The 71,642-nt window shown below is 42.1% G+C and overlaps 2 protein-coding genes and 1 long non-coding RNA gene across 5 annotated transcripts; 1 reads left to right on the top strand and 2 right to left on the bottom strand.

Annotated features, from left to right (window-relative positions):
• Positions 1 to 13,616: 13,616 nt before the first annotated feature.
• On the bottom strand, positions 13,617 to 19,350 carry OTOR (otoraplin). Its single transcript, XM_004754193.3, has 4 exons — positions 17,857 to 19,350; positions 17,095 to 17,234; positions 15,884 to 15,994; positions 13,617 to 14,602 (listed from the first exon to the last, which is right to left on the bottom strand). The coding sequence occupies exons 1-4, from the start codon at positions 17,969 to 17,971 to the stop codon at positions 14,579 to 14,581; spliced, it is 390 nt and encodes a 129-aa protein (XP_004754250.1). The 5' UTR covers positions 17,972 to 19,350; the 3' UTR covers positions 13,617 to 14,578.
• Positions 19,351 to 32,750: 13,400 nt separating this feature from the next.
• SNRPB2 (small nuclear ribonucleoprotein polypeptide B2) lies at positions 32,751 to 43,819 on the bottom strand. Of its 3 annotated transcripts, none has more exons than XM_004754194.3 (7): positions 43,736 to 43,819; positions 41,525 to 41,613; positions 40,963 to 41,135; positions 36,968 to 37,108; positions 35,076 to 35,126; positions 33,589 to 33,677; positions 32,751 to 33,128 (listed from the first exon to the last, which is right to left on the bottom strand). In XM_004754194.3, exons 2-7 carry the CDS (start codon positions 41,586 to 41,588, stop codon positions 32,969 to 32,971), a joined length of 678 nt encoding a protein of 225 aa, XP_004754251.1. In that variant the 5' UTR covers positions 41,589 to 41,613; positions 43,736 to 43,819; the 3' UTR covers positions 32,751 to 32,968. The 3 variants fall into 3 exon arrangements, with proteins under 3 accessions (XP_004754251.1, XP_004754253.1, XP_004754252.1); XM_004754196.2 differs by having other exon boundaries at positions 41,525 to 41,609; positions 43,736 to 43,815; XM_004754195.2 differs by lacking the exon at positions 43,736 to 43,819 and adding an exon at positions 43,665 to 43,725.
• On the top strand, positions 43,777 to 53,074 carry LOC101676598. Its single transcript, XR_199565.3, has 3 exons — positions 43,777 to 44,297; positions 47,013 to 47,137; positions 50,708 to 53,074. It is a non-coding gene; the product is annotated as an uncharacterized LOC101676598 (long non-coding RNA).
• Positions 53,075 to 71,642: the final 18,568 nt, after the last annotated feature.

Below are 71,642 nucleotides of genomic sequence, written 5' to 3'. Positions count from 1 at the left end.
CCAGCAAGTTATTAATTTAGGTTAGAAATATTACCACTCAGCAGTTTCCAAAGTTTTCTCTCTAATAACCATTTGATCCTCTGAGTATGTAGTATGGATCTCTTCTCTCTCTCTCTTTTTTTTTCCAAAATGAAGAAATTCAAATTATCCTTCTCAGACTACCCTGACGTACTTACTTTTTCTAAGATTCTGCTCTTTATGGTTCTTTCCTCTAACCTTCTCAGTCTCCTTCGTTTAGACCACATGTCCTAGCTGTTGCTCGGATAATGGAGCGTGGGCCACACACATGACATGGTCCCGGCAATAGCAAGCTTATCCTTTAGGAATTCATTGAGTTGCAAGTAACCCAACTCTTGGCTGCTTAGATGGTGATTTATGATTATGAAATAATTGATTGATATGAAATTACGATTATAAAATAATGAAATAATAATGATTATGAAATAAGGATGCATGGCCCGGAGCCTGTTCCAGGTACTGGCCGTCTCCTGCATGTGGGGTTTTAGGACAATTGGGGAGCTTCCCAAACCTGGGTGTTCTCCCCAGCAACCTGCCAGCCTCCCTCTGGCAAAAGGACATTGCATTAGTTGCACCTGTGCAAGGTCAAGTATCTGGCCCATAACGGTTCAAGAATAGCTACTCTAGGGGCACTTGGGTGGCTCAGTCTGTTGAGTATCAGACTCTTGATTTGGGCTGTCATGATCTCAGGGTCCTGAGTTTGAGCCGCGTGTCAGCATGGAACCCGCTTAAAGTTCTTTCTACCCCTCTCCTGCTGCCCCTCTCCCCACCGCTCACATTCTCTCTCATTCTCTTTAAAAAAAAAAAAAATAGCTACTCTAGTCCCCAGTCCATCTTTCCCTTTGGGAAATGGGACCCTGGGTCTGGCAATTTGGACGGAGCACGTGGGGAGAGGGCACCCTGAAGGAGCAGAGCACTGGATTGGGTGATGCTGGAAAGTGCTCCAAGTGCTTCATCATTTCCCTCCTGTTTAAATTTGAGGCCGGTCTCACAGCACTCCTTCAATTACATATTTGTCTCAGAGAATAATTGTGTTTCTAAAACCGTGAACTTTCGAGACTTTGAAAGCAGAAACAAATCCCCACTTAGAACCAGTCTCCAAAAAAAAAAAAAAAGCCTGTTTCCAACTGTTTTTATCTTTCCCATTATATTTTGGTTTGACCTTTAAGTAAAGACCTTTCTTAACCCAGCAGCCATTTTACTCAGCTTCTAAATTGAGGAAATGTTCCCAGCCTGTTGAGAACTGAGTCGTTCAGCAAATGTTTGCCTAACCTTTGCTTCGAGCATAATCTTACCTTTTAATAAAATACCCCGAAAGCCTGCACTACAAGTTTTTCAGAGCTTTGAGTCGTGTTCCTACCAGGAGGTGGAAGAATTGAAGAACTGTTTTGTTTGAATAGTTAAGTCCTAGCAGGATGGATCCGGAAGCGAGGAGGGGTGGCTGGGAATGGCTGGGAATGGCATACCCAGCTTTGAATATGGACTAGAGGCGAATGATATAGTCCGTCCTTCCTCAGGGAGGCAAGCTTGAGGGTTGTTCTGAGCATGGGCAGCCTGGGATGTGTGCCACACGGACATGGAAACAGCCAGGGATAAACCTGAGAGAGAGCAGCAAAGGGAATTTGGTGGGTGAGGCTTTTCTCTTTTTCACCTAGGGATGGAGTGGGATAGGAACCTGAGGGAAACCTCAAACTTTAGACCACTCTGCCTCCCACCATCTCCTCCCCAATGAGGAAGGAATTACAAATCATATGGGTCAGACCCCAGGACACTCAGTGAGCCACCTTCTGCGAGTGGATGAGGACCACTGGGCTTGGGCAGACGGACCGGCTTGGTCCCCTGCTGACCTCTGCATGCCAGGCCTTCTTTCCATCTCCTGCTTTGTGTCGAGCTTCCTGGCACAGGGCCTGCCTGCTCAGGATAGAACCGGACATATGTTTTGTCTTGGTTTAGAAACAGGCGTTGCAACAAGCTTATGTGCAGAAGTAATTCCTTGGGGAGATGATTCCAGAGATCAGAGTTGGGGCATGGGAAAGGGAGGTGGGGAAGACAAGACAGCCACAGAGGGCTTCTATCAAGAACGCCATCCCTGTGGGCACCTGGAACTAGGTTCACTTGGCACGTCTGGGAGACAGAGTACTATATGTACCTAAGAGTTAACTCCTCCAAAGATGGGGGTCCTGATATATTATACACCATCCCGTGTCAATCATTGTCTATGGGGTCCTCCCAGGAGGTGTTAATCCCCTGGTACTTTCAGATTGCCTTGAAAGGGGGGAGCAGGGACACCTGGGTCACTCAGTCCATTAAGTGTCTGCCTTCAACTCAGGTCATGATCCCAGGGTCCTGGGATCAAGTCCTGCATCTGGCTCCTTGCTAGCATGGAGCCCACTTCTCTCTCTGCCTGCCATTCCTCTTGCTTGTGCTCTCTCTCTCTCTCTGACAAATAAATAAGCAAAGAAAGAAAAGAAAGAAAGAAAGAAAGAAAGAAAGAAAGAAAGAAAGAAAGAAAGAAAAGAAAAAGGAATAAAGAAAGGCAAGAGCAAACTCCAGGGACTATAAAGGCCATCAGGCACAGATGAAATTATCCTGGACCAGATGTCAAGAGCATCTGCTCTTCTTCCTCTCTGTGGTGATATCTTCACCATCTATACTGGAGAGGGATCCGCTATTTGTCTTGTGGCTAGCTACAGCCTGTGCCACAGACCCCAGGTGACTGAGACTCAGGGCAGCAGGAACCAGGAAACCTTATGCAGACCTACCATTCTGAGCCACACTCTCCATCCAGCCTGTGCCCCAGAAGCCCTAAGTCAGGAGATGGAGACATCTTCTGGTGCTTGCCGAACGTTAATTCACAACTGGTATTTCACAACTCACTTGGTTCTTTCACCTTGTAGGTGTCCTTTCCTTGTCAGGAGCCTCAGGAATGTGGGATCTGAAGCACCCAAACCCAGATTCCAACCTCTCATGTGTATTTTAGCCATTGTATACCTTCCGGTTGCTCATAGTGTCCATTTTGAAAAAATGTAATAATGTAATACGAAAAAGAAAAAAAAGCAATACTATGTCACATGAGGGCAGGAGGTTTTGAAGAGAAGGGCAGGAATGTTTTCTTTCTTTTAAACTTAAATTCATTAGCAACCCCGGAGCCCCCACCAAGAAAAAAAATATCTCACAACCTCCATTCAAGGTTGTAAGCCATAACAAGCAGGGGTTAAATTCAGGCTTCCTTTCAAAATCTACATTCTTTTAGGCTTCAGGTATGAGGTAAAGTAACACATTTCCACTTAGGCTTTAGATCTCCAATTACATATCTCTTTTAAACAAACCCACAGTTCTAATAGATGAGAGCTGCACGGTATCTTTCCCCCCTTCTCAGAACTGAAGTGTGCACTGAGAAGTACATCATACATAAAGTTATTAATGTTTAAGTAAATTCTTGCTCCAAGGAATGAGAAATGTCAACCTTAGAGGCTCAATGCATGGCGTTTAAATTTTAATGGTGTGGGGGAGGAAAACATTTCCATTCTTACCTTCTAGGTTCTTTGGCTGGCCTAGTAACTGAATTGATGTAAATCAGATTAACAGGAGAAAAACAGATTTAATTTCGTACACATAGGAACTCATTGGGGTGTGGGACTCAGAGAAGTGACTAAAGCTGGCAGCTTTTGCCTTTTAGACAAAGAAAAAATAACTTGTGAAAAATTGACAAAACCAAGGGATTTGGGTTTAGGGGTAGCTGTTTAGGGAAGCTGTAGCCAGGTTTGTTTATGCAGACTTCCCTGCCCTGAATTCTCTATCTCTGATGACCAGGATGCCTCCTCCCCTCCAGGTGCAGGGAGAGTATCCTTCCCATGGGGAATTTATTTCCTGCTTTCCGGGGGACAGAGGAGAGTCAGAGTGCCCTCCTTGCACGGGCTCTTTCTTAAGTAACTTTAATTCAAAATAATTGATATGCCAAGTGGCACATTTGGGGGTGATATATTCTGCTCCCCTTCAGTTGTATCCACAAATGTACAGATACTCCATAAATATATCTGTGTGCTTAGGAAGCTCTCCCAAGAAAGGTTAAACAGGATGACAATGGCAAAGGAGGGGAATAAAAGGGAAGAGATTCATGTTGGGTAAAGACAGCTGATGCTATTGAAATTGACAGTGCATACATTACTGAGGGGTAAGGAAGCACTATTTTTGCTTGAAAAATAATGGGACATTGTAATCATCTTCTGGAAGAAGCTGTAAAGCTAGGAGGACATGATAGCTGTTTGAAAAGCAATTAAGCAATCTCCTAGAGGAGACTGAAAGGGCTGTAGAAAGAAATGCAAAATAGCCTTCAGTTCTCATCACATGTCAGCCCTTCACTAGCCCTGAGCCTTCCTGGAGCTGAGGAAGGGCGTTTGGTGAAATGTTACACCAGGAGCGAGGCCACGCACAGCTAGAGCATGAAGCAAAAGGGCCGTGTTTCAAATTATGAAGAAAGGGAATTGCTGCTGCTCATTTGTAACAAGCTGATTGCAAAATGGAGATTCTCTCTGTGCTGTCCTTGCTCCAGAAGGTGTGGTGTCTGTGTGTCAGGATAACCCAGCTCTAACAGTCCGTTACAATTCAGAAAACAGGGCACCTGGCTGGCTCAGTCCGTAGAACCTGTCATTCCTGATCTCAACGTCATGAGTTTGAGCCCCATGTTGAGGGCAGAGATTACTTTAAAAAAAAATTATTAAAAAGAAAAAAACAAAAACAAAAACAAAAACGTAGCCAGATAATTGCTTGGGCCTTCCTAGTGTTTGTCACTCATACACAATTCCCCTGCTGATTAGTAACATCCCTTATAGTAGACTTTCTCCATCCGGACATTACTGACATTTAGATCAAGATCGTTCTTGGTTGGGGGCACTCTGGAGCATGTTTAGCTAGCTAGGCTAGCCTATTTAGCAACACCACTGGCCTCTACCCACTCTTTCCCAGTAGTGCTCTCCCTCTCCTGTCCTAACAGTCAAAAATGTCTTGGGCGCCTGGGTGGCTCAGTCCGTTAAGGGTCTGACTCTTGATTTCGGCTCAAGTCATCATGTCAGGGTTCTGAGATCAAACCCCACATTGGGCTTTGTCCTGGGTGTGGAACCTACATAAGATTATTTCTCTCACTCCCTCTCCACCCCTCCACCCACCAAGAGGTGGGGGTGGGGCGGGGGAGGGGGAGGATGTTCCTAAACATTGCCAAATGTCTCCAGTAGGGGGGAGGAGTATGAGGTTACCACTAGTAGAGAATTACTCTGTTAGATGAATTAGAAAACTTTTTTTTTTCCCCTTAACTTGTATTTCGGCATGGTGTTCTGGACAGCTTCTGAGCTTGAAGTCAGGTGGTCCAGGGGCAGTTCCCTGCTTTCATGCTTTGTAAGTGAAAGATTTAGAGTATCTTTCAGCCACTCCATGGCGCCCCTGGAGGCGGCTGGGAGTTGTGCTAATTGTTTCCTAGAGGAGCGTTTGCTGTCCCAGCTCAAGGCACTGTTGCTACTTTTCTATTAATGAATTAAATCAACTAAAACAGTCTATAAGCTCTGCAGAGAGACATACGAAATATGTCTTTTTTCACGAAATTGAAATGCCAGCTTCCCCTAATGTGTGAATTTTCAGAACAGTTGAATTTATTGTAAGGTCAGCTGTAAAGATGTATTACTACCTGTATCTATGCCATGTGACAAGCAGATTATAAGACTCTGCGTGTTGGAAGGAAGAAGTGGGGTTGGAGAGTTGTCGTCTCCGCCCTCCGCCCCCACCTGGCAAGGAGGTGGCCCTGACACTGAGGATTCTGAATGCTACATAGTATGCTCACACCAGGGGTTGCTGACTCAAGTCTGGAAATGTCTCTTTGTGTGCCATATCCCATGATCACCACTGGGTGTCACCCTGGTCCCACCAAAGTTCCCACTACAGCTGACTTGCACATCAGAACTTCAGGGGCGGTGAAAGATGATCAAGGAGGAAATCTGAGGTTGGATTAGCCCCACCACAAGCCTTAATGGACGATGGGCCAGAAGAAAGCTCACCTTTCTTGACAGATCCAGATAGCCTCGGAGGTGGACACTACTGGCCTCCAAGGCTGTGGTGGGATCAGGCAGGATCTGGACACTGCAGGGACTTGCTGGAGGTTGCATCCTTTTTGAGCTCATTCCCTATCCTGCCTCCCTCTCCCTTGCCTGTTTCCCTGGAAGCCACGTTTCCATGAATCACTGTACACAAATCACGTCAGACTGTGCTTCTGGGGAGCTTCATGCAAGACACTGGTGTACAAGGCGTTCTTATCTGCCTGCTTCAGGCAACAGTGGGAGTGGGGGACACATCTCACCTAGAGTCACCTTCTCCTGCAGGACAGACCAGCATCGCAAGACTATCCAGCCCACCCACCCTCCCTTATCTGCCTCCTGTCCCTCGTGGCCTGATTGAGGCTGGCGCCCAAACCTGTGTGTCTACTTATGGCCCCTGGGCGTCAAGGCTCAAGTTTTGTGTGCGAATCCATGTGTGGCATTAGTAGTAACAGGAGGCTCAAGGAAAGATCTAGGAGGAGGTCGGAAAAAAGAGCCTTAAAGCATTTTGCCACAAGGGTATGGGGAGAGAAGTGAACTAACTCCTGAGTGACTGGGGTCCTACCAGGTGGGTAGGTGGACAGCCAGGGACAACACCTTAGGCTTTCTGCCTTTGGTTTGTAGAAATCTCAAAGCCCACATGGGGTCCCCTCACCCCAGCCCCCATAGTTTGACAGAATTCCTCAAAGGGATTAACACTGCGAACTCCACTGAAGCTTTTGGCCAGGATACATTCCCCTGCTGAAGAAAAGAGGGAAGGGGGGGGGCAAGAAAAGAGGAGAGGCAGGGACTGTGGGTGACGTATTAGTGACAGGGCCTCAGCTCTGCCTCCCAAACACACTCACTTGAGCGCAGTGTCTGCTTGGCGAAGAAATGATTAAAACAATTGCTCACATGTGACAGAAAAGTCATTTCCATTTAGAAAAATATTTAAATCACAGCTTGGGAGCATTCTCTGTCTTTGTTAATGATGGGTTAGAGGGCGGCTTCTCGAAAGCGTGTGGATCGATATGTCGTTTTTCCCGATTAAATTACTGATCTATGGTGGTATTTGCAGGTGACGCGGTCAGACACTGTAACACGGGAAGGCCTTTACAGTCTGCAAAATTGGATTTCAAGGATAGGACATGGAATAGTATTAGCTTGTGTAATTTCTCTCTGACTTTTTTTCCCCCTTACCATTTCAGACAGATGAGTCTGATGGTTGAAGAAATGAGATTTTCTTCCTGGTGCTCGCTTTTATTTCTTCTCTCCACTCGGAGCTGAAATACCCACTTCCTCCAGAGATTTGTTTAAATACTACACAAAGGCGTTTAATATTTCCCTGTATTAAATCAAATCCGGGAGGGCACAGGCAATAAACACGAGAGGCAATAAAAGCCCCCATTTATCTAGGGTCGGGAGTGGGGGAGGCTAAAGTTAGCTCCATTTTGACTTCTCTTTCTTTGAGGCTTATGAAATCCGCTAGGGTTTTCTAAAATTTGACTGCACACACACCAAAAAAAAACCACTGCTGAATTTAGTCACGCACAAACAATGAACTAAGTCACCTGTGACTCAAAAATTTTTCACACCAACTGTCTTCACAAAAGCAGTTGGGGCACGGGCCCAGCAACTTGGATGTTTCTGGTCAAGTTGACTTAAATCCTTACATCCCAACCATCACCCCACTTACTCTGTGTCCCCATAGCAAGTCTGAAAAACCTTGCTAGGCTTGGTTAGGAGAGGGTCTTAGAAGTTCAGGGTTGGGGGTGGAAAGAATGGGTTTCCAATCTTAGTATCTGCTGGGGATTCTGATGGTCTCTCTTACAGGTTTGCAGAAGTAGCATTCCCAACGACTTGCCTCTTGAATAAGAGGTATGGCTTTTAACAAAAAGAATTGATATTCGCAGGAATATGCTACCTGACTTGCAGGGAAGAGTTCTCAGCACTTTTCCTGAGATCATCAGAGGCCTGCCTTCAATTGTCCTTTCTTGCCATTTGCTGGTGTTTGCTCCTGGGAAGTGGCCAAGGGAAGGAATTCAAAAGCTTGTACTCTGAAAATGAGGTGTCCTTCAGATCTATAGCCTCAATAATTAGAGCAATGTTCCTTGCTTCTGCAGGACTGAAAGGATTTTACTCAACAGGACCCCTAGCCACTTATGTATTCGTCATTCCAAGCAGATGTCACCATCACACTCAGAAGTCTTATCTGCGGTCAAGTCAAGTCGCTCTTGGCTGGGCACCAGATAACACAGAGAATCCCAGGGCTCGCTGCCATTTGCAGATTCTCTGAGAATAGAGGAGGCTGTGGGAAGGAAGGGCTGGAAGTTGGAGAGGGCAGGGGCTCTGTCCTTCCAGATGTTTCTTCAAAGTCTCTTTGACGAGCACCAGAGACATTCCCCTAACAATGACGGCAGGGGACCTGTGCCGTCTCAGACATCACATACAGCACTGGTCAAGTTTTACATGTGTGTACGTGTGCATGTTTGTTCATATCTTCATGATAAGTATTTGTACTATGCCCTGCGTACAACTTCCAGGAAGCCATGGAGAAAACACAAAATATTCCAGAAAGAAAAGGTGCTAAAGATACACTTTTCATTCACTTAAAAAAGAAAGAAAGAACAGTTTGTTCTTCAAAAGTGTCAAAAATGCTTGAAAAACCTCTCATCTAGAAGTTCATTTTACTGCCATTTATCACATACCCATTGTATACTGTGTACTGGTACAGTGCTGGGTGATTTTATGTTCTGTATCTCATTTAATTTAATCCTCATAGTTACCCTCCAAAGTTAGTTATTATTATCCTCAAAGGTATTCTTATTCTCATGCTTCATGAAAGAGCTTCATGAATATGGCTACACAAACAAGAGAAGATTGAGCCATCAGGCCACGTGACCAGTGAGAGGCCCAGGGGGTCTTGGGGCTACAACACACATTACAGTTACTCCACTGGCTTTCCCGTGACATGGGGAACCTGCTAAATGTAGCCCATTCAAATTACGTGGAACTATAAAAATCACTAGTATTTATTACAGGATTATTTAACATCACAAAGGTGTAGCCAGTAAGAAACCATATACTCTGGGGTATCTGTGTGTTTCAGTCGGTTGGGTGACCAACTCCCGATTTCGGCTCAGGTGGTGATCTCAGGGAGGTGAGATCGAGCCCTGCCTAGGGCTCTGCACTCAGCACATAGAGCCCGCTCAGGAGTCTGCCTCTCTCTCTCTCTCTCCGCTCCTCCTCCATGGCAGAAAAAATAATGAATAAATACATTAAAGAAACCACTATTGTAGGCATCCATTCAGGCTCACCAGCATGCATTCCACACCCATGTGTACTTTTTTAGAGAAGGAACAGAGTTTCGGGTGGGTGCCTGGTGTGGTCCATGGAGCTCTTCTCTCTTCCTCACGCCAAGCCATGTGCTTCGGGTCTTGTACAAGGCTCTCTTCCGAGGGAGGGTTAAAAGGCCTGGCCAGAGATGTGAACTTCCAGCATCAGGAGAGCCAGGAACCATTCTTACCCTCGCAGCTGGAGCGAGTGCCATCAAGCTGTGGAAATCCGAGGTGGGACGCACCCCTTATGAGGCTGCTTTCCCGAGAGGTGCTGTTATTTACACCCTTGCTGGGAGGGTTAGATGCAAATGAGACGACCCAACTTGGCCAAGCCTGAATACAATTAATTTCTGGGCTAACATCCATCGGACTGTATGTCTCAGAGATAAACAAATATACAGAGGACCTAATATAATGATTCTTAAAAGGTTGGGGCGCCTGGGTGGCTCAGTGGGTTAAAGCCTCTGCCTTTGGCTTGGGTCATGATCCCAGGGTCCTGGGATCGAGCCCCGCATCGGGCTCTCTGCTCAATGGGGAGCCTGTTTCCTACTCTCTCTCTCTGCCTGCCTCTCTGCCTACTTGTGATCGCTCTGTCAAATAAATAAATAAAATCTTAAAAAAAAGAAAGAAAGAAAGAAAGAAAAGGTGTGGTGGCCCTCAGTGGGATGTAAATGACCCTCCCATTAAGAATGAAGGGCTGTTAATGAAGGGATGTGGCCAGAACTGGGACTTCAAAATTACACTCACACACGTCACACCTGGTCACCAGATTGCCAGTGGAACGACTTGGGACTCTTTCAGGCAATTTCAGGTGTTTTGGGGGTTTTTTTGTTTGTTTTTTTGTTTTTGTTTTGATAAATGAAACCACAAAAAAAAAAAAATGCATGCAATCTGGAACTATCTTTGGCTTAGAAATCCCAGATGGTCTGAATGGGAAATTACAATTTCTTATCCACAAAGCCTCTGGCAGATAACTACACAGCTCCTTGAGGGAAGGTCACTCTCCCTTCGACCCTCTCGGGTCAGATGATACTGGCTACCACTTAGGGGTCCCACTCTCAGGGCCCCCGTCTTCTATTTCACACCCCCTTTGAGATTTAAGCCTTGCAACAACCCAGCAAGGAAGATGATGTGAACGCCATCAATAGCCAAGAAAAAGGAGGTACAGCAAGGTCAGAACCTTATTCAAACAGGCACACATAGGGAACAACAGCTCTGAAAGAAATGAACAGCCTGCCTTGTTCCCTGTTGCCCTGGGCTCTGGGCTCGCCCGACTTCTCTGAGCCACCAATTACACAGTTCTCTTAAACAAGATTTCATTTCATTTTATTGCCTGCCAGGTCTTCCCTGCCCTGACTGAGTTTCAGTGCTTTTCTCGTCTAGCCCTGGTAACCCCTTTGAATAGCTCTGCTCGAGGCCAAGTCTCACCATTTGCCCTAAATTGGCTCCTGAATCCACTGTCCTATATTGTTTCCTGTGTTCTGTGAGGTCAGGGGTGAGGAAATTCTTTTATTTATTATTATTATTACTAGTTTCAGGAGCACAGTATAGTGATTCAACAATTCCAGACAAACTCAATGCCCATCACGGTAAATGTAGTTTTGATCCCCTTCACCTATTCCCGCCCAGCCCTCCACCTGCCTCCCCACCGGCAACCGTCGGTTTGTCCCCTAGAGTTAAGAGTCTGTTTTTTGAAGAAAGAGTTAAAAAAAAAAAAAAAAAGTCTTTCTCTTTTCCTCTTTCTTTCTTTGTTTTTTGTCTCGTAAATTCCAAATGCATGAAATCACAAGGTGTTTGTCTTTCTCTGACTGCCTTATTTCCCATCTGTGTGGTTGCAAATGTCAAGATTTCATTCTCCTATATGGCTGAGGAATATTCCATTATAGATACATAAGGGATGATGAAAGCCTTGGTTTTCTCCCCAGAGGAAACAGTACAACTATATGGAAAAATGAAATGCTACACAGATACACACACCTAGCCTCAGCTTGGGAGTGTAGAGGAAACCTACAAGCTGAAGTTCCCTCAGGGATCCCTAGACCTAGTTGTTTGGGGTTTTTTGTTTTCTTTCATGTCTGTTGGGGGAGGTCACAGAGAGGACGTGACTACCAGTTGACCCTCGAGCTGGACACGAAGAGTCGGTAGAGGTCCCCCACTCATCTTGCAGCCACCCACGATAAGCCTCATGTGTAAGTCCCTTCCTTCGGGAAATGGCCCCCTACCCATCTGGAGTGGTCTACCTCTTTCCCAGTCTCCCCATGCCCTCCCAGGGCCTGGTTCCAGATTTCTCAGGAGCTCCTGAGGTTGCAAAGCAACAACGTCCATAACTGAGAATCTCTTAGAGGCAGAAGATACCCTTGGTCATAGTGGGAAGGAAGGAAGATTCCCCAGGAGGCCTCACTGTCCTCCAGACTCTCACTTCTCCACCCCTCGGCCCTCTTTTCTCGAAGGTAGAGGTCTGTAGACACTCAGCCAGTGCCTACAACGTGGGGTGGACGTGGGGCTCCCAGTTTAGGAATGTGGAAATCCTGCCCGTTCAATCTTGGAAGAGCTGCTTCAACTCCCAGGTGCTCTCATTTTTTTTATTTATTTCTTTATGTGTCGGAGGAGAGGAGAGAACTAAAATGAGTGTTGCTTATAACCTTTAATGTCCAAGGGATTCAGAACATGCTACCCTAGAAGATGCCCTCTGGTGTATTGATTATTTTGAGCTGAAGGTGAGAAAGAAAGTGCAGACACAGGAGGGGCTCTGATCTACCCCCTTTCCACCTAAAAACAGGCCATAAAATTTCCCACAAGGAAGGTGCCCCCGGTGTGCAGGGAAGGGGACGTTCTTCTCCCCAGGCCGGTGAGTCAGCACTGGAAGGCACCCATGCAAACGATCCCTCTGCCATCACCCTTATCTTCTGCTTCTCTCCTGTATGTTTCCTAGTCAGTGTCCCACGATTTACTGCCCTGTGCCCAAGCCACTTTGTCTTGTCACGTCCCACAATTTGTTGTTCGTTGTTGAAAAAGGTATATAAGTACGTGACTCTAACGGCTTCTTTGGGTCTTCATTTTCCCTTTGAAGGTTCCGAACTCCATGTAAAAACATGAAATTAAACACACCTGCTTTCCTCCTGGTAATCTGTCTATGTCAGTTTAATTCCTAGGCCCAGCCAGAGACGCAAGGAGGGTCGAAGGTGGTTTCTCTTTCCCTCCCATGCATCCATGAATCTCAAATCTGGGGGTCTTGTGAAAAAATGCAGATTGTGATTCCGAAAGTCTTCAGTGGGTTCTGCCTTCTTAACCAGCACCCAAGCGAGGCCCATGCAGCTGCTGGGCCAGGGATGGCCCTTTGCCATCTGAGGGGCTAGCTGGTGCTTTAAAGTCCCTACAGGTACTTCCATTCTGGTGATGCAGCTCAGCCCCCAGAAGATGGAAACCAATCAGGGACCCCAAAAGTCCTGGGTGAAATTGGTTCTGGTGAAGGGGAGGCCGGTGTGGCCAGGAGGGACTGTAGCCCAAAGCCCTGTTCTTGGGGACGAAATCTGGAAGCACGAGACCTGACAGATGGGGACTTTGGCAGACAAAGGGTGTCATAGGGATGCTGGGTGTCTTGAGGGATAATGGGGTACTTGAAATGGGGGAACCAGAAAGTGAGAGGCAGATAGAAACTGAAATGCCAATTGAATATTACCCCAGCAAGTTAACTATTTATCGTTTTATGGCAGTCAGGGGTGCCTGAGGAATACTACACATATGGAGGGGAGCGGGTGAAGTGGGGGGGTGCAAGGCGCCAGCCTTTGCTTTGTCCTCAGCCAGCCTCCTGCTCCTTCATTAACAGAGGATAAATGCTTCTTATCTTAAATTGTGTCGACCATCCTAGTTGCTGCCTGAAACATTTTATGGCATGCAGTAAGACAGAGGCAATGGACTGATGCGTTTGGGTTTGGGGGGCTTTCTTGGGGTACCATTGCACATAATGGAACCTCATTAGAATTTGGCAAAAATATATTCACCCCAAATCATAGTGGACACAGCTAGAAAAATGACCCTGGAGTGCCAGTCTCCATCTTGTCCTAAATGCTCTCCTCCTCATCCTGGTGGGATGAACAGATCACAGAAAACTGAGGAATCAACCTCATTTCCAAGCCCCTTCTAGACTTTTGACGCCCCCCCAGGTGAAAAATGCTTTAAAACAATTTTTAATCAGAAATTGTCAGGTTTTTTGAGTACAGGCATTTTAATTACATGTAAACAGACTCATGACTACATCAAAAGAATTATATTAGGAATGAACAATCAAAGTAAATTTCCAATTAAATGTAGAGAAACTTGTACGTCCATTGGGACCACCAATCCCCCTCACCAGATTTCTTCCCACATCATCCTTGACTCGGGGACTTTGCATAGGAAGAGGAAATTCGAAGTTGAAAGAGAAGAGGAAAAATAACCCACAGACGTTTTCCTCCTGTCTCTTGATTGGAAGCTCGAATGTTTGCAGTAACAGCACTCACAAAGGGGAAACTATCCCATTACAAATATTTCATAAGCTGTGCCTCCCTTATTACAGACACACATACTTACTTAAAAGTAAAGAGAAAGAGGCAGAGTCCAATATCTCTGAGTCCAAAAAACTCGTCCACTCGCACCAGCTTCACATCTCAAAGGCATCAAATATTAAAAGTAACAATAATCCTGGCATATTCCTTGAGGATATAGCCTCTTTGGGTACATTATAACACTCCCAAAGGCCAGTAAGACAAATAATTAGAAAACAGCATGTCCCAAGTAAGACCTGTCACCTACCAAGTTTCTATAAGGAGCCAAAGAACTGGCAAGAATTACAGTGAAGAAGTAATACAAATGAACCGTCTTCTGTATGCATTCCTGTGTAAGAAAGGATTCTCTAGGCTGAAAAAGAATTTCTGCTTTCAATTCTCCCCCTTGAGCCAAACATCGCCCTGCCTTCCAGGTGGTGGGAAGACCAGGCCAGCAGAGAACTGAACAGAATTTACTCCTTTATCTACCACCACTGGCCCCCAAGACTCAGCCCTCCTGTAAGGATAAAAAAAGCCTTGAATCAAAAGTCAAGAATTAGGGACACATATTTTTTGTTGTTGTTGTTATTTCACTGTTTATATTTTTTGGTGTTTCCTTTTTATTTGCAGGTCTAATTTCTTACTCACAGAAGAAGTCAATATCCTGGAGGAAAAAAGGCAAAAAAAAAAAAGAAAAAAGAAAAAGGTTGAACTGAGCAGACAAGGACCAGAAAACAAATGCATTTTCTTTATTAAAAAATCATAGGTCATCAAAGGGAAATCTGGATTTAAAATAAGGTTGAACCCCAAAGAGTATGACATAATTATCACCTCAAGTCAAAAACTACTTAAAATGAAAGTTCTCAAATACACTTTTAATTGGTGGTTATTTGACACATTCAAGCTCCATGCTCAGAAGGGATGACAAGTGAGTCCCGTTTGTGTGGGTTGGGCAATGTTTTGAAGTTATTTCATGCAGCAATTAGCTCCAGGAGAATGTCTTCAAAACAACCACCTTGCCAAGTAGCTCAAAGGGGATCTTTTATGTCTCTTCTGGGGTTTGCAAGACCCCAGGGCATTGGAAAGAGTATAATTTCTTTTTCAAACACAAGTAGAATCTATCTACCACAGAAATAAGGCATCCAAAGATTTTTTTTTTCCAGAATGTTTTGATTTGATTAAATACAGGTGCTGATTTTTTCCCAGCCCAGGTGCTTTAGTAAATAAATATAACCCTCAGTTAAGAGTCCGTAAATACTATATTCCTTTCTTTCTTTGTGACATGGACTCCTTTCTAGGATAACTTGTATCTAAAAACGAAAGGGGGTGGGTTCAGTAACCTTTCAACAGTGGGAATAGGTGTAAATGCTCGCCCAAACCGCCCTGTCCCCGGGGAAGCCTCCATGGCAAGTAGGGGGGTTGTTCAGGGAGTCTTGTAAGAGACGTGATGCATTTTTTAAAGCTTTTTTTTTTTTTTTTAATTTTATTTACTTATTTGACAGAGAGAGAGAGAGAGATCACAAATAGGCAGAAAAGCAGGCAGAGAGAGAGAGGGAAGCAGGCTCCCTTGGAACCCTAGCAGAGAGTCTGACGAGGGGCTCGATCCCAGGACCCTGAGATTACGATCTGAGCCAAAGGCAGAGGCTTCATCCACTAAGCCACACAGGTGCCCCAAAATGATGCATTTTTTTAAAAATATTTTATTTACTTATTTGACAGACAGAGATCACAAATAGGCAGAGAGGCAGGCAGAGAGAGAGAGGGAAGCAGGCTCCCTGCCTAGCAAAGAGCGCGATGAGGGGCTCGATCCCAGGACCCTGAGATCATGACCTTAGCCAAAGGCAGAGGCTTAACCCACTGAGCCACGCAGGCAGCTGACATTCTTAACACTTGCTGCATTAGCCCAGGATCTGAGTCCATCTCTGGCCTACTCTGAGACACTTACCGTGGTGGGGACTTCCTTGGTGGCATCTTGGTACACGTGTTGCTCCTCGACCAAGCTGCTGGGGAAATAGCCCAGGGTGCCCATCTCATCCTCACGGTCATCTCCATAAACCTGAGTGCCCAGAAGAGTAACAGTCAGGGGATTGCGGATGGAGGTCCACTTCTAAAAACCCTCTGGGCTCGCATTTGCTGTGAATGAGAATTATAGAATTGCAATGTCTCGCTTTTTCATTCTGGATTCCAGGGGCCTCAGATCCAACTCTGAAGCTCATTCACAGCCACTGAGTCAACCCACAGAAAGCGTATCTCTGTTCCTCTGTGGCCCCGTCTTCCTGGTCTCACTGAGCATTCCTTTATTTCATGCAATCTTGTGAGCCGCCTTGGAACCCATAAACAAAGTCAGTACTTTTCTTTTTTTCTTCTTTCCTTTTAAAAATTTTATTTAATTTCTTTTCAGTGTTCCAAAATTCATTGGTTATGCACCACACCCAGTGCTCCGTGCAATAGGTGCCCTCCTTAACACCCGCCACCAGGCTCACCCAACTCCCCACACCCCGCCCCCGCCCTGCCCCTTCAAAACCCTGAGTTTGTTTCTCAGTCAGTACATTTCTTAAGAACAAAATAGATACTTTTATTTTAAAGAACTGGTCTTTCTCAGTTAAAAATTTGAATGCACAGATACTTGAGTGAATTTCAGATTTAATCGTTCATTCCTTGAGAGTCTGTCTGTGGGGCTGCAGATGAGAACAGGAAACCGGCTCGGCTTCATCCCTCCCTAGGGTCCACCCCCTGCCGGTGAAGAAAGCAGAGAAGAAAGCAGATTCTCTGGAACTGAAGAGAATGTTAGTTTCCTTTAAAATACTGAAGTGGAGCCTGACTGCCAACACACACATGCCTTTTCCTCGGCAAATCCCGGCAAACATTTTTGAGTAAGTTTCAAACTCTTTGGGATGTTCAAGCCCCCACATGGTTGACTAGGTCTTGACAACACATCACATAAACCTACATTTGGTTTTGTTATGAAATTTTCTTTTTTTCTTCAAAATGTAACAAAAGCAAATGTGTGTGAATTTCAGCACTTGCATCTAAACCTCTCCATTGTTCTTAAGAGCTTGTTCCAAACACTGAAATATATTGAAGGTAGATCAGAGAGAAAACATTAAGAGCAACCTATGTTAAGGTGTGTGTATATTTGAAAGGATCTCATCTTACACTGCCAGCCCAGAATTCTCCAGCTCCATTTTCTTGCACCAGCTTTGAGTAAATGTAAATCTGCTGTCCTTTTTTAACATTAATGAACCTGCAGTCTGGGGCATTGTAATCTTCTCGAGCTCGGGCCAGAGAAATAGTGTCTGGAAGAAAAGAAACATTGAAATGACTGCATTTTAGTCTCCTGGATTTTGTTCCTTTGTTTGTTCCTTCCTTTCTTTCTTCCTTTCTTCCAGATTTATTTGTGTATTTGAAAGAGAGAGAGAGAGAACTCATGGGGAGGGGGAATTGTGGAAAAGAGAGAGAGAGAGAGAGAGAGAGAGAAGGGAAGCAGATTCCCCGAGGAGCACAGAGCCTGATTCTGGCCTTAATCCCAGGACCCTGAGATCATGACCTGAGGCAAAATCAAGAGTCGGATGCTTAACCAACTGAGTCACCCAGGCACCCTTAGTCTCCTCAATTTTCTAACAGTAAAAAGGCCAAGCATATCAGAAAACTAGAAAATCAGAGAGATCAGTAATTCCCAGTTTATAGTTCCCATTCAGTTCAAGAAGAGTAATACAGCCAAGGTCTGAAAGCTGAGAAGTTTAACTAAGTGAATTCTCCGTAGTAAGACACCAAAGGTACAGACCATGAGAAACAGAGCTAGCAACATACACATTAGAGAAGATTCACTTAAAGCCCAATTAGATGTTCAGGTATTAGTGGATATTTTTTTCAATTCTATAATAGAAAGATAATAAAAGGCATAAAAAATGTCCTTACACACACACTCGTCATCTGCACAGAGCTTCTTGGAAGCAAGTCTGTCCATAAATATTCCATGCACGGCACATATGGCCACAAGACCTGGGAGGGAAAATAATAATAGTCTGGCCATCTTCCTTTTTTGGCTGTTTTTGCTGTCGTCCTTTAACTGGAAGTGGAAGCTGACTGCAGTGGTTCCTCTCTTTTATGTGGAAGCCAGACATCTGGGTGAGTGCCCCCCAGCCAATGGGAAGGTGCCCACCCTTCCTTCCTCTGCTTTCCTAACAGCCCCTGGGATCCAGGGGCTAATTTGCATCTGGTTTTCCAAAGAGACCCAAACTCGATGTCTTTTTCTTTTTTTTATTAATACACAAAAGATAGCCCAAACAGTCCACCATCGGCAAAGTCTTTTTAGCTGTGGGATATTGCCCTAGTAGGGAATTGTGGAAAGAGCTATGAGAACTTTAATTCATTTAAACCCATTTTTTTTTTGCTCCATTTTCATATTCTTTCCACTTAGGAGCAAAGAGGTTCTAAGTAGAGGAATCTGCTGAAAATGAGAGATCCATATCCTTAGGACACAGAATGTTCCTTGAAACAAATCCGATTAGTCAACATGTGGGTTTATAGACTAGATAAATCAAGGACGCTTAAGTTTACAAATCACCCATGACAGAATTTCCAGAAGTCTCGTCTTTCCTGACACGGATATGGTTTGGAACACGTGAGCCACAACCATACCCAGACCCTAGCAAATGTGGAAAGGAGGATGTAGGTGAGTTGAAAAGAATGGAACCATCTTTTTTTTTTTACCCTCTGGGTCATTTGAAATTTAGTCTCAAAACCTGCTCCTGGGTAGAGACAGGAGAAAGCTAGAGGTTCTTCTTACCACCCTTATCCCTGCTTCTGGGAATCTTTCCCATGGAAAGAAGAGCACTGCTAGAAATCATCAAAGTTGAAGGGCCAATACCCAGCTCCTATCTAGTCAACAAACATTTTCTGAGCACTGTTCCAGGCATAAGAGATATAGCTGTGAATAAAAAAAAAAATTCCCTGGCCACAAGGATTTACTTTCTGTGAGGAGAGACAGACAATAGGTTGCTGCCTTTTCTAGTGTTTGGGGCTGGTGTCTCTTTCATAAGATTCACCCCCCCCACACCCTGCACCATTGTTTCTAGAATAGAGGTCCCTGTCAGGATACCCTGTCAGACTTGGCTGATGACAAGATTTCAGAGTAGAACCTCCTCCTCCCTCCCCACAGCGTGCTGTCTCCTCACCAGATGAGGGACAAGCATTCAACTTATAAAATAATTTTGTACAAAACTAGGGATAAAATGGTAAAGCAAAAATATACTTACAGTATTATTTTTTTCATAAAAGGTTTTTTTGTTATTTTCAGAGGACAATCTTTTATACAGCTGGCCCAGATTTAGAAGCTCATTTAATTCAATATCTTCATTATAGTCAAACATACTACAGCCTCTACAGTCCAGAACTGTTTATTTTTTTTTAAAGATATTGTTTTATTTATTCATTTGAGAGAGAGAGAGAGAGAGAGCACAAGCAGAGGGAGAAACAGGCTCCTCACTGAGCAAGGAGCCCCATGCAGGACTCGAACCCAGGACATTGTGATCATGACCTGAGCTGAAGGCAGATGCTTAGCCAAATGAACACCGAGGTGCACCAGAATTGAGATTTTAAATTCCTCATTTCCTGTTTCCCTTCAAGGAAAAGATGAACGAGAAGTCATTTCCGAAAGCAGGTTGCCCGTGCTTTTTTCCTGCCTTATAAGCTAGGCGCCTAAGAGGGTCTCTGAGAAAACTAAAGCATTGATTAAATCTTCTTAATCTTGTTCAGGCAGCCGTTTTACAGACTGGGCTGGTCTCAAGCCAGCCCTCAGCACAGGAGAGCTAGAAGACAATTGCCACTTAAGAGGCATTTAAGGGAAACAGGGATTACCACCCCGTGTTCAAGCGCCCCCACCCTTGCCCCCGGAGCAGGGTGAAACATGGAAGAGATCCTCAACCAAGCCATCACAACAACTTAGCAAGCTAAGGCTGGTATTCACACCAAGCCATTATTGGCTACTGGAAGGTGGAGAAGCAAAGAAAAGAGATGTCAAGCCATCTGAGCACATCCCAGGCAGGCCTGGGATGTCCTAGCTTTCTGTAGTAGGCAGAGGTAGAATGCAAATGAATGTTTTGCTTGCGGTTGGAATTTAAACTTACAATAACTTGCGAGCATTTGTCCCTGGAGGCACATTCCAGACCTTGCAGATGCTGGGGGTCTGGAGAAGGATCTGCTCTGTCCTGAGCAGGCTCACCTCCTTCATCTGGATTTTCAGGTGTATTCTCTGAGCCTTTATTGCCCAAATGACATTTTCTTTTCTTTCTTTTTTTTAAGATTTTATTTATTTATTTGACAGAAAGATCTCAAGGAGGAAGAGAGAGAGAGAGAGTGAAAGAGAGAAGCAGGCTCCCTGCTGAGCAGAGAGCCCAATGAGGGGCTCGATCCCAAAACCCTGAGACCACAACCGGAGCCGAAGGCAGAGGCCTAACCTACTGAGCCACCCAGGTGCCCCACAAATGACATTTTCTTTCTTTCTTTCTTTCTTTCTTTCTTTCTTTCTTTCTTTCTTTCTTTCAAAGATTTTATTTATTTATTTGACAGACAGAGATCACAAGTAGGCAGAGAGGCAGGCAGAGAGAGAGGAGGAAGAAGGCTCCCTGCTGAGCAGAGAGTCCGATCAGGACCCTGGGATCATGACCTGAGCTGAAGGCAGAGGATTTAACCCACTGAGCCACCCAGGCTCCCCAACAAATGACATTTTCTGCTCTCATTCCTAAATTAGTTCTTGATCTGCAGTTCTTAAAATGGAGCCCATGGCTCCTTTAAGGTCTAAAAACCAGTTTGGGCGGTGGATGGGGTGGAAGCAGCCCCCTTGCTGTGGCCTGCAAGGCCTTGCATGATCTGGCCCCAAGGCCCCTCCAGTCACTCTCTCCCTGCTTGCTCTGAGCCTGCCATATAAGCTGCTCTGTCTTTTGAAAATGCAAAGCTCATTTCTACGTTAGGCCCTCCAGAGCAGATTGCTGGGGAAGGTTTCACTCCACAGACCAGCCCTCCCCCAGATAGATGGGTTTCACACAGCCATTCTTGTCCTCCTCCAACTCAGTCCATCCATCGTGTGACCGTGGCACACCCCCTCGTCAATTATCACTACCTGACAGGCGATTTGTGATTTGTCCCCGTACACCACAGTGAAAGCTCCAGGACATGGGAACCTTGTCGATCTTGCCCTTGGCTCTATCACCAGCACCCAGAAAAACGGGTAGTCATTGAATGAATGACCTCCCTGAAGTTGTGTGCTTTGGTGTATACATGCACGTGTTTGGTTTTATTTTTGTTTTTCCTGGGGAGAGCCCTTAGGATTTATCAGATTTCAAAAGAGGTTTTTAACATCCCAAAATCAAGACTCACTAAGTTATCAGGGCAAAGACTTGGGTTTTGTCACCAAAGCATAGCCCCAGAGCAGCAACTTCAGCACCACATTATAAATTAGCCTCTCAAGCCCCACCCCTCAGGGTGCCTGGGTGGCTCAGATGGTTGGGTGACTGCCCTGGGCTTGACTAATGATCCTGGAGTCCCAGGCTTGAGTCCTGCATCAGGCTCCCTGCTCAGCAGGGAGTCTGCTTCTCCCTCTGACCCTCCCCGGTCTCATGCTCTTTCTCTATCTTTCTCTCTTTCTCAAATGGACAAATAAAATCTTAAGAAAAAAAAAAAAAAAACCCTCTCCTCCAATCCTGCTGGATCAGTCTACAGTTTAATAAGCTATGAAAATGATTTGGAAGAACATGAAAGTTCGAGAAATATTGCTCAAGGGCAAATCAATTATAGCACCAATTTTTTAAAAAGACTTTATTTATTCAATTGTCACAGAGAAATATCACAGGTAGGCACAGAGGCAGGCAGAGAGAAAAGGGGAAGCAGGCTCCCTGCTAAGCAGAGAGTCCAATGCAGGGCTCGATCCCAGGACCCTGAGATCATGATCTGAGCCAAAGGCAGAGGCCTAACCCACTGAGCCACCCAGGCGCCCCAATTACAGCACAAATTTTAAGTGAGGGCTTCACAATCTTCATTAGATCTTTACTGGATACAGTATTTCCAAGGACAAAGTGCTTGCTAAATACCCAAACAGAAAATACTTTGAGCCTTAAAGTTCAAAATGGAGATAGGAACCTCTTGCAATGCTTTCCTTAAAAAACAACAAAAAAAGATTATTTGAGAGACAGAGAGAAAGTGTGAGCAGGAGGGAGAGGAAGAGGGAGAGAAAATCTAAAACAGACTCTGTGCAGAGCACAGAGCCCAATGTGGGGCTTGATACCACAACTGCGATATCATGATCTGAGCCCAAACCAAGAATCAGACACTTAACCAATTGAACCACCCAGGTGCCCCACAACATGATCCATTTTCACACCAGTTTCTTCTTCTTCTTCTTCTTCTTCTTATTTATTTATTTATTTATTTGACAGAGAGATCACAAGTAGTCAGAGAAGCAGGCAGAGGAAGAGGGAGAAGCAGGCTCCCCATTGAGTGGAGAGCCCAATGCGGGGCTTGATCCCAGGACCTTGGGATCATGACCTGAGCTGAAGGCAGATGCTTAACCGACTGAGCCACCCAGGTGTCCCACACCAGCTTCTTTTTATCAATATACTGCCTTTGAAAAATACAATTTGAACTAATGGTCTAACCATTATAACCTGCTTCGAAAGGTAGAAATCTGGTTTGTTAGTTCTTAACTCACGTTGGAATCACTCAGGGAGCTTAAAAATATTGATGACTGGGTTTCATGGCTAGAGATTGGGATATAATTGATATAGGGTATAGGTTAGGCATGGGCTTTTGGAAATGTTTCCTAGATAATTCAGATCTGCAGTGGAAATTAAACTCAAAGTTGAGAACCACAATAGATGGGCACATCTTACTTACTTTTATGAAAACTCCTGGCAACTCCAACAGATGGGTACAAGATCCCAGCATGATCAAATCATCTTCAAAGGGTAGTTAGTTCCTTTTTTCTTCCCCCTCTTTCCTCTTGAAGACTTTCTTCCCAGAATTTGATTATATTCCAGGAGATTTAAGCAAATAAGTAAATGCATTGATCACTGGGAGCAGAGGACTTACAAAGAAGGAAAAGGAGGTTGGGGCACCTGGGTGGCTCAGTGGGTTAAGAGTCTGCCTTTGGCTGAGGGTCCTAATCCTGGGGTTCTGGGATTGAGTTCCTGCTCAGCAGAGAGCCTGCTTCTCCCTCTCCCCTCTGCTTGTGCTCTCTCTCTCTTTCAAATAAATAAAATCTTTTTTAAAAAAGGAAAGGGGGAAGCCCAGAAGAAACCCAGCATTGTCAGATTGCAGTTAGAGGTTCTGCTGGAAATTCCTTTTTCATATTAATTATATAGAAACAACCACAAATACAGACACAGAGCAATCTCTCTATACCATTAAGAAAGGTAAGGACAGGTTGAAGAATGCATAGGACACTGAAGACACAACCACATGGGACATGATCCTGGATTGGAATCCCAGATCATTTTCGGGACATCAGCAAAATGTGAATCATATTGGATACTGCATTAGTGTTATTTCCTGATTCTGCTGGTCACATGGCAGTTCTGTAGCAGAGCAGTCTCGTGCTTAGGAAATACACACTGAAGTATTAAGGGGTGATACAGGGTCAAGGTGGCACGACTCCTGAATGGCTCAGCGATGTTTATGGGAGCTGTGTACTGTTTCCGCATTTTTAGATAAATTGGAAATTATATCAAAATAAAAAGCTTTCAGAAGTAATCAGATGTTCATAAGCTCTTTATTTCTAACAGCCCCATATTAAAAAGAACCCAAATGCCCATCTACTGTAAAAACTGCTATTGCAGAGGTGAACTTCAAAAACATTCTAATGATTTTTTAAAGTAATCTCTACACCCAATGCGGGGCTCAAACCCACAACCCTGAGATCAAGAGTTGCATGCTCCACTGACCAAGCCAGCCACAGGCCCCCAAAAGTATTCTAGACGGGGAACAATTACAGTGATAGAAAGCAGATCATTGCATGCCTAGAGTTGGGGTGGGGAATAGATTAACTGCAAAAGGGCAAAGGGAGCCTTTGTTTTTGAGGAGTGATGGAACGCTCTCTTGATTATGGTTATTACACAACTGTATACAATCGTCAAAATCCATCAAATTGGGTCACTAATCAAAACTCACTAAAAATGGGTGAATTTTATTGCTTGTAAGTAACTCAATTTAAAAAAATCTGAGGCGGGGAGGAGTCAAGATGGCAGAGAAGTAGCAGGCTGAGACTACTTCAGCTACCAGGAGATCAGCTAGATAGCTTATCTAAAGATTGCAAACACCTACAAATCCATCGGCAGATCGAAGAGAAGAAGAACAGCAGTTCTAGAAACAGAAAAACAACCACTTTCTGAAAGGTAGGTCTGGTGGAGAAGTGAATCCAAAACGATGGGAAGATAGACCCCGGGGGGAGGGGCCGGCTCCCGGTAAGCGGCGGAGCAACAGAACACAAAATCAGGAATTTTAAAAGTCTGTTCCGCTGAGGGACATCGCTCCAGAGGCTCAACCAGGGTGAAGCCCATGCGGGGTCAGCGTGGCCTCAGGTCCCACAGGGTCACAGAAGGATCGGGGGTGTCTGAGTGTCACAGAACTTATAGGTATTAGAACGGGGAAGCCGGCTACAGAGACAGAGCCGACAGTAAGCTCGCAGCTCGGTGATACCTTGAACCGGTCGCAGGCTCGGTGAGCTCGGAGCGCGGCCGGAGGTCAGGCAGACGGGAGTAACTGGGCGCTGTTCTCTGAAGGCGCACTGAGGAGTGGGGCCCCGAGCCCTTGGCTCCTCCGGGCCAGAGACCAGGAGGCCACCATTTGTATTCCCGTCCTCCGGAACTCTACGGAAAGCGCTCAGGGAACAAAAGCTCCTGAAAGCAAACCAGAGCGGATTACTCAGCCCAGGCCCTGGTAAGGGCGGTGCAATTCCGCCTGGGGCAAAGACACTTGAGAATTACTACAACAGGCCCCTCCCCCAGAAGATCAACAAGAAATCCAGCCAAGACCAAGTTCACCTACCAAGGAGTGCAGTTTCAATACCAAGGAGAGCAGCAGAATTCCAGAGGAGGAGAAAGCAAAGCACGGAACTCATGGCTTTCTCCCTATGATTCTTCAGTCTTGCAGTTAATTTTTTTTTCTTTTTCATTTTTTTTCTCTTCTTCTGCTAAAATTTTTTTTAACTTTTACCCTTTTCTTTTTTAATGTTTTTTAACTAGTTTATCTAATATATATATATTTTGATTTTTTATACTTTTCTTTATTCGTTTTCTTTTTATTTATTTATTTGACAGAGAGAGATCACAAGTAGGCAGAGAGGCAGACAGAGAGAGAGAGAGAGAGGAGGAAGCAGGCTCCCTGCTGAGCAGAGAGTCTGATGCGGGACTCCATCCTAGGACCCTGAGATCATGACCTGAGCCAAAGGCAGCGGATTAACCCACTGAGCCACCCAGGCGCCCCTCGTTTTCTTTTTTTAATTCTTTTCTTTCTGAACCTCTTTTTATCCCCTTTCTCCCCACTCATGATTTGGGATCTCTTCTGATTTGGTTAAAGCATATTTTCCTGGGGTTGTTGCCACCCTTTTAGTATTTTACTTGCTCCTTCATATACTCTTATCTGGACAAAATGACAAGGCAGAAAAATTCACCACACAAAAAAGAGCAAGAGGCAGTACCGAAGGCTAGGGACCTAATCGATACAGACATTGGTAATATGTCAGATCTAGAGTTCAGAATGACAATTCTTAAGGTTCTAGCCAGGCTTGAAAAAGGCATGGAAGATATTAGAGAAACCCTCTCGGGAGATATAAGAGCCCTTTCTGGAGAAATAAAAGAACTAAAATCTAACCAAGTTGAAATAAAAAAAGCTATTAATGAGGTGCAATCAAAAATGGAGGCTCTCACTGCTAGGATAAATGAGGCAGAAGAAAGAATTAGTGATATAGAAGACCAAATGACAGAGAATAAAGAAGCTGAGCAAAAGAGGGACAAACAGCTACTGGACCACGAGGGGAGAATACGAGAGATAAGTGACACCATAAGATGAAACAACATTAGAATAATTGGGATTCCAGAAGAAGAAGAAAGAGAGGGGGGAGCAGAAGTTATACTGGAGAGAATTATTGGGGAGAATTTCCCCAATATGGCAAAGGGAACAAGCATCAAAATTCAGGAGGTTCAGAGAATGCCCCTCAAAATAAATAAGAATAGGCGCACACCCCATCACCCAATAGTAAAATTTACAAGCCTTAGTGACAAAGAGAAAATCCTGAAAGCAGCCCGGGAAAAGAAGTCTGTAACATACAATGGTAAAAATATTAGATTGGCAGTAGACTTCTCCACAGAGACCTGGCAGGCCAGAAAGAGCTGGCATGATATATTCAGAGCACTAAATGAGAAAAACATGCAGCCAAGAATACTATATCCAGCTAGGCTATCGTTGAAAATAGAAGGAGAGATTTAAAGCTTCCAGGACAAACAAAAACGGAAAGAATTTGCAAACACCAAACCAGCTCTACAGGAAATATTGAAAGGGGTCCTCTAAGCAAAGAGAGAGCCTACAAGTGGTAGATCAGAAAGGCACAGAGACCATATACAGTAACAGTCACCTTACAGGCAATACAATGGCACTAAATTGATATCTCTCAATAGTTACCCTGAATGTTAATGGGCTAAATGCCCCAATCAAAAGACACAGGGTATCAGAATGGATAAAAAAACAAAATTCATCTATATGTTGCCTCCAAGAAACACATTTTAAGCCGGAAGACACCTCCAGATTTAAAGTGAGGGCTTGGAAAACAATATACCATGCTAATGGACATCAGAAGAAAGCAAGAGTGGCAATCCTTAGATCAATTAGATTTTAAGCCAAAGACTAGAATAAGAGATGAGGAAGGACACTATATCATACTCAAAGGGTCTGTCCAACAAGAAGATTTAACAATTTTAAATATCTATGCCCCCAACGTGGGAGCAGCCAACTATATAAACCAATTAATAACAAAATCAAAGAAACACATCAACAATAGTACAATAATACTAGGGGACTTTAACACTCCCCTCACTGAAATGGACAGATCAAGCAAAAGATAAACAAGGAAATAAAGGCCTTAAATGACACACTGGACCAGATGGACCTCACAGATATATTCAGAACATTTCATCCCAAAGCAACAGAATACACTTTCTTCTCTAGTCCACATGGAACATTCTCCAGAATAGATCACATCCTCGGTCCTAAATCAGGACTCAACCGGTATCAAAAGATTGGGATCATTCCCTGCATATTTTCAGACCACAATTCTCTGAAGCTAGAACTCAACCACAAGAGGAATTTTGGAAAGAACCCAAATCATGGAGACTAAACAGCATCCTTCTAAAGAATGAATGGGTCAACCGGGAAATTAAAGAAGAATTGAAAAAAATCATGGAAACAAATGATAATGAAAATACAACAGTTCAAAATTTGTGGGACACAACAAAGGCAGTCCTGAGAGGAAAATATATAGCGGTACAAGCCTTCCTCAAGAAACAAGAAAGGTCTCAGGTATACATCCTAACCCTACACCTAAAGGAGCTGGAGAAAGAACAAGAAAGAAACCCTAAGCCCAGCAGGAGAAGAGAAATCATAAAGATCAGAGAAGAAATCAATGAAATAGAAACCAAAAAAACAATAGAACAAATCAACGAAACTAGGAGCTGTTTCCTTGAAAGAATTAATAAAATTGATAAACCCCTGGCCAGACTTATCAAGAAGAAAAGAGAAAGGACCCAAATAAATAAAATCATGAATGAAAGAGGAGTGATCACAACTAACACCAAAGAAATACAAACAATTATAAGAACATACTATGAGCAACTCTACGGCAATAAATTTGACAATCTGGAAGAAATGGATGCATTCCTAGAAACATATAAACTACCACAACTGAACCAGGAAGAAATAGAAAGCCTGAACAGACCCATCACCAGTAAGGAGATTGAAACAGTCATTAAAAATCTCCAAACAAACAAAAGCCCAGGGCCAGACGGCTTCCCGGGGGAATTCTACCAAACATTTAAAGAAGAACTAATTCCTATTCTCCTGAAACTGTTCCAAAAAATAGAAATGGAAGGAAAACTTCCAAACTCATTTTATGATGCCAGCATCACCTTGATCCCAAAACCAGACAAGGATCCCATCAAAAAAGAGAGCTATAGAACAATATCCTTGATGAACACAGATGTGAAAATTCTGACCAAAATACTAGCCAATAGGATTCAACAGTACATTAAAAGAATTATTCACCACAAACAAGTGGGATTTATTCCAGGGCTGCAAGGTTGGTTCAACATCCACAAATCAGTCAATGTGATACAACACATCAATAAAAGAAAGAACAAGAACCATATGATACTCTCAATAGATGCTGAAAAAGCATTTGACAAAGTACAGCATCCCTTCCTGATCAAAACTCTTCAAAGTGTAGGGATAGAGGGCACATACCTCAATATCATCAAAGCCATCTATGAAAAACCCACCACAAATATCATTCTCAATGGAGAAAAACTGAAAGCTTTTCCGCTAAGGTCAGGAACACGGCAGGGATGTCCATTATCACCACTACTATTCAACATAGTACTAGAGGTCCTAGCTTCAGCAATCAGACAACAAAAGGAAATTAAAGGCATCCAAATCGGCAAAGAAGAAGTCAAATTATCACTCTGCGCAGATGATATGATACTATATGTGGAAAACCCAAAAGACTCCACTCCAAAACTGCTAGAACTTGTAGAGGAATTCAGTAAAGTGTCAGGATATAAAATCAATGCACAGAAATCAGTTGCATTTCTCTACACCAACAGCAAGACAGAAGAAAGAGAAATTAAGGAGTCAATCCCATTTACAATTGCACCCAAAACCATAAGATACCTAGGAATAAACCTAACCAAAGAGGCACAGAATCTATACTCAGAAAACTATAAAGTACTCATGAAAGAAATTGAGGAAGACACAAAGAAATGGAAAAATGTTCCATGTTCCTGGATTGGAAGAATAAATATTGTGAAAATGTCTATGCTACCTAAAGCAATCTACACATTTAATGCAATTCCTATCAAAGTACCATCCATCTTTTTCAAAGAAATGGAACAAATAATTCTAAAATTTATATGGAACCAGAAAAGACCTCAAATAGCCAAAGGGATATTGAAAAAGAAAGCCAACGTTGGTGGCATCACAATTCCGGACTTCAAGCTCTATTACAAAGCTGTCATCATTAAGACAGCATGGTACTGGCACAAAAACAGACACATAGATCAATGGAACAGAATAGAGAGCCCAGAAATAGACCCTTAACTCTATGGTCAACTAATCTTCGACAAAGCAGGAAAGAATGTCCAATGGATAAAAGACAGCCTCTTCAATAAATGGTGCTGGGAAAACTGGACAGCCACATGCAGAAAAATGAAATTGGACCATTTCCTTACACCACACACAAAAATAGACTCAAAATGGATGAAGGACCTCAATGTGCGAAAGGAATCCATCAAAATCCTGGAGGAGAACACAGGCAGCAACCTCTTCGACCTCAGCCGCAGCAACATCTTCCTAGGAACAACGCAAAAGGCAAGGGAAGCAAGGGAAAAAATGAACTATTGGGATTTCATCAAGATCAAAAGCTTTTGCACAGCAAAGGAAACAGTTAACAAAATCAAAAGACAACTGACAGAATGGGAGAAGATATTTGCAAACGACATATCAGATAAAGGACTAGTGTCCCGAATCTATAAAGAACTTAGCAAACTCAACACCCAAAGAACAAATAATCCAATCAAGAAATGGGCAGAGGACATGAACAGACATTTCTGCAAAGAAGACATCCAGATGGCCAACAGACACATGAAAAAGTGCTCCATATCACTCGGCATCAGGGAAATACAAATCAAAACCACAATGAGATATCACCTCACACCAGTCAGAATGGCTAAAATCAACAAGACAGGAAATGACAGATGCTGGCAAGGATGCGGAGAAAGGGGAACCCTCCTACACTGTTGGTGGGAATGCAAGCTGGTGCAGCCACTCTGGAAAACAGCATGGAGGTTCCTCAAAATGTTGAAAATAGAACTGCCCTATGACCCAGCTATTGCACTATTGGGTATTTACCCTAAAGATACAAACGTAGTGATCCAAAGGGGCACGTGCACCAGAATGTTTATAGCAGCAATGTCCACAATAGCCAAACTATGGAAAGAATCTAGATGTCCATCAACAGATGAATGGATCAAGAAGATGTGGTATATATACACAATGGAATACTATGCAGCCATCAAAAGAAATGAAATCTTGCCATTTGCGACAACGTGGATGGAACTAGAGCGTATCATGCTTAGCGAAATAAGTCAAGCGGAGAAAGACAACTATCATATGATCTCCCTGATACGAAGAAGTGGTGATGCAACATGGGGGCTTAAGGGGGTAGGAGAAGAATAAATGAAACAAGATGGGATCAGGAGGGAGACAAACCATAAGTGACTCTTAATCTCACAAAACAAACTGAGGGTTACTGGGGGGAGGGGGGTTGGGAGAAGGGGGGTGGGATTATGGACATTGGGGAGGGTATGTGCTTTGGTGAGTGCTGTGAAGTGTTTAAACCAGGCGATTCATAGACCTGTACCCCTGGGGATAAAAATACATTATATGTTTATAAAAAATTAAAAAAAAAATCTGAGGGGTACCTGGGTGGCTCAGTGGGTTAAAGCCTCTGCCTTCAGCTCAGGTCATGATCCCAGGGTCCTGGAATCGAACCCCACATCGGGCTCTCTGCTCCGATGGGAGCCTGCTTTCTCCTCTCTCTGCCTCTCTGCCTGCTTGTGATTTCTGTCAAATAAATAAATAAAATCTTAAAAAAAAAATCTGAGTTGCCCATTTCAAGGAGTTTAAAAGCAAGTCCTTATAAAGGCCTATATAGTTCCATCTTACTCTCCCCTCCCTCGCTCTCACCCCACTCCAGCTCCACAGACCCTTCTACTTCGCTCATACAGACACTCAAAGCAGGGGCATCTGTGAAACCTTTTCTCAGACAAGTTAAGGACAGTCACTGAGAGTAAGAAGTTAGAAAACTAAACAGCAACTAGCACTGCTCGAACATCTCAAGAGCATGGTCCTTTTTCTAGTAATTCATTCTTAATACATTTTACAAGCGAACATAAACTTGACAAATAAGTTATTCAGTAAGTCAGACTCTAGGAGCACCTGGGTGACTCAGTCGGTTAAGCCTTTGGCTCAGGTCATGATCTCAGGGTCCTACAATCCAACCTTTGTCAGGCTACCTGCTCAGTGAGGAGTCTGCTTCTCCCTCTCCCTTTGTCCCTCCCTCTACTTGTGCTCTCTCAAGTAAATAAAATCTTAAAAAAAAGAGAGATAGAGATTCTAAATGTGGCAGCTTTAGGAATAAAAACTATTTTGCTTTTTCCTCCTTATGTATATGGAAGAGTGACCTGACAAAAATCTACATAAGTCTAAAAGTAGTCATCCCATTTGCAATAAAAATTCAAACTTTTATTCAAGAAAATATTCAAAGAAAAACATGAAAAAAATTATCAAGTATCACTTATGTGTGCTACAGGTGCAAAACTGTCCACTTCTAAAGATGCCCATGGTTTTACTAGCAGGGGACTAAATCACAGCCTTAGGTATAAATCAAAAGCTAAAGAAAATGAGCTTTGGTGTTTAAGAATTAGACACTGATGTTTGAGAATTACAGAGGTATTAAGATTAGAACTGGCAATTTTTTACAAGTCAGCCTATTTATCTTTAAAAATTTTCTAGACTGTAAATTCTTTCCCTTGGAGGGAAACCTTCTTAAGAACAGGGTAGATTAGACAAGCAGGTATTCCTTAGGGAAAATTCCATCTAGAGCATAGGAGCATGAAATAGGAGTTCAAAGATAGCATTCTCTTTCCTTGTTTTCCCAGAAAACATGTTACTCCTAGATGGCCTTTAACCAATTAAATGCTGAATGAAAAGCTTTGTGAAATGTCTACTACCAGCAAGAAATTATACTCATTTATTTGAAGAACACAGAGTTCAAATTTGGTTCTTGTCCAAGTCTCATTTTCTTCTAACACTTAAGGCAATTATTTTTACCATCAACACCAAACACACACACTCTTACCATTACCACATACACACACACCCAGCAATCCATACGAAAGAAAAAAATTACAGAAAAATCTAATAATGAAGGGCTTGATCTAATTCTCCTTTTGTTAAAATGATTCAATGGGGGCATCTGAGTAGCTCAGTTAGGTGTCTGACTTAGGCTTGGGTCCTGGGATTGAGTTCTGCATTCCTGCCTCTAGCTCTTATTCAGCAGGGAGTCTGCTTGAGGATTCTCTCTTCTTGTCTCTGGACCTCCCCCTGTTTTGTTCATATTCTCTCTCAAATAAAATCTGAAAAAAAAAAAAAAAATTTTTCAATGGTTCTTTGCCATTAGCTGCTCCAAAATAATACTAGGAAAGTATCCAATTATAGTTCCATATATTTGCTTTTTTTTAAGATTTTATTTGAAGCAAGAGACAGCGAGAGAGGAAACACAAGCAGGGGGAGTGGGAGAGAAAGAAGCAGGCTTCCCGCTGAGCGGGGAGCCTGAGGCAGTGCTTGCTCCCAGGACCCCAGGATCATGATCTGAGCCGAAGGCTGATGCTTAAAGACTGAGCCACCCAGGTGCCCCAGTTTTCTATTCCTTAAGAGGTGCTCCAGACTAGCATAAACATTTGGTGATAGGACAATGGAATAAATGAAGTATTAGGTAAAGAATACAAATAGAAGTTTATTATACAAAATTGAGGTCCTCATATTTCATAGTTCACTAAGGCTAAACAAAGACTAGGTATTTTTTAAAATCATTCACAAAAATTTCACTTTCACACCCCCCTCACTCCAACTATTAAAAAATGGCCTGACCAAATGTTATCAAAACAAACACTATAAATAACACCAAGTCCTTTAAAGACAACTATCCAATATGTTATTTCTTGGCATAGGTGATCTTCATGGCGTGGGACGGTGTGATTTTAAATCCCTGTAAAGCATCCCTGGCAGCTCCCGCCTGTCCATCGTTTTCAAATTCAACAAAAGCAATGTCATGCCTCCCAGGTACCAAACGTACTTCCTTGAAGCCAGGAAACCTGCAAGAGGAGAAACAATTTATACATATACACATAAATATATAAAGGATATCAAATACATAAATGCTCATTCTGTGTTTAAATCAGCAACTTCCCGATGCTGGTCTAGGAAAAGTATCATATCCTACCAAGAATCCTAAAGAGGCTCAAAGAGTCTAAAATATAATTAATAATGCCATGAAAGAAGTGTAGCTGTAATGTAAGCTAGTTCAATTTTGTCATTGTACCAAAAATTTGTTTTCTGATTTACTCATCAATTAGAACAATGCAAATATTAGAGGTAATTCAGCTTTTTATGTGCCAAATCTACAGACTTGCTTCAACTTACATCATTAACTGTAGACCAAATCAAGGAAGCTATAGGAATCACTGTTGTGATACACAAAAGGATTCAACCTACAGAAGAGCTATTTGTCCTGTTGGGAGGCTTTCAGAACAGACTGGTTTACGAACAACTTACTGATTAAACAGCATGGATAACATCATCTCATTAGTCTCTTCTGGTAAATTATTGAGGAATAAAATATAGTTTGGAGGGTAATCAGGGACCTAATACAAAGAAAAAAGGCAAAGTTAGCTTTAATTATAAAAAGTATAGCAAGCCACTTCAGAGAGCTACATTCCAGTTTATTAAAGATTATGAATGTAGCACTACATCAAACACTAAAGCTAAAAAACAATGACACCAGAGAAATAAACATACATCTAACAGCAACTAAGCAGATATTCAAGTCACTTTATACAGATCTGGATAATTATAAATTTTATTAAGTTTAAAGTATTTAATAGTATTTAAAACAATGTTTAAGTTTTAAGCATCCAGCGTCACTTGTACAGGAAAGACTGTCAATTAGATTACATAACGAAAGAGCCAAACAAAACTAGAAATGGCAGCAATGTTGCCCAACTTCAGCTGGTTACCCCAGTAACATTCAGATTTCAATCCTGAGTTACTGTTTACAATCTCGAGCATTTAAGAAAATTTAGAACCACTTTGAGTATAAGTCACTACTATTTGGCGACTTTTAATACTGTCTGCAAGTAAATGGGATATACAGAGCATCTAGTTACAACCAAATGGAACAAGTATTATTAGATGTTAAACTAGTTATCTGATACCCTAAGCTGCGGTTATAGAGAATTCTAGGGACAGGGTCATCCTGGACCTAAGAGCCTCTCTGTATTCAGGCTACTTTCATGAAGAGAAAAGACGAGGTTTAAGGCTCAGAGAATTAAGTGCTGGCATTCGTAAACTGAACTACAACTGCGAAAAGACTCCAAAAGAGGGAGGTGGATAATAAAGGAAAATGCACAAAACTTCACATCAGAGAAGAAAAGCTCTGAGGTGTAAGGAATTCTCTGGACTTAAGGATCTTGTCAGACTCTAAGCATCCAAGGAACCAAGGGGAAACCATCAGTATCTAATTAAGGCTTTCTCTTTGAGGCTTCCAGCAGGGGAGATTTGCTAAGAGGTTTCTAAAACCTATATATAAAGAGACATATATACTTGTTCTCAGATGCCAGAGCAAGGGTAACTGTAAAACCACCTTGCTCTATTAGAAAAGACAGTTCAGTGCTTTGAGCAACTGGTACGGAAAGAGAGCCTAGTCATCAGGCCACTTCCCCCAACCTGTGTGTCTGTAAAGCCCTGGGCTTTGTACACACTGTAGGGAAAATAAAAATGTTCGCTCCCAGCCTTTGTAGAGTTTAAAATCTGTCATTTCTATTCCATCACTGAAACATTATGGAAAGAAAGGAATAAAGTCAGATGTCATTTTTTAAAAAAATCAAAATGTTTTGAGACATGAGTTTCTATATGAAGTGTTATATAATTTAATGTCTTATACAAGGAATTTTTTTCAGTTTTTGGAGACAGGCAAGTTGTTGTATATTACTGGTTTATAATTTTACTTTAAAAAGGAAGCACCACATGGAAACAAAGATTACCTGAGGATTTGGTGTTGAATTTCCTTGGGTATTTGCTGCATTTGGTGCTCCCTAAACAAAAGAAATAGAAAATAGTTAAATTGCTGATTGCTCTAAAAAAGCAACAGGTGATTATAATTTTAATTACTGCATAAAAATAACATTAATTTTTAAAAGACCACCTACTAAATGGGAGAAGATATTTGCAAATGACATATCCAATAAAGGATTAAGTATCCAGAGTATATTACCAACTGATGAAAAACCCAAAAACAAATAATCCAACTAAAAAATGGGCAGAAGACATAAACAGACATTTCTCCAAAGACATACAGATGGCAAACAGACACATGAAAAGAAGCTCAACATCACTCATCAACAGGGAAATGTAAATGAAAACTACAAGGAGATGTCACCCCACACCTGTCAGAAAGGCTAAAATCATAAATACAAGAAACCACAAATGTTGATGAGGATGCGAAGAAAAAGGAACCCTCGTTACACTGCTGGTGGGAGTAAAGACTGGTGCAGCCATTCTGGAAAACTGTATGGAGGTTCCTCAAAAAATTAAAAATAGAACCACCCCACGATCCAGTAATCACACTATTGGTTATTTACCCAAATAATACAAAAGCACTAATTCAAAGGGATACACGCATCCCAATGTTTACAGCACTTTATTTACAACAGCCACCCAAGTGTACATTGATAAGACGAAGGAATGAAGATGTGGTGTATATATACAAGGTAATATTATTCAGCCATAAAAAAGAATGAAATCCTATCTTTTGCAACAACATGGATGAACCACAGGGCATAATGCTAAATCAGTCAGTCAGAGAAAGACAAATACCATACATTTCACTTCTATGTGGAATTTAAGAAACAAAACCAACAAATAAAAGAAAAACAAAAAGGGAAAGAGACACAACAACAAACAGGCCCTTAACTACAGAGAATAAATTGATGGTCATTGGAGAGGAGATGCGGAGAGGGATGAGAGAAATCGGAGACAAGGATTAAGGAGGGCTCTTACCGTGATGAGCATGGAGTCATGCACAGAAGTTATACTATACACCTGGAACTAACAACACTTATGCTAACCCTACTGGAATTAAAACTTTAAAAAAACACATTAATTTAAAAATATTCCTTATTCCGTTTAATTTTACGTTAAGAATTTACACTGTAACTGAGTCAAACTTTAACTTCTCAGTTAATTTTGAAAGATCTAGTCCAAAATTTTAAAGACTATATCATAAAATTTAACCTCTAACCTTTAAAATTATGGAGAAATATATACAAAAAAAACAAGAACCAGTCTTTCCCTTCTTTAAAAAAAAATTAGACAAAAGTAAAGCAAAAAAAAAAAAATAAAAGTGATTAGAAATCAGTTTCATGAAGTATAATTACTTCATGAAGTATAATTACTTCATGAAACTAATTTCTAATCATTTTCAGTCCAAAAGTAACTACATTTTGGATGATAATCTCACTTTTATTTCAAATTAGATTTTTGAATCCCTCAACTGTTCAAAGAAAGCAGCTTTGTGGAGCACTCAAGATTAAAGATAGTATCTACAGCATTATTGGCAGGCAGTAGAACTTGAGAAGCCAGCAGATATTATTAATGTATTTTGAAGAATGATGGAACTAAATGTCATACAAATTCAAATAAAACTGTTTAATATAAATCTGCATATGTAAAGGTTTATATTTAATTTGGGGCTTAAAGATAAATATTGGAATTCCAGAACTCAACCAATTCCAGCTTCTTCAAAGTGCGCCTTTTAAACACACATAGGCACATACAGATACTCCCACCACCACCCAAAAATTATCCCTTAAGTGGAAAACAGACATCTCTGTCAAGTTCTTAACACCAACAAACCTAGGAACTTTGTTCATCTCACCTGACCAGGCTTTTTGTTTGCAGTGGCTGCAGTCTGTTCCACAGTTTTTGCTTTTTTCTTTTCCTTCTTCTTTTCTTTGTCAGCAAAAGTGCCGCGCATTTTAGATATTATATCAGAATCTGTTTTTGCATACTGGATTCGCTGTTTTAATTATTTGGAAACAGTTACTATTCATTATGCTGAAGGCTGTTTATACTCTTCATTAATATTTCAAATTTCATTACATAAATACACTACAAGCTGGTTTTAAACACACCCCTAAGGAAATCCGTTAAATACACTGAGCACCAAATGAAAATAAATCGTGATCTCTGATTCACAACTTAGACAAAGTTAGACAACTATGCTTATTAGAAGCAGACCCAAAGATTTTCATATGGGAAACACAGAACTTTGAAACATCTGCACCACATGTTCTCTCAATTTTATGAAACAGAGAAAAACGCATTGGAAAGTTGTCTACTCCTTGGTAAGGACTCTCAATTAAGGGGTCAAGATGTGTCGATTAGCTGTGGAATGTATCATATGGAATTTGTTATTTCCACAGGTAAAGTACTAAAGATGGAGAATGATTTCCCTTTGAATCTAATCTACGATTTTTAAATAAAATGACTAATAGTGGCAACAACTTAAACTTTAAAATGCTTTGAGGAGAAACAAAGAATGGCGTATCTCAGCTAGTGCAACCAGGCCAGCAAGAATAGTATGCCAGCGAGACAAGAGGTTTGTGATTAAAAACCCTAGTCTAGGAGAGCATTTCGTGAATTTTATCGTGCATTCTAACTACATGGAAGGCTGCAGATGCTGATGCAGTAGCTCTGAGTGAGGCCCAAGATTCGCACTTCTAATAGGCACAAAGAGGATGATGGGGCCCACACTTCGAGTAGCAGGGCCCGGACCTAAAACATTATCACACAGCTAGATTCAACACCAATCATCCAAATTTTTGCTAGGAGTTAAACTATTTTCTAGGGCATATCTATCTGCAAACTGCAATTTCTATTTCACGGAAACATTTCTTCTCTGGAGCTGAATGAGCTGAAACCAACTCTCTGCCCATACCAAAACACAAGAGTCCTACAAATGACTATCTAAAATTGCCTTATAGAGTAAGAGTTGCATCTCAGTCTGAAAGGAATGAGTGACCTTCTGAAGTAGCATGGGTCTAAAAGCAAAAATTTTGTTTAAACCAAATAAAGTCTCTTTTTTTCTCTCCTAGAGATGTGTGTGCTGGGGAAACAAAGAGAGGAGCATCCTAGCCTCACCTTGGCACCCAAGGCCTTCTCTGGCTACTCTGGGCTGCTGTACCATAGGGTTTCTAAGTGGACTTATCCCTATAAGCAACTGCTGGTTTTGCATGTCATCATCTAACCAGAAGGAATAGGCTTGGACTAACTGACTTAGTCCCAAGGACTCCCTGCCATCTCCTCTGTGTCTTCAACATTCTCCCTGACCTGAACACATCTTGGGTGACCTGTCTTTATGACAGAGTCACCTGTGAAAATCTCTGATCTCAGTCATCATTCTTAGCTGGCTGGTCTACACTAGTGATTCTCAACCACAGGTGGTTTTGTCCATAGGGGACAACTAGTGCTCTGAATGGAGACAGTCTGGGTTGTCATGCTACTGGCATGTGTGATACCAGGATGCTGTTAAACCCTCTGCAATGAAGGCGATAGACCACCACAACAAGAATTATTCAGGTCAAGATGTCAAAAGGATCAATGCCGAGAAACCCTGATAGAGACTAAATACCCATAAGGGATAAAAAAGTACACCCGCTGCTTAGAGAAGGAGCAAGGTTTACATTTATGCCAAAGGTTTCATAAGAGAAGCCATTTAGGAAGATGGTTTTACTTTACTGAGGTATTTTTTGGCATTAAATAACCAAATATCCTTGAATCTGGGTAATTTTGTTATGAGTTCCAAGTTACAGCAAATTTTGCTTACTTCTGATCAGGTATGTTGGGAGTTAAAACAAAAGAGCAACTAAAACCATCTGAATAAACACAAAGCAAGACAGCTCAAAGAACATTCTTCTTCCTCTTCCAGGATGCTGGAAATCTGGCAGTCTTCCTGCCTTGAAGGCCTTCCTGAAGCCAGAGAATGAAACTCATAAAATACTTTCAAGGCATTATAAGTCCACTGGACTTTTTCCATTGACTTAAAATAATTAGTTGGCAAAGTGAAGCCAGTGCCAACAATTTCTAGCTTTCCTGTATCTGAGTAACCAGCGCATGCAAACTTGTCATCTCAACTCAACAAAACAAAATCCTCTACAGGAAGAAACTGTTCCTCCGTATTAATGTAAATTTAGATTTAAACCCAGTCTTATGCTCCTGCCAACTGCAATTTCCATTATACTACTTCTTCATACTTACTAAGACAGACAAACTTGTTTCAGGAAATTCCAACTTATTAAAAAGAGTGTATGTAGGCACAATCCCAGTTTTCTGAGTGATGGGAAAAGGGGAACTGGATAGACAAGAAGAAAACTTGCTCTAGTAACAGAGAAAAAATGCCCACTCCTGAATTAAATAATGTGTTCCATAAAGGCCACTGACCATGGCATGAACCACTGACCACAGCCAACATTGCCTATTTTTGTAAATCAGGTCTTGTTGGAACACAGCCACATCATCTATGGCTGGTTTTGCTGCCATAAAGACAGAGTTAAACAGCTGCAGGAGAGATCATCTGGCTCACAAAGCATAAAATACTATTTGGCCCTTTAGGACAGTGTGCCAACTCCTACTAGTTTTGGGGGGAAAAACTGTAATACTGGTTGTCAGGTTAGGTTTTGAGGCCTTGTACTGCCATGAGTTGTACTAATATAATTGAGACTGGTAACTCACCTTTCTGTGCCTGATTCTTCATTTCTAAAATAAAGGGATTAGACCAGAATCTGCACTACAGACCATGGGCCAAATCCATTCAGGCCATGGCTTGTTTTTGTATAGCCCATAGGCTACGGACTTTGTTTTTTTCCTACAGCTTTAAAGCGTTGTTAAAAACACGCACAGACACAGGAATATATGACCGAAACTGTTTGTGGTCCATAAAGCCTCAAATATTTACTACCCAGTCCTTTATAAAGTTTTTGATAACCTCTGAATTAGCCTAAAGGATAGCCAATCTGCTTGCATTTTATAGGTACTGAAAATGAACACAGGAACGCACCCAGTCAATGGCAGAATCAGATCCAGGGCCTGGAAACTCTGGACCCTGACTCTTTCCTCAAGGTTTCTTCTCATTCCATTCCCGTCTCAGGAAAAAGCACTAGGAATCCGCACCCAAGGTACTCTGTAGGTACACCCGGTTCCATTGATTAAAAATAATTAGTTGGCAAAGTGAAGCCATGCCAACAATTTCTAGACAGTGGCCTCCTGAGTTCCCTAGTCCCTCTCAGCCCTCTCACAATCCAGTCCTCACCCAGCCGCTAAATGGGAATCTCACGTCATTTCTGAGGTTAGTACTTTCTATGCATAACTATTTCACTGTTGCTCACTGTTTATTCATCAGTAAAAACCTAGGACTTTAAAACCTATTGAACTTTTCTTAGATCACTGCTTTCTTGAGACCACATGGCTTCTGATATGTATTTTGTTATGCTATTTTCTGAAACTTCATATTGATTTCCTCTTTGACCCATGATTTTTGTGTTCTGTATTGTTTTACAAGTTTACAAAGGTTTCTTTTTAATCTTCTGAGTTAACTTATAGTTCTTCTGAGATGAGAATATTGCCAATACTGCCACTATTTTTTAAACACTGTACACTTCGATATATTTTGTTTTTCCCCATCTGAACTATAATAAACTAGTGAATTATAAACTCGACTATTAGTGTTTCTAGAAACAAAAATGTGTAAATAAAATAAACCCAAACTTGCTTTAACAAATAATTAAAAGCAGAAAGGAACAGCCACAATTTCAAATGTGTATCTACAAACATAACATACCATTAACAGTGATTAAAATAATAAGACTGCCTTACCATTGGTTTACCATAAAATGGAAATCCTTGTAACTGTCTCAAGGCATTTGTGGATGAGCCCAGTTCCTTAAAAATAACAAAGGCTTGCCCCCTCATCTTCATCGTCTTCAAAGCTACAATATCTACAACGTGGCCAAACTGAGAAAACAGGGCATACAGGGATCTCTTCAACTCTGAGCAAAAGCAGAGGGGAAAACAATTTATTTGTGAAACAATGACAAAACTCTTCATAAAATGATACTTCACTGAGTGACCCCCATCATGCATTTACTTATTTACACAAAGTCACATATTTTAATAAAATCACATTATACTACTGGCCATCTAGTTTTTAAAAGTTGTTTCAAACCATTTTATCTATGAGTGAAAACACATTCACCAAATTTTCAGTCCTTACCTATTTGTTTTTAAAAAGCCTTAAAATTCTCACACAAAAGGAACAAGCCATTATTTCAGGTACCGACAAAGATTAACATGAGAAGCTTTGAAGCAGTACAGTTTTTAAGATGCTAGTAATTAAACACACTTTGGTTGTGAACAAATGTTTTTTAAAAGCACTTACCTTCTTTTTTAATTTTGTCGTTCATATTGTTGATGTAAATTGTATGATTTGGTCTGATATCCATGCTGGAGTTAAACTGTTCAAACTGCCTAAGGAGACAGTAAATATTCTGTTATAAACAGGGAGCATTAACTCACACTGTTGTTTGGTATCATAACATAGGGACTATTAACAACTCAATTTTCTTTCAATCCCAAATGTCAGAAAATACCAGTTTGTTAGTAGTCTTTAAAACTTCTCCAGCACTTGCTAGCACCTCCTCCTCCCCCGCCTTTTTTTAGTGTTTTATTTAATTATATGAGAGAGAGAGAGCACAAGTAGGGGTGAGATGCAGAGGCAGAGGGAGAAGCAGAATCTCCATGAGCAAGGGGCCCATGAGGGATTAGATCCCAGGATGCTGGGATCATGACCTTAGCTGAAGGCAGATGCTTAATGATTGAGCCTCCCATGCACCTGGGTTAGCCCTCCTTTTTAAACAAATACAACAGTTCTCAAGCTCAAAACTTGGTGGAGCACCAGTACCTAGGCAGATTTTAATAACATTTCACCCAATACATTTATTTTTATACTTACCTTTCACCTGCAACGAACAATAGTTTTTTCACTCGCCTAACAAAATAACTTTTTTTTTTGGACAGAGACAGACACAGTGAGAGAGCAAACACAAGCAGGGGGAGTAGGAGAGGGAGAAGAGGCTTCCCGCTGAGCAGGGAGCTTGATGCGGGGTTCAATCCCAGGACCCTGGGATCATGACCTGCGCCGAAGGCAGACCCTTAATGACTGAGCCACCCCGACGTCCCTAACTTTTGTTTTTTAAATAAAATTGTATTATTTATTTATGTAGGATCCACACCCAGCATGGAGCCCAATATAGGGCTTGAACTCAAAACCCTGAGATCAAGATATGAGCTGAGCTCAAGAGTTGAATGCTTAATTTAATGTGCCATCAGGGACCCCACTTAATGAAATTATTTTTAAAATAATGTTTTAGGCTTTAAGGGAAATGAGAAAGAATCTAGCAAACGTGTGCCCTGTAAAAATCATTAAGAGAACATATTAATGAAGTTTGCCGAGCAATACTTCTTGAGTACACTTAAAAAGTGCTTTCCTATCAGTTACTTAATTTATACACACCATCACCAGCTGTCCTGACTCGAAGGTTAACTCTAACGGACTTGAAATTCTGGAACTCAGAAAGAGCAGTATGGCATGATGGTTAAGAGCTCAGATTCTAGTACCAATCTCCTCTGAATTCAAATCCTATCTATGCTTATTACCAGATGTTTGACTGAAGACAAGTTCCTTAATCTCAGGTCCACGGCTGTAAGACGGGGCTGGTATAACAGATTTACCTATCAGAACTCAGAACACTAGATGAGATAAAGTTCTGGCCCAGCTCTCCGATGGGCATGGAGCACTTCGAGCAGCTGTTATTAATGGCTAGTACATGTAAAGTACCTGCCTACCTACTGTTAGACTAACCGTTAGCTAATAAACAGCAGGCTTGGGGTTCCACCCTTGTTCTCCTCGTCTTTTCTTTCACACTCACTTCGCTATTTCATTTTTTACACCATTTTTAGTTGCCAACTGTGACCCTCTTTTATTTCCGTGAGTGCCCCTCATATTCCTTCATTTCACCAATTTTAAATCCACTGTGTGTGAACGGTACAGGAAGCCTGAAAGGAGCCTACAGAGGGACTGCACTAGTGCGGAACAGGTGAAGGGTAACACTTCTCAGATTTGCGATCCCCTAACCTGGAAGGGCTGGCTGGGGTCGCGAAAACGACAAAAAGAAAGTGAGGGGTCACACTGAAAGCGGAGCTCTCAAAAGAGAGGCTCTTGCAAGATCTCCCGCGAGATCTGAGGGTGGTGTGGACCAGAGCAAGGCACCTGGAGTCCAAAGGGAGCCTCCCGCCTCTCCAGCCACGGGCACGTTCGACCAGAGCCCCAGATAGCGACCCAGCGATCGCCGACCCCACCCCCTTCCCACTAGAGGCAATTCTCCTAAATTTGGAGGCCTAGCAGGACCAGCGCGTCAGTTTCCAACCCCTACCCCCACCCCCTCGCCAACACCTCCGCGAACTCAGGAGCAAACACACGCCATCCCCAGCAGCCCCGTCCAGTCCCTGTTCCCACAAACCGACGTCGGGCCCACCGGCGACCCACAACCCGGAGAACGGAAACAGCGAAGAAGAACGCGTTCCAACTCACCAGAGGCCTAGCCCAGTTCCCAACGAACCGAAAGCCGGAAACGGAGCCGCTACCGGAAGTTACGCTACCGCGCACCTCAATCAATCGCCGACAAGTCCAGCAGTCGAGTTCAGAGTCGATCGATGCCTTCTGGCTCTAGCGGCGGTTGCTGGAACTCTTTCTGCACATGCGCTTACCTGGCAGGCGGGAAGGGTGGCTGGGGAGCAAGAAGCTTGTGGGAACGTAAGGGATTAAATTGGAATCCTGGGGTCGTGCAGCGAGGCGATAGGGAAGGTCAGTGATTCCTTACCCAGCCACGACTTTGTGTAGTTTTACCCCACGCGACGGTGCCTTTCATCTTTCCAGATCCAGTGTCGTGCCAGCTACCTGGGAAGGTTCCCTGGTTTCGCCCTTCTCAGAGTTCTGGGGGCCTCTGGTTTAACATCACCTTGAGGGCCCCTGGTACGTCCCCCAAGGGTCCTCGGATTCCTGATGCTCTTGAGGGAACGCTTCTTACCATTCTGCTGATGAGCTTGAATCCCGGAAGAACTCAGGTTGAGGCTTCAAAGCCTTACTCTACCTGGTAAGGCAACCACCTCGAATAATTGCCAAGCAAGCACCCCTAAGATCATCTGCCTAAATTCACTGGCGGGGGGGGGGGGAGCCCCTCCCACTCTAACCATCTTCTCTCACAAAATGCCTAGATTGTTCTTGGATAATACAAATTGTTGATGTTGATGTCTAGCTGAATGGGAATCCAAAAAAGTACATGCGGTCGTTCTTATATTCGTCGAATGTACGTAAAGGATCATCTGAAATGCGAAGCGGTTGTTAAGAGCCAAGGGAAATCTCATCTTGTATCTTCCCATAACCTTAAAAATAAAACTTACTTTCCCAGCAGTGGGTTTACTTGGGAATGGCAGGGAATTGTAAAATTCAAGACAAGCAAGTACAGCCAAACCATTGGCAACCCCCACAAACACAGTAGGAGAATGTTATTTTTATGGAGAAGGAGGAAATGGGAAGGGGTTGTTTTGAAAGAAAGTCCAATGTTAAAAAGCAAGATATCTGGGTAATGAGGGTTTCTCATTGGCTGAGTTGCAGAAGTAATGAATTTCTTAGAGGAGAGGCATTATACATCTTTTTTCTTTCGGGACCTGTAATTGATGATTCTTTCCCACTGAGGATTCTTTCCTTTGGTCTGTGATTGATGCTAATTTTGGAGACTGTAGTCGACAGTTCTTGTAATTGACATTGAGTGGTATTCCCCTTCCTAGCCTCCCCAGTCCACTTTAGTGAGGTTTCCCTTTATTAATTTTCACACTTCCCCTTAATTATCTCTCTGAGCCTCCTTTCCTCATCTGTAAACTAAGGACTACAGTAATCCCTCCTTTTGGAGCTATTGTGAGGATTAAGTAAGCTAAATGTGAAGTGGTTAGCACACTGTCAGATACAAAATAAATGTTTTATAAGTGTTATTTCTAAATGCTGGCTATGATTTGTACATATGAGGAGGCCAGATTGGTTGGTTTTATAACATGGGGATTTTTATTTTTTTAAAAGACCACCTGAAGTTGGAACAACATGAAAAAAATGTAAGCTCCTTAAGGGTGGGGGGTTTTGTCTACTTTATTCACTCAAGTACCCTCAGTAACTAGAAAAGTAACTGATACTCAATAAATATATTGAATGAATGAATTGAAGCAGCATTAAACAAATGTGATATTTTATGAAGATGCACTTAAGTATAGGACATAAACAATCACAGAAAAACCTTATTTTCATATATATATATATATATACACACACAAATATATATATGTAATAGAAGAACTATAACTAGTTCTGTCTCAGTTAAGGAATTAAGAGGGAATATAAAGGGCGTATCCTTAACACGTTAAAACAGAACATAAACTAAATAAAATAATTTCTGAGTAACAAAGGTTGAGCTACCCTGCACATTAATATGGACATCTGTGCCATTAATTATTTGTTTGGTGCTACTGAGGATAGCTAAACTATTTCTCTGAAAATAAGCTATAACCTGACAGTATTATGCAAGTGCTTCTGGCCAAGAACTTATCATAACTATTAAAAGGGAATGAAGTCGGACTTTGCCAAGATGGGAAGAAAATACCACAGGAAATACAGAGACCCAAAGACAGACTACACATCGTGTTGCATTAACAACTAAATAATGGCTACTATACATTACGCAGTCAGAAAGAAATCATCTAATGCCAACTGCATGCTATTTCCCAGGTTCTTCTCAAAAGAGCTTGTGCATTTTGCCTGTCCTTGGGCAGTTGCTCAGCTCTTTCTAATAGCCTGTTAATGGTCCTCCATAGTTTCCTGAATGATTTTGAGAAACTGGTAATTGAAGGCAGGAATGAGAAAGGAATGAAGAGGAGAGAGGAGCTTTTCTGGTCTTGTGAGAACCCTCCATGGCCTGGTTATAGAACTATATTAACAGTTTTATAATAGCTAAACCTTGGTCAGATGTATTATAAAGCAGCTAGGGCTGGACACCCAGTTCCTGGACCTACTTTGAAAGCGTTAATAGAACTACAGTTCTGTTAATTGCATTATTAACTTAGCTCCATGTTCTGTTTTTTCCCCCACTTCATTATGTTTTATGGACCTCTTATCAACCATAAACTTTGCCTTTCCCACTCCTACTCCACTCCTACTCCTACTGTTTACCCACTGATTGTAGTAACCTGATGGGGATCCGATGATGCTAACATTTTTATTGAACTTATCTAAAGAATGCCTACCTCTGGTTGTGTCAAGAACCCCCTCCCCACTCAAGGTTTCAAGGAACCTTTCACCCTCCTCTGTGTATTCACCTCCTTCCCCAAACATATTTAAACTGTCCCTAGGCTCAACTGGGCAAAGACACTTTGTGAATGATCCCCAGCCTTCTCCTTGGGCTGCCCTTCTGATAACAAAGCTCTCTTTGCTTCAGAGTCGGTGTCTCAGACATTGGCTGGCTGTGCATTGGGCTCATGGACAAGTTTGAGTTCTATAACAGAATTGTCATTCCTTTATAATGAAATTCACCTCTTGAGGATCAGATCAGGAATCAGTGTCAAAAACTTACGTGTTTTTAAAAATAACAGAAGAGTAAATGGGTTTCCTTGGAGTTCAGCTCAGTCCAGTCTCTCACATTTGAGTTAAGGAACATGATTTACTTTCCTGTGGAACAGGTTTTTTATCAAACGAAGCCCAGAGGCAGCGCTATGACACCTTGTCCAGGCTTTACGTGTCTACTGATGATGAAACTCATTTATTTTAGGGGTAGCAGAAAAATGCCTACAAACAACAGGGAATAAAACGGTGTCAAGACATCTAAATTACAAGGATGATAACTGAGGTGTCTCCTAGTGACTTGGAATACGCAAGTATTTACTTACCTTATCTGTACGTGGTTTATGTTTCTCATTAAATGTTTTCAGTATCTTACTGGAGTAGTTCTGAGATGGAGCCATGTTTAGAGGAAAATGCGTCATAAAACTGGTGGATAAATTTTGGCTTATTTATGTTAAGAGCCACAAAATGTACGACCATTTGTTTGTAGCTTCTTTCTCTCCCCAGGTGGCAATTACATTAAGAAATTTATGAAGAGTGAAATTATTTTCACAACAAGCGTTAAACAAACCCAGGCATTATTGTTGAGCACTAAATTAGGTTTACCTTTTCCTAGCTGGTTGAGATTATGTTTGCTGAAACTTCCTAAAAAGCACCCCTTCCCTTGCAAATTAGGGAGGAAATCTTCACTTCAGCCCTTCGATTTTATTCTTTTGGGAAATATTCTTGTTTTCAGGAAAGAAAAAAAAAGTCCCAGAAGTGACTATCACTTCTGATATGTACTATGTGTTAATGGTAATGACGGAGTGCCATTCACATCCCCAGGAATAATACCCTCTCCCCTAGATGGGTGGGTTCTGAGCTAGGCTGTCATAATATATGCATTCCTTAAAGTTTCAAAGCAGTAGTTTGCCTTTGGAGACCTGATAAATAATCCAAAGAGATTTGTGTGTTGGGAGGGGGGACCTGAACTTCTTATTGTTTAATATTATAATACATGCAAGTTGTTCTTGGCATGGTGTCATCTGACCTCCCTTGAGGTCCTTGAAAGTAATGTCACAAAGCTGCCATTCTCTTCAAGACTGAAAAAAATAAGGTGCCAGTCTCATTAGGCCCACTGAGCAAGCAAAATATTATGAAGATAACAATTTTTTAGTAGAGCAGGTTTTGTTTCTATGATTTAAAATGTAATTTTTTTTAGTCTTGAGCCCTGTGACAATTGGAAAATCCAAATTTGAAAAAGGAAAAGTCTTTTTTTTTTTTTTAAGATCTTCTTTATTTGAGAGAGAGAGAGAGAGAGCATGAGAGAGGAAAAGGTCAGAGGGAGAATCAGAGCTGGGAGCCCATTGCAGGACTTGATCCCAGGACTCTGGGATCATGACCTGAGCCGAAGGCTGTGGCTTAACCAACTGAGCCACCCAGGTGCCCCAGAAAGTTCTTTTTTAAATGTTGGAGCTCAGTTATGGAATTTCACACATGATACAGAATTAATTTTATGGACTTACCTCAGATATCCTAATCCAGCGCTTCTCAAACATTCATAACCACACAGGTCACCTAGAGAGTTTGTTAAAATCAAATTTCAATTGAGTTGATCTGGGATACAGCCTAAGAGTCTGAAATTATAGCAGGCTTCCAGGTGGTGCTGATGCTGCAGTTCCCCCATGATATTTTAGGTTGCAAGACCCAAAGCATTTCCTCTTTAAGAGAATTAATTAATCCATAGATTATCCAGTATCTCACAATAGTTAGCTCTGAAGTCACAGAGCTACGATCAGATACAGAATACTATCTTCCTAAGCAAACACAAATCAACTATTTCTTTCAAAGAGCTGCTATTTATCTGAAGCTTTATTTTAACTGCCTTTTACTGGGCATTTGGAAATAAATTTTAGGTAAGTGCTTGCTTCAGCAGCACATATACTAAAATTGGAAGGAAATAAATTTTAGGTGAGAGTGACAAAGTCTGGAACTTATATTCCTTATTGACAAGAGATTGCTTCATTGTTCATTAGGCCCAGGGTCACCTTCTAATTCGTGGTACTCATCATACCTGTGCACAAATGTTCTGGTTCTTACCTCCTTCCAGGCTCATGGAGGGCTTGAACTTATCCACAGCCTTTGAAAATCTCATAGTAGCGTAACTTGTTTTAGCTAATGAAACATATCCCAAGATGGAACCTCTGTCAAGCTTAGGTCCCTGAGTGATTTCAATGATTTTTCAATGATTAGGCACCTCCCCTACACACACACACATACACACACACACACAGCATATGCTGCTTCAAATTGGTCATGCAACATAAGCAAGAAATAATTAACTGATATTTTGGGGGCTATTTGTTAATACTACATACATACTAATTGACTTATGTACTAATTGAAACCATCTCTGAGAATTAATTCTTAGAAAGCTCAAGAGTTTGGGGATCCTGGCTGGCTCAGTAGAATATGCAGCTCTTGATCTCAGCCCCATGTTCAAGCCCCATGTTGGGTGTAGAGATTACTTAAGTAAAATCTTTGAAATAAAAGAAGGTTCAAGAGTTTTACAGAAGTAGTTTCACAATTAAGGACTGTTTTTGAGTGCATAAGAGGTTATGTAGCTGAGATGGTTCATTTCTGTTGAAAGAAAATGAATTTATAATGAATTTATAACTGCAATTGGCCCTTGAACAATGCAAGTTTATACTGTGTAGGTCCACTTCTTTGCAGATTATTTTAATAAATTCAGTATAGTACTATAAATGTATTTTTCTCTTCCTTACAATTTTTTAGAGATTTATTTACTTATTTTAGAGAGAGAGAGCAGGTGGAGGTGGCAGGTAGAGGAAGGAAGAGGCAGAGGGAGAGAAAATCTCAAGCAGGCTCCACACTGAGCAGAGAGCCCAATGTGGAGTTTGATCCCAGGACCCTGAGATCAAGACCAGAGCTGAAACCAAGAGTTGGACACTCAACCAACGGAGCCACCCAGGTGCCCCTTCATTATGATTTTCTTAGTAACATTCTCTTTTCTCCTGCTTACTTTATTAAGAATATAGTATATCTCATATATAATATACAAAATATGTGTTAGTCAATACTTACATTATCAGGAAGCCTTCTGATCAACAGTAGTAGTTAAATTTGGGGGGAATTGAAAGTTGTATGCACATTTTCAACTGCATGGGGGTTCAGTACCCCTAACCCCCACATTAGGGACAAATGTATATGATCCATGTTTTCAGTGGCCTTTATGTAGTAATTTAATTTTAGATTTATTGGGCACATATGTTAGATGACTATATAAGAAAATATCTTGAAGCCTAGCTGAGAGAAGAATCTGTGGTGTAGCTTTTTCACATACCTTCAGAAAAGGGTTCTAAAGAAATAAAGAGATGTCACACTCACAGTCTAATTTTAGAATGGTTGGAATCATCTTGCAACAAGAGACCAAGATATGTATAAAACATTTCAGGCAAGATTTAACATCATGAGACAGTTTGGATGCTTATCACAAAGAAGTTGAAAGAAAAAAATGAAGCCTCTAGTTTGAATTGCAGATTATTTTTGGACAATACAACCCTGGAAATTATTTCTGTCTAAGGAATCCAAAACAATTATGCAAATGAGGCTAGTACTTGCCATTCTATTTTGTTTAAGGTGAATGGGGATCAGTTCAACTATTGTAAATTTCCGTAATATCCACTGGCAGAAACATCATCACATACAGGTTAATGAGTTTATTAAAATGGATGTTGGAAAAATAAACAATATTTATCTATTATTGATATGGGATAGTCTCTCCTTAATCAGTCTTTTATTTTTTCAGTTTTAATATGAAGCTACTTTCTGACATTTAATGTTACCAAATTGCTTCAGTTCCTGAGAGATATTAATATAACATAATATATTTTGTCATTTCAGTAGAAGATTCTGAGTAAGACCGGTCAGTTGAGAAGTCTGAAAGAAATTAGTTCTAAGCTATTTCCTCGTGACTGAAATTGCAAATGTCAGATTCCATTACAGGCAGCCAAGAGTAGAAGAGCTTCTCCCTCGCTTCATCCCAGGGTATCCCAGAAGCCTTTGTGCAGTGTTAAGCTTTAAATAGCTTAAAACAGGACTAAGACTTTGGGACACTCTTATCTTTATTGAACGAACCCTGTGCTAACTACCGAAGACATGATTATAAGCAGCACAGACATACTAGCTGGTCTCATGAAGCTTCTCATCTCTTGAAGGTGTCAGACCAATAAGTAAATGCTTGCGAACAGCTACTGTGGAGATGTTCCCATTACTCTTGCTGCATAACAAACTACATGAGACTATGCTTCATGGACTCTGTGGGTCAAGAATTCAGTCAGAGTGTGGCTGGGTGATTCTTCTACTCCTGGATCGACTGCAGTCACTCTGTGGGACTCAGCTGGTGGATGGACTGGTCTAGAGGATCCAAATGGCCTTGCTCACATGTTTGGTGGTGGGAGAGCCTAAAAGACTAGCTCACATGGCACACACAACTGGAACACCCATGCATGGTGTTTCCAGCCTGGTGGTCTCTGGGTAACTGAATTTCTTACATAGGGACCAAGTACCCCCAGACCATGTCTCAAGAAAATTAGGTGGAAACTTCATGACATTTTTGGACCTAGCCTGGAAAGTCACACAATAAAACTCACAGCAATTTCTTGTTGGTTAACAAGGGAGTCATAAGGTCAGCCTAGATTCAAGGAGAAAGAAATTGGATTCTATTTCTTGGTGTGGGAATAGCAAATTCACACTGTAGAAAACTTGTGAGAAGGGAGACACTATTATAGCCATCTCTCTCTCTCTTTTTTTTTTTAATTGTTAAATAATTTGTACTTAGAATTAGCCAGCTGAACTAAGTTTAGATGATTCCACTTTTGTTGGCAACATTCAAAGCACCATAGTCAGGAGCTAATTGAATAGATGCTTTATTCTCTTCATCAGGGTTGTTCAGAGTGTTGACCTTGACCCCATCCAGGATCAGTGTCATAGAGCTTCTTCATAGCCTGTTTGGTCTGGCACTTGTTGGTTTTGACATCCACAAGGAAGAGAAGTGTGTTGTTGTCTTCTGTCTTCTTCATGGCCGACTCAGTTGTCAGGGGGCTTGGTATTGGCATAGGGGTCAAACTTGTTTCTCCTGAGGTACTCTTCTAAGGCTATTTGGGTTGTCTTTAGAAACAGTGTCTTAGGCTATCAAAAGTTGGGTGATATGAAGATCTTCTTTATGACTATCTTCAAAAATACAACCTTCCAGAAAAAGAAAGAAAGAAAAAACAGTTGGAGGGAAAGATTTTATAGAACTAAAAGTAAGAAAGACAATAGGAGGAAGACAATGGAGACCTCCAGAGGCAGAGTAAATACATCTTGCAAAGGCCCTGTGGTGAAAAGGAATTTGCCAAATTTGAGAAACAAAACAAAACAAAAAACAGCTGGAGCTGGAGTTTGGAGAGTGAGGGAGAGGGTAAGTTTCAAAAATCAGGTAGTATCTTGCAAGCCATGTTAAGATGTCCAGACGCTCTAGTAAGAGCAGTGGGAACAAGATGTTTCAGCAGAGAGTAGCATGATCTGAGGACTTGCGTGGATCTTTCATAATAAATTGGAGGGATCAGTTCTGATCCAGTTAGGAAATGGTTGCAGTGTCCATGCTGATGATGAGGGTGGCCTGAATTAATATGGCATACAGATTTGAGTTTTATTTAGAGACATAATTAAAAGATCTTTCTGTGGATTGAACATAGGAGGATAGGGATTGTGAGATGTATTAGTTTCTGACAGCTGCTGTAACAAATGTCGAAAGTGAAATAAAATGGAGTCAATTTATGTCAAGGGGTCTTAAAATGGAGCCAGGAGGCCATTAAGAAAATGGGCCCTTTGCATCCTCTTGCTGGGTAAAACCATGAACTTTTGAACTGGGCCAAATCGCAGCTATTCCTAGGACTCTACAACTTGCTATGGTAACAGATTTCTGCTTGTGACAGCCTTAGCAACCAAGGTGTTTTCTTCCACCAACACCAATCAAAATCTTTAAAAAGAACGTATACAAGCATTCCATACTGTCTTTAAAAACTCCAGGCTTCTATTCTCTAATGGGACACAACGTGGGTTACTACCTGAATCTCTACTCCCCAAATTATAATTCTGAGACCCCAAATAAATGCCCCTGTTTTTTTTAAATGCCTCTGTTTTATTTCAGCTCAGCCTCTTTTCTTGGTTTACACAAACTACCACAAATTAAATGGCTTAAAACAACAGAAACTTATTTTCTCATAGTTCTGGAGGCTAGACATCTGAAATCAAGATGTCAGAGGGTCATGCTTTCTCCAAATGTTCTAGAGAGGAATCTACTCCACGTCTTTCTCTTGGCTTCTGGTGTTACCAACAATCCTTGGTGTCCCTTAGCTTGTAGAAGACACATCACTTTGCCTCAGTTGTCATATGGGGGACTTCTGTGTGTCTGTCCCTGTGTCTCTTCTCTTCTTCTTATAGGACACTAATCATATTGGATTAAGTGCCCACCCTGCTCCAGTGAGACCCCATCTTAACTAACTACATCTGCAAAGGACCTATTTCCAAACAAGGTCACACTCACAGATACCGGGGGAGGGACTTCAACTTACCTTCTTGGGGGGCATAATTGAATCCACAATATGAAGAGAAGAAAGTAATAACCAGAGATGCCTCTCAGATTCCAATGTACATCCTCAGGGGAGTAGTAGTAAATAGTGTTGAGGCATAAGCAGACTGGAGGAAGCAGTGGGAAATCCAGTGTTCATTTTAAATAGGTTAAATTTCACATGACAATGAGATGCCCAAGTGGAGAGTTCAAGCAGGTAGCTGGATAGACAAGTCTAGAGATTTCTGAGGGGAAATCTGGTTAGGAAGCCCTATGTAGAGGGAACTATACCCTGCTGAGGGACAAGCAAGGGAATGCAGGAGAACTGGCTTGTGAGAACAGAGAGAAAAGCCTAGAACCCAGGGGACCTTCATCCAATGTCTCAAGATATCCAATGTCTCAAGACCTTGAGAAAATCAAGGTCAGTGTTAAGCTAGTAAATGTTTAACAACTAGCTCTCCAGGGGGAGGAGAAAAGAGGAAAGCCCTGATTTATAGAATCAGCCAATATCTGTGGTATAAATATGGTATAAGTATTCCTACTATGATCACAGAGTTGAAAAATTCCTGAAAATTTAAAAACTGGTTGCTTACAAGCTAGAACGATCTGTCTCTGGCATATCCCTGAGGTCAAGGCCCTGGTTCATGCTACTAGTTGTGTAAGCTGAAAAATCAGCTTATCCTTTCTGGGCCTTAGTGTCTTTATCTATGAAATGAATGGCTGCGCCTAATGGTTTCTTCAGGGTGCCTTCCTGCTCTCCCATAACATAAACCCCAACAGTAAAACTTAGCTCAGTTTTGATGGTCATGGGCTCTATGAGCCCCAGGTGTATGGGCAGAGCATGTGGTATTTTCCAGTAAAACAGCTGAATGGGTAAGGCCAAAGTTGTGACACTCCTTTTCTGTGCCTGTCAACTCCTGGCTTTCAGATCTATACGCACACACATAAAAGAGGAAGACTTCAGACGCTCTGAAGTCCTGTTGGCAGGTTTAAGCTCTATTCATCTCTCCTTAATTTGCTCCTGCCTCACCCCAAAAGATCACCTTGGACAAGGTCTGCCCTTGGGTGTGAAAAGGTCCATGGGAGTCCTAAAAGAGGACCCAGGCCATTTAGATACAAGATTCTCAGGACCCTGGATCGAGAGAGCATAATTTAGTAAGGAAAGGGATATAGGTTCCGGTTTTTACAACCAACTTGACCCCATGAATTGGGAGGGGCTCCTCTTGACCTTTTCCCCTAAGGGGATGCTGCCGAAACACATGGAGTATATGAGTTAAAGTAATAGGAAATAACCTATTATGTGTTTGACACTTGTGTACACACACACACACACACACACACGGGCATGCTTTATCCTGTGGCGGACACCAAACATGCATAATACACCATCTCTTCTTATAGGCAGGACAAACTTGTTGAGGAAAGGAGACACTTCAAGAGTGTAACTGATCCAAAAGACACTTTATGAAATGTACAAAATGGGACATGCCTTGGCTCTGTGGAGTGCAGAGAAGTGGGAGGAATTTGAGCTCAGAAGCTCAAAGGAAACCACACAGAAGTAGCTCTGGGAATAGATAGACAAACAAAGCATTCATAGGTCATATTCAGGAACAATGAGCAGACTATAGCAGCATGTTAGAGTTGGAAAGCAGTGCTAAATAAACTGGAATAAACAGTGCTGACCAGCTTCTTTCTGCCTTTGATGCTAGAAAGTGAAGAGCCATTGAGGATTTGCTTTCTTTTGATGCTCAAATAAGTCAAAAAAGTTACTCATAGGTTTTTTAGGTTTTTTTGCATGAAAATTGACCCTTTGCCAGGGAGATGATCCAAAGGCTGTTAATGAGCCAAGGCAAAAAGGAGGATTTATGAAAGAAAGGAGAAAGAAAAGAGAAAAACTATGGATGGTCTGGAATTATGACCCTTGGGTTACTTGTTTTGGGTAAACTGATTTGCTGGCAGCTGGCAAAGAGGTCAGCTGGACCATCTGAACTTGAGCAGGCCAACTGGACATTGAATACAATCATTTTATTTCTTTGTGGATGTGGGGAAAGCCCTTGAAAGCTTGAAAGCCCTTGAAAGCTTCAGTGTGGCACACACACTTATCTGCATTGTTCCTTCATTAGCATGTCCACCTTCTTTAGGCCACAACAAACACACCGTGTCCCTCTTCGGAGGTGATTTAGTGACAATACAGGAGACTTTGAAAATCAGGCAGATCTATTTCATGTGCTTATTTGCATAAGTATAATTCTGGTGAATACATAAGTATAATTCTGGTGAATACCTAATATTCATATAAAATCTTGGTTTTTATCATCTATTACATCACTGCCCTCTGAAGAGTTCTCTATAGCTTCATATCACTTCTCACTCCTCGTCCCTTGGTGGGGGGAGGTGGTTGGTAAATGGTTAAATACACACCAAAAAGGAGGGAAAAACAGTATTTAGAGAAACAAAAATTTATAAGAATCAAGAAAGTGGTCTGGGCGCCTGGGTGGCTCAGTGGGTTAAGCCTCTGCCTTCGACTCAGGTCATGATCTCGGTCCTGGGATCGAGGACCACATCGGGCTCTTTGCTCAGCAGGGAGCCTGCTTCCCCAGCTCTCTCTGCCTGCCTCTCTGCCTACTTGTGACCTCTCTCTGTGTCAAGTAAGTAAGTAAAATCTTTAAAAAAAAGAAGAAAGAAAGAAGGAAAGAAAGAAAGAAAGAAAGAAAGAAAGAAAGAGGTGTGTATATAATGGAAAATTTGCTTGTGAAGGAGGAATCTGGCTTGCGCTGAATGGTCCCAGAGCTCTCAGTTGAGACCAAGAGGTAGAAGTCACAGGGAAACATATTTTGCCTTGTAGAGCGCAGCGAAAACCAGGCCATCTCTGGGTGCTGAGTCCCTGTGCATGGAGGAGTCCAGGTGAAACGGGAAGGACCACCTACCAGGGACACTCCTGCGGGGTATCTAAGCCTGGCCTGTGGGATAGGAATGAATGGCAGCTCAGAACCTGACATTCAGCTTGTTGGGCTGCTCTGGTTCTCCATAATCATGAACAAATCGTCTTACAAATTAGTTGCTTGAGACTGCAATAATCATTTGATTATTCTCTCTCACAACTCTGGGGGTTCACTAGGCTCAGCTAGATAGCTCTTGCCAGGATATCTATGTCACACAGTGGCTGGAGTTGAAAAAATCTCAGACACTCCTCCCTCCTATGTCTGAGACCAGAGTTGACAAGACTCAAACAGTTGCAGGACTAGAGTGCTGGGCATTCTTGGGCAACTCTCTCTCTCCTTCTGTGTGTCTGTTCAGTGCTGTGCCTGTAGGGGAGTGGGCCTCTTACAGGGTGGCTCAGAACTAGAAATGCATGTGCCAGGAAAAGGACTGAGAGAGAGTGCACACTCGTGCACATGTGGCAGGCAGAAGTTGTGTTACTGTCATGATTCAGCCCTCAAAGTCACATAGAATCTCTCCTGCTGTTCTCTGTTCATTGAGACAGTCACAGAAACCTGATCAGTTTCAAAGGAAGAGGGCATAGACTCTACTCTTGAAGAGAAAGTGGAAAATTCCTTTTTTTAAAAAAAGATTTTATTTATTTATTTGAGAGGGAGTACATGAGCAGGGGGAGGAGCAGAGGGAGAGGGACAAGCGACTCTGTGCTGAGTGCAGAGCCCAGTGTGGGACTCAACCCCATGACCCTGAGCCAAAATCAAGAGATGGATGCTTAACTGACAGAGCCACCCAGGTACCCCAGCACCAGAGGTATTCTTGTGTTCACTTTGGAAAATACCAACTGCCACCGGAACTTTCTAGAAGAAGACTTTTCCCACATTTCTTGGTGGGATGTCAAGGTGGCATAACTGAAACTCTTTCGAGGTGCCTCAAGCTTCTGGGCCAGGGATGTCTCTAATATAAAGGTCATCACAGAAGTTTGCAGTTTTTTATGTGAGGAGAGAATACTTCTTATTTTCCCCAGTTCCTGAGATCAACCCAGAGCTGAAGGAAGGGGAAGAAACAGGACTGATGAGATAGGGACATAAATGAGCAGTGCAAGGAGACAGACACGGGCCTAGGTGCATATCCCTCTCCGCTGGGATTCCCTCCTGGAGAGGGAGACACCATCAGAACCCACTGATTCGTCTTCATCTCTAGGTTGGGAAAGATGGATTGTACATTTCTACTCATCTGCGGGGCATCAGTGGAACTTAGGTTCAAATGCTAAGAGCAAAGATTCATTTGCAACAACTTAACTTACAAAGGTTTATTATACAAAACACAACTGAAAATCAGCTGGCTAGGGTAGCTCCACAAAGTGTTCATGGAGCAACCTTCCTTTTATTGTTTTGCTATATTTTCTGGCTCTGTTTTTCCATTTCCTTTCAAAAGATCATCTCATGGTTCATGGTGGGTGCTGGAGTTCCAACTATTATATCCACATTCCTGGCAGTAGGAAGGAAGGAAGGAAGGAAAAGGAAGCATATCTCACTGTCTTTTAAGTAGGCTTCTCAGAAGTCTCAAACTATACTTCTATCTATATCACTTTGAACAGAACTTCATTTTATGGGTTCACCTAGCTACAAGCAAGCCTGGGAAATGTAGTTTCTCTGCAGGAGATGTCTGAGGTCTTGCTTTCTAAAGACAAAAAGTGAAAATTACTATTTGCCTTATCTGTCAGATTTTAACTTAAGAGATAAGAAAAGATACCCACCCAGTTAAATGAATCATAGAAACCTTTCTAGTGACATGTAATTGTGCTAACATTTCTTCTTTTTGAGTGCCTTCAAAAAAGGAGAGATTTAATTCAATGTTTCAAAATCTGAGATGCGAAATAGATTTTGTGGAATCTATTTCCACGCTGAACAGTTGATGACAGCATACAAATCATGTTTTCAAACCACCCACATCCCTGCCACTTCCCCAATTTGCCCTTTTGGTCTGAATGACTGAAGTCACAGCTAATGCAAGATATGAGAGGACAATTTGAACCTTAAAGGATGGCACTGGCTCTCTGAAGCATTCAGTGAGCTGATCCCTGAGACTCTCCTCGAGGTGTTGGCAATTTAGGTAATTGTTGCTATTAAGACATTTGCTCAGTGTTACATACACAGAAATGTGCAAGCCCATCCACCCAGATAATGTCAGGAAGTATTTTCCTAGCTTCTCCACCCGCTAATATCTTACACTTAAAGGCCCAACTGAAGTCCCGTTTCATTCCTGAAGCTTCTCCCAGCACATGTGCTCTCCTATGTCTCCCCTCTCTGTGCTCAGGGACTGGTTCTACTGTTTGCATTGAACTGTTAGTACCCAACATTTAATATTAAGAGAACGTCTAACATGAGTCCCAAACACTTTGGGACTTTGATGTGACGTGTTAGTGTCATATGTAGGATTCTTTTTCTTTTTTTTTTTTTTTTTAAGATTTTGTTTATTTATTTGACAGAGAGAAATCACAAGTAGATGGAGAGGCAGGCAGAGAGAGAGAGAGAGGGAAGCAGGCTCCCTGCTGAGCAGAGAGCCCGACGTGGGACTCGATCCCAGGACCGTGAGATGATGACCTGAGCCGAAGGCAGCGGCTTAACCCACTGAGCCACCCAGGGCCCCCATATGTAGGATTCTTATCTCCCCAGGTTGAGTGTGAGCTCTTTGAAGGCCTCATACTTGTTTTGTATCATTCCATTAAATACTTCCCAATTGATAGAGTCCTGTAGATAGCTCTGGCGCCAGGCATCTAGAAACCAAAGAAATATATACTAACCAGGTCGTGGAATGTTTCCACTAAAGGAAAAAAAAGAACTTTTTAAAAAAATTTTTAATCAAACTCTATTCCCAGTGTGAGGTTCAATCTCTTGACCCTGGGATCAACAGGTACCATGTTCTACCAGCTGAGCCAGCCGGGCACCTCCTTACTCCAACAGATCTTTGAGTCTCAAAAGCAAACTGTAGCACGTGTTCCAGAAGAGCTAGAATGGAAAAGACAGACAATGCCATGGGGTGGAATCACTGGAATGCTCAAATGTTGTTGGTGGGTGTGCAAGTTACAGCCACTTCGGAAAACTGTTTGACTGGACCAACTAAAGTTGGATGTAGGCATGTTTTGTGACCGAGCAACTCCACCTGTCTCCATGCAAAATCAGCAACAACAGCAACACAACAACCATGCACACTAGAATGTTCAGAGCATTGTTTGTAATACCCTTAAACTAGAAACTGCCCCTATAGCTTTCGACAGTAGAATGGGTAAAGATATCGAATAAAATGTAAATTCGCACAATGGAATATTATGTGATGACAAAAATGGACAAACTATCACAACATGCAACAGCATGGATAAATCTTACAAACATGACGTTGAGTGAGAGAAGCCAAGCATAAAACAGGCCTCACTGTTTGATTTCATTTGTGTACATTTCAGAAACAGGCAAACGAATCTAGCCTATTAGAAATCAGGATAGAGGTTGTCTGCAGTGGAAAGGAGTTGCCCATGGGAAGGGACTCAGGGAGGGTTTTGAGGGTGCTGGGAATGTTGTATTTCCTATCTGAGTATGGGTAACATAGGTACATTGAAACACAAACTGAGCTGTACGCCCATGGTTTGTGCATTTTTATCTGTGTTGCATCTCAATAAAAGCATACTAGAAAATAAACCCAGAAATGATGGGCTGTGGGATACAGTAGGTCGTCACCTGTCCCAACCTGCCCATGTGCTCTATGGGGTACCATAGATGGAGGGGCTTACCAGAAGACCTCCTAACTTGCCTATAGCTCTAGCATCCTATGCTTCTATGGTTCTATTGGGTGCCCATTGGAAAAATACTAGAAGAAATGTCTTGACTTTAGGTCCCAGAAGGAAATTCCGATTGGCAGGGAGGAGCCCTGGGGCCAGCCATCCTCTGTGCCTGAGCCCACTGGTGGGCGTCCCAGTTCCTGGGAGCCATCCATGCACAACTGTGCAGAGCATCCTCAACAGAAGAGGCGAGAGGCTGGGAGGCTGGCTCCAGTGGCACTTTCAAGATGCCCTCCTCCTCCTCCTCTCTTCCATCAGCCTCTGTCTCCCTTACTTTGTCAGCAGTTTTCCCTCCTGGCACCCAGGGCTGACAGTTGGCTGGGAGAAGTGCCCCTTTTCCTTTTCCCTCATTGGCATCTGTCTCAGTTCTTCTTCTAGGGCTGCTGCTGTGAGGCCACATGTCCTGTGTGTGGTGGGATCCCCACCCACCTAATAAGCTAAAGTCACCCTGTTTGCTTTTCTTAATGACACATAACATTTCAAAGTTAAAAACATTAAAAACTCCCTGTCTGCCTTATGTCTCAATGGAACACTTGTCCATTTCAACGTGCTTCACTACACTGACAACTCAGAAAAAAAATCATTGAGGATTGGGGAAAAAAAATCAAGAATAGAGGTGCTACAGATGGTCAGAAGGACCAAAGGAGAAGATGGACATTGAGTAACCCGTCCCAACTCATCACTTAGTTATTAAGCACTCTCTGCTCACACCTGGGGCCAGGTTACAGACCATGCAAACAATGCCAGGCGTGCCCCCCACAAGCTCCTGACCTAAAGGGGGTGCGGGATGTGGGCAAATGTAGAGGTAATCAACAACAAGAAGTCACAAATGAAAAATAATGTAGTGATGAACCGGAAATGACAGGGGGATACCAAGGGGCACGGGGGTCCCCAAGACAGTGCCAGTTGCATAAACAAAGCCTCGTGGAGGGCAGGCAGGTTAAAATTGGAAACACTTCCAGTGCAGCCCAAGTCGGAGGCTGGTTGGGGAGATTAGTGGAGCATGTGGCAGGCTGGCTCTATAATCATGAAATTGAGACAGCATAAAGTTTGGCTCTGTGAGTTTCACTTTTCCTGTGGAAGATGATTTCCTAGGCAGGGGGAATAAACAAGGGTGACTGCGTGAAGCTGAGGAAATTTTCAAACAAGGAGAAGTCTGATCTAGTCCGTGGTGGAAGAGTTGTCAGGATCAAAATCATGGAAGTTGTACCAGTCGTTGTACTTGAAGCACAACGACTGGTAGTCCACCCCCAGTGCATGGTCCGGGCTGAGTCCTGCATCTTTGGGTCTGATGCATTCACTGGGACTCCAGGGGTGGACAGTGGGGGAAGTAAAGACTATTGGTTTATTCCTGCCACCCTCCCTTCCCACCCCAATATAAAATACCTAATATACCTAAAACCTAATATAAAACAACCTAATCCGACTGTTAAAGGATGAGCCAGATGTGACGGGACCCGTCTCATCAATTTTTAATTTGTGTGATTTTCTGGACTGAAAACCAATTGGATATATAATAGAGAGAAATAGCCCAAGTTCTATGGGATCTTCATGCAGTAGACTCACGATGCTCAAGGCTGGCTCTCACTGCAAACTTTAAGGATCATCATCTAGAAAGCCATCAAAAGATGAAAACTGACACAACACTGAATAGTAAACGTCATAAGGGTCAATGTTTTTATGGGACTTACGGGGGGCGAGTTGGTACTTCCAACCACAAAACTGTGATAGAGTCACTCTAACAGTCCACGTTTAGAGAAATAAAGAAACTCAAGAAGAGGGATGTCTGTTACTTCATTCATTCATTCATTTAGAATGAATTTTGAGATCCTATTGCCTGAGTAGACACAGGAAGTGGGCTCAATTGCAGGTTAGTGCTGAACATCTAGGTGGGTCTCCTTTTTAACTTAGTCACCTCTTTCAAAGTTCTCTTTCCAAATAGAGTCAAATCCGGATGTGCTGGGGGTGAGGACTTTAACAGAGGATGGAGGTAGGTGGGCATGGACACCACTCAGCCCATTACAGCTGGGAAGACCATTTTATCCCTTGACCAAGATCATGGGACCCTGACTTCATCTGTCTAAACCGAGGCCTGAAGGTTTCTTCTCCCTAGCAATGTCAGGAGTCACAAAAAGTCTAAATCCTGAATGCATGGCATGCAGTAGAAGAAATACATTGAGGCAAATTCCCACATTTGTGATCCAGTGGTCCACCAACCGCAGTACAATGATGGCTTGTGTGGACCAAGGGAGGCAACTGTGTCCAACTGCCCAGACTGTTTGCTAAAAACACTGAAAAGGAAACATCTGCCTATACTGTATTTTTCCTCTTTTTCCCCTCCCCCTCTGAATGCTTTGAAAGTGAATGAAGTGGATTTCAGTAACCATGCCATACAAAGCTGGATTCATGCTTTCAGTAATCCCTTCTGTGCTTGTCACATTCATTCCTGCTCTGAGGCACTTCCAACACTGTTGATTCATTTTTCCATGAAGGAAATACGGTGGAGCCAAGTTGTTCCTGCTCTTCTGGGTGGGATTTCACGGTCTATCTGCCAACTCATTAAAGAGCACCCACCCCTTCCAGTTTTCCGGATTTATTCTGATTGTAATTTCTCTTAGTCTTCTTAATCTTGAAATAAAGACCGTTTGGACCCAGCAGTGTATTTTGTCCACCACAATATTCATTTACTTCCATCCCTCAAGGTGATGTGGAAGAACATTTGAAAATGTGGAAAAAGAGAGTGAACGTGGCTGAACAATCACATGACATTGCCTACACAAGGCTTTGAACATGCATTCCCCACTTGAACTTTCTCTATCCCTTTAGAAGGCAGGGAAATAAACAGTTCAGATACAGCCAGTCTTAAGAAGATAAAGATCATTGTATGTTTCTATACAATGTTTCTTTTCAAACATTATAAATATCCAAGCTTGGAAACCCAGGTACTACATGGCACCATAATTGCTTGCCTGGAAAGGCTTCCAATTATTTGGTGCAGCATCTAGCTCCCGCCTGCTTTAAGTTAAAAAGGCTGCCTTTGGTGGACAACAGAGAGCAACCATCTGCTTACTCAGGAGAAACCCCCTTTTGTGCAGGAGAAGACGCTGGGAGGACTTGTATTCTGTGTTGAGTTCTAATAGAGATTCCTTCTATCACTTAAGAGATCATTTTACATCCCATTGCCTCATGTTCCTTCCCATTAAGGTGGCAATACTTCACCAGGTTCCTCGCTCACAGGAGTCTTATGCAGAACAATTAAGGGTTAATTAATTAATTGGAGAACAACCAAGCAAGAGAGATAATGAGGATTTCTGCTGCATTTCCTTAGCTTTGGGTAAGGCCACTCCTAAATCAATTTTAATCAGAAGCTTTGGCCTCAATTTATCATTAGTAGTCACACTTCAAGGCTTAAAATGAACATGAATCCCGTGAATATAATTTTTCCCATATCAGATATTTCCCCTGCAAGAAAGATCTCTACTAACTACCTCACTGTGTTAATCAATAAATTACCTTGCATTAAATTTTGTAGTTCTGCTGTGAGTCAATGAAAATGACAAAGGTTTTTTTCTTTGCTATTTAATGTGGAGGGGTTTTGTTGTTGTTCTTACTGTTATTGCATATTTAAGTTAAATGGGAGAAATTCCATAGTCCAATATGAGTTTGCTTATTTCCATCTTTTATCTTCAGAGATAGTCTTGGCCAGAACCCAGGACAGAATAATGACAGACCTTGGGTACAAAGTCAATGACTTAAAAAAAAAAAAAAAAGATCACCTGCTGATATTTCAAATGCTAGTTTTCTAGGGAGCACATGACCTGTTTTCCTCCCTCATCTCCCTCCTGGTGCTCACTCTGTTGATGGAAGATTGGCTGGAGCTCACATATGTAGACCAAGAAGGATGCATGGATGGATTTGCTCCCTGCTGCTAGGAGAGCTGGTGCTAGTTCTAAGCTCAGCCCTAAAGCACTGTAGTTCAAGTGTCTTTAATGTTCCAGATCAGTGATGCCCAGGTTCAGGTGGCTGAACTTTCATTTCCTTATCACCCTATTCTATTCTCTTTTTTAAAATTTTTATTTTATTTTTTTAAAAGATTTTATTTATTCACTTGAGGGGCACAGATCACAAGTAGGCAGAGAGGCCAGCAGAGAGATAGAGGAGGAAGCAGGCTCCCTGCAGAGCAGAGAGCACGATGCGGGGCTCCATCCCAGGACCCTGAGATCACGACCTGAGCCGAAGGCAGAGGCTTAACCCACTGAGCCACCCAGGTGCCCCCACCCTATTCTATTCTAAACAGAATGGGATCTCTCATTCTTGTTCTGGAGAATGCAAGATGGAATTCCTCCCCCTTACAGAACAACCTGCTTTCCCTCCCTCATGGCCACAGCACATCATATCACTTTCTTCCTGAATGTAGAAAACCTCTAACGTGGGCTAGAGGTACAGCCTGCCCTGTTCCAGTTTCCCAAAGAAAGATGGTGCTACAGTCCTCGAAGAAACATATTCTTCTTCCACTCAGTGCCAATCAGCAACTTTTTATTTCAGTTCATTCAACCAATGTTTATTGATGATCAACATGTGACAGAGCTAGGAGTAAACTACTAGGAACACAAAGAAGATATCAAACACAGTCTGTCCCAATGAGGTCAATGTTAATCTAGGGGAGGAGAGCTGCATAGCAAGGCAGGAAGGTTAAGTCCAAATTCATTAGTTTGACCTCTCCATAGGAAATATGGTCAAAGACTGAGTTAAGAGATAGAAAAAAGTCCAAGAGAGGATGAAAATTTTTCTTTGGAGATAAAGTATTCAAAGTCTGAATCTGGAAATATTCAGAACTCATATTCTTGGACTAGAAATTCCTGTACTTTCATCAGGTTCAGAAGAACTTTTTTAAGTAAACTCTTATAGATAAATGTCGAATTTATTTTTACTAATAATGGAGCAGAGGGGCCTCAGAGATAATCCAACCCCCTCATTTTAAATATTAGAGGATCTGAGCTCCCAAGTTAATGATTTGCCTAAACTCATGTTAATAAAAAAAAAAAAAAAAATGGTGGACTGGGTCTAGAGCTCAATTTTCCTGTCCAAGCACATGTTACTTCAGGATAAAAAAATTACTATATATTTGCTATATTTTCCCACCATATTCTTTCTTAATACCTTCAAGTTTGTGGGGTACGCTTTAAGCTACATTAATTGATTTAATAAAAATGTAACTTGGTAGATTGGAATATGGTCTTTGTTAGTGGGTCATCGGCAGCAAGAGAGGTGGGACAGAGCAGCTCTAGACTCACTTGCTCTTCAGGTAGCCTGAACATTTATTAATGTGGAAAATGGTCTTGTAACTGGCTTTAACTAATGGGGCATTAGTAGCTGAAGCCTCAAGGGAGCTCACGCTTGGGGCTTGCCCTCTGGCTTCTGTTGGAACTCAGCCTTCATGTGACAGAGTGAACACAGTGTGCTGCTGATGAGAGACACATGGACCAGTCAAACCAGTTGCCTCATCAGCCAACAGCCCAGGCACCCCTGGGCCAAAGCACCAACTGGCTAAAGACACATGTGTGAACCCAGTTGAGCTCAGCCAATCCTAGCACAGAAAAACAGCTAGTCAACTCCTGAGCTAAGAAAAAAAAAAATGCCTCTAAGTCCCATAAACAATGGGGTGGTTCATTGCAAAGCAAAAATAGCTCATACAATGGATTTAAGATGAATAATAAACATTGCAGAAGTGAGTTCAAGAGGGGAGAGTGCACTGTTGCTAATCCGAGTAAATGGTGAGATGTTCCTGTTGAAACCTACACTTTATATTCAAGAGAATAGAATCTTAATGCCAAATTTGCTATTTTATGAAGGAAAAGGCAGAAGTTCTATGCTCTCCTTTCTTCCTAGGAGAAACTTCCTCATGGGTTGGATACAAGTTCTCATTACCTTGTTTCCTAATTTAATCTCAAGCCTTGGCCAATAACTGGCCGCTAACTAACATGAAATCACAAAGAAAACTTCCTATTAAGAGCACACACAGGCATGTACACATGCATGCACACACATGCCCATAGACACACACACACACACACATACGATGCTGGCAGAGGCAGAATTGTGCCTCCTCTTACAAGATCATTTATCTGGGAGACTGCATATTGTGATCTCTTCCAGCCAGAGCTCTGTTTACTGTGGATTTCTGCCAAGATAACCCTTGGCATTCTTCAAAGATTTCTCTTTTAACAAGAACATCTCTATAATGCAATATGCTTTCCAGGGGTTGAAATATAACCCTGATAGAATATAAAGATAACTCCTTGTAATAAATAAATGCAGCACTATTTCCTGTGTTCTTTGAGGACAAAACTTAAAAGAAAAACAGTTTTTAAAGTCTATTCAAAAAGAGATAGGGTCCTGACAATATTTGGTAACTTCTCCTTTCCACTGCACCATTTTAGAAGTTACGGGAGAAATGTCTATCTAAAAACAAGTACAGTTTAGCAATTGCGGCCATTGCTGCTATGAACATTAGGGTACAGATGGCCCTTCTTTTCATTACATCTGTATCTTTGGGGTAAATACCCAGTAGTGGGTATTTACTACAGGGTCATAGGGTAGCTCTATTTTTAATTTTTTGAGGAATCTCCACACTGTTTTCCAAAGTGGCTACACCAACTTGCATTCTCACCAACAGTGTAAAAGGGTTCCCCTTTATCCACATCCTCTCCAACATTTGTTGTTTCTTGCCTTGTTAATTTTTGCCATTCTAACTCGTGTAAGGAGGTATCTCAATGTGGTTTTGATTTGGATTTCTCTGATGGCTAATTATGATGAACATTTTTTCATATGTCTGTTAGCCATTTGTATGTCTTCATGGGACAAGTGTCTGTTCATGTCTTCTGCCCATTTTTTGACTTGATTATTTGTTTTTTGGGTGTTGATTTTGAGAAGTTCTTTGTAGATGTTGGATGTCAGCCCTTTGTCTGTAGTGTCATTTGTTAATATCTTCTCCCATTACATAGGTTGCCTCTTAGTTTTGTTGACTTGTTCTTTTGCTGTGCAGAAGCTTTTTATCTTGATGAAGTCCCAAAAGTTCATTTTCACTTTTGTTTCCCTTGCTTTTGGGGATGTGTCTTGAAAGAAGTTGCTGTGGCTGATGTTGAAGAGGTTACTACCTATGTCCTCCTCTAGATTTTGATGATTACTGTCTCACATTGAGGTCTTCCTACCAAAGCTATTCATTAAGTGAAATGCATAGCACCCCATCAACCTCATCATTATCAACAAATCATCAATTATCAACATAATACATAGAATTTTTAAAAAATGTTTAAAATTTCTTTTAAGTGTTCCAGAATTCATTGTTTATGCACCTCACCCAGTGCTCCATGTAATATGTACCTTCCATAATACCCACCACCAGGCTCACCTTCAATAGACAAGTGGATAAGATGTGGTCTGTATATAAAATGGAATATCACTCAGCCCTCAGAAAGGATGAATACCCAACTTTGGCACCAACATGACTGGAGGAGATTATGCTGACTGAAATAAGTCAAGCAAAGAAAGTCAATTATCAAATGGTTTCACTTACTTGTGGAACATTAGGAATAACATGGAGAAGGAAAGGAAAAGTGAAGGGGGAGAAACTGGAGGGGGAGACAAACCATGAGAGACTGTGGGACTCTGAGAAACAAACTGAGGGTTTTAGAGGAGAGGGTGATGGTGGGATAGGAGCCAGGTGGTGGCTATTAAGGAGGGCACGTATTTCATGAAGCACTGGGCATTATACATAAAGAATGAGTCTTGGAACACTGCATCAAAAACTAATGATGTATTGTATGGTGACTAACATAACACAATAAAAAGATAACTTTGGTAAAAAATAAATAAAAAAATAGGAACAAATACATAATCAGTTTGGAAAATAAGAAGACGTGTTTTCCGTAGATTAGGAGGAAAATAAAATTGTACTATAAAGAGTAAAGACCCACATAGGAAAGGACTGCTTTAAAATGTGGGGTAGAAAAAAAGGAGGTGGACAGGACCTGGGTGGGGTGGCTTCTGGATCACTGGTTGGGATAATGCCAACTAACAAGCCAGATGGTTGACCCTTCTTCCCTGCCTACCTCCCCACTGGCTAGATGGTGCTCGTTGGGCTGTCTTCATCTAAGTAAAGTCAATCTGGCAGCTAGATGGGAGAGGCAGAGCACAGTCCTCAGGAAGATGGTGACCAAATGGAGTATTGGAAATTACTCATGCCCAGAAGATGTCATGCCTTGCCCATCAGCACACACTGTGTCTAGGTCTATGCCCAGACCTAGACAGTGATGGCAGTGTACCCCACCTTGAAGCAGAGCCTTCTCCTCCAGCAAAATCAGTCATGGGGGGCCATGACAAACAGAATAGTCCCTGAATCAGGTCAGCAGGAAATCAGGGCAAGAATCTATAAACATTTGTGTGAATCCACAATATGGAAAAGGCTCACCAAATTCAACCAATGGAGAAACACAGTTAATACAGCAAACAGAAGAAGCTAATCCCTACTCTTTGGTAAATCTTAGAGGATACTGTAGTCATAAAAAAAATCAATTAGAGATCCAGGAAATTTTTAAAAATATATTCTTAAAATTAAAAACTGAGTAATGGGGGGGGGGACAGCAAAATAGACATTGATGTAACACCGATGGCTGGCCTGGGAGAGGAATTCTGCCAGAATGCAGGACAAGAGGACAAGAAATTATAAGACATAGAAGAAACATTAAGGGATTTGGAGGAACAAGTCAGAAGCACCAACATTATCTAGTAAGCATTCTGGGAGAGGATGTGAGGGTGATCTGGCTGTGACATCTGTCACCCCATTGATCACCAGGGTTGATTCGGCTGATCTGGCTGACTAGGCAGGTGTCACCTTCCTCCCTCACCACTCCATGTGCATCCCTCCCAGTCGAAGAGGATGACCTTCCCCGATAGACGAGAGGACCGTTCTTCAACCAAAGGCATACGAGTAGTTGTGCTCCCCTGCTAGAGCCTCCAGACAAGCTCTCAAGGTCCCTTTATAGGAGAATGTAAGGCAGTCAAGCTTCCAAGACTCCAGACACATCCAAGTGAGGTGCTGCATGTGGCAGTCTGCCTTTCTTTAAAAAAAAAAAAAAATTCTGGGAGAGACTAGAGTGAATGGTGAGCATGAGAACACTCAAAGCCATAATAGAAAAGGGAGTCCCAGAACAAAAGAAAAACAACACTTGGCCTTGCTCTACGCTATTGACAAGAGATATATCTATACTATAACTATTGTCGAAGGTTGAAAATAAATACATGTAAAAGCTCTACTAGGTATAACCTACCAAAAGAAGGCTGAAGAACGGTATTTCTAGGCAAATTAGAATCCAAAAGCATTACAGGGACAAGAGGTATTTCATATTATTAAAAGGAACAGTTGTAAACACAGCAACAGCCATAAACTCTAGGTCCCTTATTTCCCTGCTTCAGAATATTTAAACAAAAAATGAATTGAAGAAGAAAAACTAACAAATTCATCCCAACTGATACTGGTGATTACATCTGGGGAGATGTAATTAGATAATAAAGAAGACTTTTCTAAGTCTGTATTATGTGAAATTATGCTTGTAAGTTAGATGTATCCATATATTAATTTTATATTAATAAATTTTTAAAATCGGAGATGTATATATATATATATATATATATATATAAAATATTGTACCATACTTAATAATACTTTGCTTATTTAAGTAAGGAATAATTCCAATCCCAGCCCAAACTGACCTTCCTCCCTCATCTACTAAAATCTGGTTTATCTCTACTATACAGCTTTCATCGCTAAATTTCTTGCCTGTTTTATGAAGGAAATTTCTGCACTATTGTCTGGTTATTGTTCAGTGAAAGTCAATCATGTAATTTCAGTTGGAGTTATCTTGGATGAAAGGTATTTTTCTTATATTCTAAATAATAAGGGTGCCTGGGTGACTCAGTCAGTTGAGCATCTGCCTTCAGCTCTGGTCATGATCCCAGGGTCCTGGGATCCAGACCCCCATCTGGCTCCCCGCTCAGTGGGAACCCTGCTACTCCCTCTACCCCTCTCAGTGGTCACACACACTTTTTCTCAAATAAATAAATAAAATCTTTTAAAAAAATGTTTTGTAATGAGGGATTATAATGTGGCACTTTGTGTTATCTCATTTAATCTTCTCAATGGCCCTTAAGAATCAGGACCAGTCAGATCCCATTTTACAGATGTGGCAGTTGAGGGGTTTTTTTGCAAATTAAATAACTTGTCCAAATTCCCAGCACAAATAAGAATAGAAAAAAAACACAATATTTGAAAATAGGTCTGCTTGATTCGGGATTCTGAATTTTAACCACTGTGAACGGGTCTGGGCACAAAGAACCCGCTCAACATAGGTTGCAATGATTGATGGCTGATTTCACATCTCAGGAGCAGTCCTCCTGTTTCGTGACGTCAAGCTCTCCTATGACATCAAGAGGAGGAATCAGAATTGGAAATTGTGAAATGTCATAATTAGTTTTAAACAGTGGAGGATCTCAGCGATCATTTTACAGGTGAGGAAAATGAAGCCCAGGGAGCTTAATCGAGTAGTCCAAGGTTAGTCCAAGGTCACGGAGCTCGATCCTGGGAGAGCTGGGACTGAACCGAACTCTCCTGGATCCCAGATGCAGCAGGATGGAAAGGAACATCAAGGTGGACAGCAACATTAAAGGCGTGGCTCCTGCATCTTCTAAGCAGCCCTCCTGCGGTGTTGTGGGCTACAGCTTTTCCAGCTGTGCTGTCTTTACAGAGCTGGGGTTCCATCCTGGCCTCCGAGACCCAGCACCTGTGTGTTGAAGGGGGCCACGCGACTCAACGCTGTGGGCTTTTCCAGAACGAAGGTGAGAAAATCAGAGGTTATTCCAGGAGCAGAAAGCAGGACCTCAGACATTAAACGGGGCACTGAGGGGCAAAAAACCAGCGAACAATCACAGACGGAGAACAGGAGGATCCTGAGAGCATCCAGACGGCAGAGGTGGGGCTATCCCCATGAGAGAGTAGCTTCAGACAGCGACAACCAGAGGTCTGGATGAACATGAAGCTCTGGCCATAATTCCAGGGCTCCCGTCGCCCTGTTGGGGGTGCCTCCTCTGTGAGCCCTCACAGCGAGAAATACCTCGTTTTGGGCTTTGTCCAGGGTCCAAACTATAGTCGATGAGGTGACCTGTGAAATAAAATGGCTTTTCTTTTTCTTGTTTTATAAGATTTTATTTGAGAGAGAGTGTCCAGGCAGGAGGAGGGGCGGTGCCGACAGAGAGGGACAAGCAGACGCGACATCCCCCACCCCAGCCAAGAAGGGAGTCCAATAAGGGGGCTGGATCCCAGGACCCTGGGATCTCGACCTGAGCGAAAGGCAGATGCTTAACTGACTGAGCAATCCAGGAGACCCTCTTTTTCTTTTTTA

The sequence above is a fragment of the Mustela putorius genome, unplaced genomic scaffold (assembly GCF_011764305.1).
Source record: "Mustela putorius furo isolate JIRA1106 unplaced genomic scaffold, ASM1176430v1.1 tig00000253_pilon_pilon_pilon, whole genome shotgun sequence".
In the NCBI taxonomy this organism is placed as follows: domain Eukaryota; kingdom Metazoa; phylum Chordata; class Mammalia; order Carnivora; family Mustelidae; genus Mustela; species Mustela putorius.
This window is presented reverse-complemented; position numbering and strand designations above follow the sequence as displayed.

Coding starts and splice junctions, on each gene's coding strand:
- OTOR (XM_004754193.3), bottom strand. CDS start 17,971: ATGGCCAGACTATTATTATTTTCCCTCCCAGGTCTTGTGGCCATATGT. Junction 17,235..17,856: donor TGCAGATGACGAGTGTGTGT/GTAAGGACATTT, acceptor CTTTTCTTCCAG/ACACTATTTCTCTGGCCCGA. Junction 14,603..15,883: donor CCAAGGAAGTCCCCACCACG/GTAAGTGTCTCA, acceptor TTTTTCCTCCAG/GATATTGACTTCTTCTGTGA.
- SNRPB2 (XM_004754194.3), bottom strand. CDS start 41,588: ATGGATATCAGACCAAATCATACAATTTACATCAACAATATGAACGAC. Junction 41,136..41,524: donor CGACAAAATTAAAAAAGAAG/GTAAGTGCTTTT, acceptor GCTTTTGCTCAG/AGTTGAAGAGATCCCTGTAT. Junction 37,109..40,962: donor CATTTTATGGTAAACCAATG/GTAAGGCAGTCT, acceptor TAATTAAAACAG/CGAATCCAGTATGCAAAAAC.